Source organism: Lolium perenne, chromosome 4, assembly GCF_019359855.2.
Source record: "Lolium perenne isolate Kyuss_39 chromosome 4, Kyuss_2.0, whole genome shotgun sequence".
In the NCBI taxonomy this organism is placed as follows: domain Eukaryota; kingdom Viridiplantae; phylum Streptophyta; class Magnoliopsida; order Poales; family Poaceae; genus Lolium; species Lolium perenne.
In genome coordinates, this window is record NC_067247.2 from 205,302,353 (window position 1) to 205,374,441 (window position 72,089).

Genomic DNA, 72,089 nt, shown 5'->3' on the forward strand with positions numbered 1-72,089 from the left:
ACGGTACGAGAAACCTTCCAGAGCCGCCGCCATCGCGAAGCCAAGATCTGGGGGACAGGAGTCTCTGTTCCGGCACGCCGCCGGGACGGGGAAGTTCCCCCGGAAGGCTCCTCCATCGACACCACCGCCATCTTCATCACCGCTGCTGTCTCCCATGAGGAGGGAGTAGTTCTCCATCGAGGCTAAGGGCTGTACCGGTAGCTATGTGGTTAATCTCCCTCCTATGTACTTCAATACAATGATCTCATGAGCTGCCTTACATGATTGAGATTCATATGAGTTTTGTATCACAATTTATCTATGTGCTACTCTAGTGATGTTATTAAAGTAGTCTATTCCTCCTGCACGGTGTAAAGGTGACAGTGTGTGCATCGTGTAGTACCTGGTGTAGGTTATGATTGTAATCTCTTGTAGATTATGAAGTTAACTATTGCTATGATAGTATTGATGTGATCTATTCCTCCTTCATAGTGTGATGGTGACAGTGTGCATGCTATGTTAGTACTTGGTTTAGTTGTGTTCATCTATCGTGCACTCTAAGGTTATTTAAACATGAATATCGAATATTGTGGAGCTTGTTAACTCCGGCATTGAGGGTTCGTGTAATCCTACACAATTAGTGGTGTTCATCATCCAACAAGAGAGTGTAGAGTATAGCATTTATCTATTTATTCTGTTATGTGATCAATGTTGAGAGTGTCCACTAGTGAAAGTATGATCCCTAGGCCTTGTTCCCAAATACTGAAATCACTACTTGTTTACTGTTTTACTGCATCTCTACTGCCTGCATTATTACCACCATTGACTGCATGCCAGTTGTAGCAGCAAGCTATTTTCTGGTGCCGTTACTACTGCTCATATACATTCATACCACCTGTATTTCACTATCTCTTCGCCAAACTAGTGCACCTATTAGGTGTGTTGGGGACACAAGAGACTTCTTGCTTTGTGGTTGCAGGGTTGCATGAGAGGGATATCTTTGACCTCTTCCTCCCTGAGTTCGATAAACCTTGGGCGATCCACTTAAGGGAAACTTGCTGCTGTTCTACAAACCTCTGCTCTTGGAGGCCCGACACTGTCTACAAGAATAGAAGCACCCGTAGACATCAAGCACTTTTCTGGCGCCGTTGCCGGGGCGGAAAGGTAAAAGGTACTCACACTCCGGATCTCGGCTACTAAGCTATTTTCCGGTGCCGTTGTAAGTACTCGAAGCTATTTCCTTTAGATCCTGCAATTGCATCTTTTTGTTTCTTGTTTTACACTAGTTTGGCATAATGGAAAGCAACATGGAGCTTTTTATTCTTTTTCCTGAGTTAAGACATGGATGGTTTGATGCGGAAATTAAAAAACCCATGGAACATATTAGTATGAACACTTTGAACACCATTGTTGCTAATGATATGGAAAATTCTAAGCTTGGGGAAGCTGGTTTTGATGAGCATGATCTTTTTAGTCCCCCAAGCATTGAGGAGGAAATTTACTTTGATGATACTTTGCCTCCTATTTATGATGATTATAATGATAGTAGTCTTTTGGTGCCGCCTGTTATGGAGGATAAAATTGATTACGATTACAATATGCCTCCTATATTTGATGATGAGAATAATAATGATAGCTACTTTGTTGAATTTGCTCCCACTACAACTAATAAAATTGATTATGCTTATGTGGAGAGTAATAATTTTATGCATGAGACTCATGATAAGAATGCTTTATGTGATAGTTATATTGTTGAGTTTGCTCATGATGCTACTGAAAGTTATTATGAGAGAGGAAAATATGGTTGTAGAAATTTTCATGTTACTAAAACACCTCTCTATGTGCTGAAATTTCTGAAGCTACACTTGTTTTATCTTTCTATGCTTGTTGCATTATGCTTCTTGAATTTGTTTATTTACAAGATTCCTATGCATAGGAAGCATGTTAGGCTTAAATTTGTTTTGAATTTGCCTCTTGATGCTCTCTTTTGCTTCAAATACTATTTTTGCGAGTGCATCATTAAAACTGCTGAGCCCATCTTAATGGCTATAAAGAAAGAACTTCTTGGGAGATAACCCATGTGTTTATTTTACTACAGCAACTTTGTTTTATATTTGTGTCTTGGAAGTTGTTACTACTGTAGCAACCTCTCCTTATCTTTATTTTATAGCATTGTTGTGCCAAGTAAAGTCTTTGATAGAAAGGTTCATACTAGATTTGGATTACTGCGCAGAAACAGATTTCTGTCTGTCACGAATTTGGGCAGAATTCTCTGTAGGTAACTCAGAAAAATCTGCCAATTTTTGTGTGTGATCCTCAGATATGTACGCAACTTTCATTCAATTTGAGCATTTTCATTTGAGCAAGTCTGGTGCCTCTTAGAAATTCGTCTTTACGGACTGTTCTGTTTTGACAGATTCTGCCTTTTATTTCGCATTGCCTATTTTGCTATGTTGGATGGATTTCTTTGTTCCATTAACTTCCAGTAGCTTTGGGCAATGTCCAGAAGTGTTAAGAATGATTGTGTCACCTCTGAACATGTGAATTTTGATTATGCACTAACCCTCTAATGAGTTTGTTTCGAGTTTGGTGTGGATGAAGTTTTCAAGGGTCAAGAGAGGAGGATGATACAATGTGATCAAGGAGAGTGAAAGCTCTAAGCTTGGGGATGCCCCGGTGGTTCATCCCTGCATATTTCAAGAAGACTCAAGCATCTAAGCTTGGGGATGCCCAAGGCATCCCCTTCTTCATCGACAAAATTATCAGGTTCCTTCTCTTGAAACTATATTTTTATTCGGTCACATCTTATGTACTTTACTTGGAGCGTCTGTTTTTTTTTTGTTTTTGTTTTTGTTTGAATAAATGCTTGTGTGGGAGAGAGACACGCTCCGCTGGTTCATATGAACACATGTGTTCTTAGCTTTTAATTTTCATGGCGAAGGTTGAAACTGCTTCGTTAATTGTTGTATGGTTGGAAACGGGAAATGCTACATGTAGTAATTGGTATGATGTCTTGAATAACTTGATACTTGGCAATTGTTGTGCTCATGATTAAGCTCTTGCATCATATACTTTGCACCTATTAGTGAAGAAATACATAGAGCTTGCTAAAATTTGGTTTGCATGATTGGTCTCTCTAAGGTCTAGATATTTTCTGGTTAAGGTGTTTGAACAACAAGGAAGACAGTGTAGAGTCTTATAATGCTTGCAATATGTTTTTATGTGAGTTTTGTTGTACCGGTTCATACTTGTGTTTGCTTCAAACAACCTTGCTAGCCTAAGCCTTGTACTGAGAGGGAATGCTTCTCGTGCATCCAAATCCTTGAGCCAAACACTATGCCATTTGTGTCCACCATACCTACCTACTACATGGTATTTTCTGCCATTCCAAGTAAATACTTCATGTGCTACCTTTAAACCTTCAAAATGCTTCTCAATTTGTGTCAATGTTTTATAGCTCATGAGGAAGTATGTGGTGTTTATCTTTCAACCTTGTCATTTACTCTTGACATACTTTCATAATGGACTAGTGGCACATCCGCTTATCCAATAATTTTGCAAAAAGAGGTGGCAATGGGGTTCCCAGCCCCGATTAATCAAACTTCATTAATAATTCTCTTCACATGTTTTGCTCTGATTCATCAGTAAGCAACTTAATTTTGCAAATAGACACTCCTCCATGGTATGAGATTGATGGAAGGCACCCGAGGATTCGGTTAGCCATGGCTTGTGTAAGCAAAGGTTGGGGGGAGTGTCACCCATAATAAAACTAAAGTACATGTGTAAATAAAAGAGAAGAGGGATGATCTACCTTGCTGGTAGAAATAACGTCCTTCATGGGAGCCGCTCTTGAAAGTCTGGTTGGCGAGGTAGTTAGAGTGCCCACTACCATTCGTTGACAACAACAAACACCTCTCAAAATTTTACTTTTATGCTCTTTTTATGATTTCAAAACTTAAAAAGCTCTAGCACATGATTTAATCCCTGCTTCCCTCTGCGAAGGGCCATTCTTTTACTTTTATGTTGAGTCAGTTTACCTATTTCTCTCCATCTCAAGAAGCAAATACTTGTGTTAACTGTGCATTGATTCTTACATACTTGCTTATTGCACTTGTTATATTACTTTACATTGACAATATCCATGAGATATACATGTTACAAGTTGAAAGCAACCGCTGAAACTTATTCTTCCTTTGTGTTGCTTCAATGCATTTACTTTGAATTTATTGCTTTATGAGTTAACTCTTATGCAAGACTTATTGATGCTTGTCTTGAAAGTACTATTCATGAAAAGCCTTTGCTATATGATTCAACTGTTTACTCATTGCATTTATATTGTCTTGAATCACTTCATTCATCTCATATGCTTTACAATAGTATGATTAAGATCATGTTGGAAGCATGTCACTTCAGAAATTATCTTTGTTATCGTTTACCTACTCGGGGACGAGTAGGAACTAAGCTTGGGGATGCTGATACGTCTCCGACGTATCGATAATTTCTTATGTTCCATGCTTGTTTTATGATAATACCTACATGTTTTGTTCACACTTTATGTCATTATTATGCATTTTCTGGAACTAACCTATTGACGAGATGCCGAAGTGCCAGTTCCTGTTTTCTGCTGTTTTTGGTTTCAGAAATCCTAGTAAGGAAATATTCTCGGAATTGGACGAAATCAACACCCAGAGTCTTAAAACTCCACGAAGCTTCCAGAACACCCGAGAGCGGCCAGAGGGGGGCCACAGGCCCCAGACGCCAGGCTGGCGTGGCCAGGGGGTGGGCCGCGCCCCCCTATTGTGTCGTCGCCTCGTCAGCCCTCCGACTCCGCCTCTTCGCCTATATAAAGGTCCCTGACCTAAAACATCGATACGGAAAAGCCACGGTACGAGAAACCTTCCAGAGCCGCCGCCATCGCGAAGCCAAGATCTGGGGGACAAGAGTCTCTGTTCCGGCACGCCGCCGGGACGGGGAAGTGCCCCCGGAAGGCTCCTCCATCGACACCACCGCCATCTTCATCACCGCTGCTGTCTCCCATGAGGAGGGAGTAGTTCTCCATCGAGGCTAAGGGCTGTACCGGTAGCTATGTGGTTAATCTCCCTCCTATGTACTTCAGTACAATGATCTCATGAGCTGCCTTACATGACTGAGATTCATATGAGTTTTGTATCACAATTTATCTATATGCTACTCTAGTGATGTTCTTAAAGTAGTCTATTCCTCCTGCACGGTGTAAAGGTGACAGTGTGTGCATCGTGTAGTACTTGGCGTAGGTTATGATTGTAATCTCTTGTAGATTATGAAGTTAACTATTGCTATGATAGTATTGATGTGATCTATTCCTCCTTCATAGTGTGATGGTGACAGTATGCATGCTATGTTAGTACTTGGTTTAGTTGTGTTGATCTATCGTGCACTCTAAGGTTATTTAAACATGAATATCGAATATTGTGGAGCTTGTTAACTCCGGCATTGAGGGTTCGTGTAATCCTACACAATTAGTGGTGTTCATCATCCAACAAGAGAGTGTAGAGTATATCATTTATCTATTTATTCTGTTATGTGATCAATGTTGAGATTGTCCACTAGTGAAAGTATGATCCCTAGGCCTTGTTCCCAAATACTGAAATCACTGCTTGTTTACTGTTTTACTGCATCTCTACTGCCTGCATTATTACCACCATTGACTGCACGCCAGTTGTAGCAGCAAGCTATTTTCTGGTGCCGTTACTACTGCTCATATACATTCATACCACCTGTATTTCACTATCTCTTCGCCGAACTAGTGCACCTATTAGGTGTGTTGAGGACACAAGAGACTTCTTGCTTTGTGGTTGCAGGGTTGCATGAGAGGGATATCTTTGACCTCTTCCTCCCTGAGTTCGATAAACCTTGGGTGATACACTTAAGGGAAACTTGCTGTTGTTCTACAAACCTCTGCTCTTGGAGGCCCAACACTGTCTACAAGAATAGAAGCACCCGTAGACATCAAGCATCCCTCTCTCTCTTTTCCCCTAACCACTAGATGGATTTCTCTCCTCTTCTTTTTCCTCTCTTGCTAAGATTGGATCTTGATGTAGGTGCATGTTGAACCAAGCATTGAGAAGCTTTAGCCATCCTCATATCTGAAGTCTTTGACCAAATTTCGTCCAAAAACATTCAGTAATGTCTGCAATCTTGCTGTTTCAGATTCTGTACGAACTTGTAAAATCCACCAAAACTCGTATCTAATTCCGAATCGAGTGATTCAAAGTTCCACGGATAGCTAATGAAAATATATACAACTTCGCGTTGGTTTCATCCCCAAATTCGTTGTAGATTTTCCTGAGTAAATAAAGTCCTCAAAACATGCAGATTCACTGTTTGTTAGATTTAATTTGATTGACAAAACATTTTTGGACAAACTCAACTGTGGGTGAAAGCCCTCTGCCATATATTAATTTTTCCGTTGGTTTCACTTCAAATGCCCACATAAAATTAAAATGGTGCACAGATCAAGTTTTTGTCAGATATGACTTTGTCTGTTTACACTAGGAGCTTGCAAACTAATGTGCGAGTGAAACCAATTGCATTAGAACCATATTGTCAATACCTTTCATATGCTACTAACCTCATATTTTTAGGATGTTTCTAAGATTTTTGGCATACAGATCTTGTTTTCTGTACAGTCAGATTCAAGCAAATTCCTAAAATTGTAGTATTAACCTTTTTGAGTGATTCCAATTGGGTTAGTCTTGTATTAGTACTAACCATCTAGGAAAAATATTGTTAGTCTCTGTTCATGCATATTGGTTACTTTTAATAGTATGTGTGTGTCACATGGATTGTTGAGTCAAAACTTTTTGGTTTATTTAAAACCCTTGACCAACTCTTTTTATTAGAAATGGGCAACCTTTGTTTTATGCTTGAAAATCAAAATCTCTGCAACTTAACCTTATTTCTATTGTTTTGCTTAAGATTTTAAAAGGTGTGGTATCTTGCTTGCTTCCTATTTTTGTATAGTGTTGAGTGAGCAAATTAAGTTAGGAAAGCTGATTTCTACTTTTCCAAAAATGTTTAAAAATATAATGTGAATGTTTTTGATGCCAAACTAACACACTTGTCCTCTTTATGATGTTATCTATCATGGGATATTTGGTTTATACCATGGTGATAACCGAGAAAGGCAATTACTAAGTTGTGATGCACTCATACCTTTACTAGGTAAATAAATGGGGTTTTCTAAATTAAAACTCTTAAAGTTGTTTTGTGGTATCTATAAGTCCTTAGTATGTTGGTTGAGTAGTTAGTTTTTGATTGTTTAATGTTGTCTTGTTGGTGCAATGTAATTGATTGTGTTCCTTTCATATTTTCCGGCGATAGATGCGAACAACTCCGTAGAAGAAGAAGAAGTGGGATCAGACGAGGATTTTATTTTTATTGTTGGAATTCTTATTTGATGGAGTTGAAGAAGTCCATGGACAAACAAGCCAACCAAGGCAAGCCATCTATTGATCTCTGAATGTTTGTGTCACATATTGTTGAGACTTTTTGTTGTTCTTATTCCATGATCTATGGTGTGTTATTCTTCGTTTGTGTCATGCATGCTTAATCTTTAGCATGGTAATCTTCTTGGTCATGTCTTATGCGACTCTTAATGAGTGTTGTGTACTAGAAATAACCATAGTATGTCACCTCACTTGGTTGTCTTCACATGCTTCCTTTGAGCATGTTACCCTACTTGTCAATTCACTCACATACACCCTTCTAGTGAATTGATAAGTGTCTTCATGATCTTGGTGTACTCTCACCTTCGGAAGAGTATGCCTACCCACCTCGGGTATGTGGAGTGTGTTGATCCCCAACACCTCTGCTTATATTATTGGTTAATGACACAATTCTGAAAGTGTTACCCCTCTTATGTTGGCCACTTACATGCTTACCTTGAGCATGTTAATCATTAGTGACATCCCACCTACACCCCCTTAGTGTAGTCGTGGTTTTCCAACAAACATGTCGTACCTCTACAATGATGATGTCTCGGTACACTTCCCAAGAGTATGCCGACTCCTTTTTGACACCTCCACACGTCCACTAAGTGGTCTTGATGAATAGCTTCACGACCATGATGTGAATCTAGTTCCATCATGAAACTTTAGGTTGGGAACCCCTCAAGGTTTACCTTGTTGTAAAAGTTTTGAGAAAACCTTGGGTGAGTCGACCTTACCCGAGCGTATGGTTTATGAAAGGAAAGGATCTTGACAAAGATGGTTGGAAAGAGGAAAGTGTGTGTGACTTGGGTTTTTTGAGAAAAACAACACACGTTTCTTTGTATTCGCCTGGAACAACTAAACAGCGCAACCACATTACCCCAACATGGGCACGGGGCTTAGCCCTAGTTTGTTGAAGATGGCATGAGACACCTTCACAACTCTCTAGGAGGGTCACGATGACCTCTGACGCCGTGTTGCCTTCTGGAGTAGGCAATACACCGTAGTTGCCTATAGCCGGACGATTACTGAGGGTCTTCCGTCGTGGCGCCGGAGATACACTCAAAAAGGAGGTATGCTGCCAGGGTGCCGGGAAGGGTTAAGCCCGCAGGGAAGGACTCATGCCAGTGGAGATAAGCGAAAGGTTATGTTCGGGTATCTGTCGTGGCATATGTTGTTATGCGGGGATGATGCCCACACGACAGGTATCCAGATAGTTGTGGGGAAAGTGTGCAAACTCTGCAGAGTATCAATCTATTCGAATAGCCGCGTCCACGGTCATGGACGGTTGGGATGGCCGTTGCCGAGCTGTGTCGAGTTTTGTTTTATAAAGTGCTTTACAAAGAAAGAGAAGGTGTTGAATGTACCGGAAGGGTACGGGAAGGCTTCTGCCGACCATATGGAGATGGTCGAGGAAAAAGGAACAAAATTTGGGTGAACCCTTCCTAGTGCTTCATGTAGAGGAACTCTTCTTCAATAAAGATATAGAGATGTCATAGTTTATCTTTTGAAGTATCTTCTTCAATAAAGATATAGAGATGTCATAGTTTATCTTTTGAAGTATCTTCTTCAATAAAGATATATAGATATCATAGTTTATCTTTTGAAGTATCTTCTTCAATAAAGATATAGAGATGTCATAGGACCACCATATTGTCCCCATCAATTGAGATGCCGGGATGCTATATCCACAAGAGAAACTGATTCTCTTATGCATGCTATATCCACAAGAGAAACTACTCTTCCTCTCTTGTCTCTTTAGTTAGATCTTGTTAGTATCTTCGTGATGGTTTGCGAGTACAATTCCAAATGTACTCATGGCTTTGTCCCTGGATATTTACTTGGCCAGAATTGGAGGAATTCGACAACTGAAGAAGGATTGGACGACGCCTATGCGAGCTAGGAACATCTTCCCAGTCAGTTGCCTGTAGGGTTATGGCATATTACTTGAGTACTGCACTGCTGAAGTTATGTTGCTACTCTGATGTTTAGTTAGACCCTTCGAGGCTATTATGTAAGTATTGGTCATGTGACCTTATTGTAATTTTCTTATTCCGCCTTGTAGTGGATGGTGTAATTTTGATATCAGTTCGGTTATGTGTTCACAGTGCACTGATCATGGGATCGTGAACTGTATACATAACAGGGCATTTCGGACAGTTAGTCCGGGGTCCCCACAATACTCTTTCAACGCTTCCTCTTGCATGGACTTGATCACCATAAGGTTGGCCTTGCTTATCTTTAAAGAGGCAATTTCTTCCTCATGGTCACAACAAGTAACCTCTTCCTTGCTCAAGCGAATCCATTCCATCAAGGACTCATTTTGCATATCATTCACTTCCTTGAGCTTGGCCTTGTGTCTCTTCAGAGCGGCAATCTCTTCTTCATGATCACAACATGGCACCTTCTCCTTGCTCAACCGATAGTACTCATCCAAGGCTTCCTCTTGGAGAGAATTGACTTCCAAGAGTCTTGCATTATGTCTTCTCAAGGAGCAAACTTCATCAAGGAGCTTATCACAACATGAATTGGGGCCTTCATCTTCTTCCTTCTTGTGCTTCTTGAGTATGCCTCCTCATCTCGGTTAGAAGCACAGACTTACTTTCCAAGGATTTGAAGTTCTTGGTGAGGGTTGCAACTTCCTCAAGAAACCATTCATGTGGCTCTCCTCAAGATAGCGCTTCTTCATCTTGAGCTCATCCACCCAACCAAGATCATGGTCTCAGTCCTTGGTGAGTTGGGAGACGATAGAATTGTTGGAGTCTTCAAGGAGAATAGCACTAGCTTCAAGAGATATGTGCATGCTTAACTCTTCCTCATGAGCTTGGGTGAGAGAGATAATCTCTATTTCCGCCTCCTTCTCAAGCCTCTCCTTTTCCTCAATACGGTCTTGAGCCTCACCAAGTTGAGTCAAGAGTGCCTCAACATGAGTCTTGGTATCCCCTAGCATGTTAGTGGTCACTACAAGAAATATGCTGACTGGTGACCCACCCTATTGGTCGTAGAAAAGGTCTTAGTAGTCCTTTCATGACCTTTTCTTGACCAAAAACAGTAGATCACATACCGAGGGTCAGTAATTGCAAGTCACGACCTTTTTTTCTAATTGGTCATGGACTTCTACGACCAAAACAAAAGGTCATGGGCCTATGACCAATTATTTTGGTCAAAGTCTATCTGCCTTGTCCACGTCAGCCAATCCTACGTGGCAGCAGATTCAGCCCGGTCCAATTCAGCATTCTAAATGGGCCGAGCCCAATTACTCAGCCTAGTGAGATGTGTTTTCCAGGTCCATATGAGCTAGTTTTTTTCAATTTTTCCTGGGCCGCAGCCTTTTTCCCTTTGGGCCTTGGCCTTTTTACAGTCCAATTGTTTTTTCAGATCTTGGCCTTTTTTACAACCAGTTTTGTTTTTTAGATTTATATAAATTGTTTTTAAGAATTTATCCATTACAACTTTCACAGCCCATTTACTTGACCAGTATTTGGGCCGAGGCCTATTTAACCACTTCCAGCATTTGGACCATGGCCAAGATTCACATAAAGATTTGAACTCATAATTTAGAATTTTATCAAATACCACAATAAACTCAACAATAACATAAGACATACTTCAGCTTCTCACACATTCACGTTATCACTTCCATCTTACTTTCATATCACAGGTTCAAAATTCTCACAGGTTCACATTATCACTTTCATCTCACAGGTTCACATTATCACATTCATCTCACAGATTCAAAATTCTCACAGGTTCAGAAGTCTCCAGCCAAAAAAGAGAGCCAACACAGAAGTTGAACAAATAGTTCTGTGAACTAGTCCAACACATGGCAAACTTGTTCACAGAACTACTCATCACATATGGCAGCTCAAGCCTAGTTACCAATAGCCCTAGCTCCAAAAAGAGCTATGAAGTGATTAAATTTCTCTTCCTGCTCCTGTGTCTTCTTCAGCAGCAGCTCATACTGCGCGTCGCGGGCAGCTTGTGCGGCATCAAATTCTTCCGATTTCTTCTTCAAAGCAGCAACCTCTTCTCGCATAGCTTCACCTTGCATTTCAGACCTTGCCAACTTGTCCTTGAGGTCACGAACATGGGCAGACATGGCAGTAGACTTGGTGGCGGATGACCTTGACTCCAGCCCGACATTCACCAAGAATGTGCTTGCAGGGCATTTCTCCTTCAGCACTTGGCCAACAACTTGGACATCCGACATGGGATGTTGACCTTCAGGTACTGGCTGATTCATCCTCCTCTCCATCTCAGCCTTCATGAACAGATATTAGATGCAATAGTATGAATCAAACAAGCCACAATTACATGACCATCAGTAAATAAGAAAACCAAACCAAGCGCCCAAGTTAAACTAGAAAGGCACATGTTTCAATCAAGTGTTTACAAAAACAGTATATTCAAGAAGCTGACACAAACAGCAAGTATCCCTGAGCATTGCCAACAATCTTTACGGCAGAAGTACATGACCAGCATTTGAAATGACTTACAATAGCAATCTTGGCTGTTTCTGAAAACCCATTCTTTGTGCTGTTTTGTGTGGCCTTGAACAAGTCAAGCGCAGTCAGCTCCTCACCATTGCGCTCCTCCTTCTGAAATGTTATTGAACAAGAGTCAAACGGCAAGATTTCGAGAGAAAAGATACTTGGGCCTAATAAAGAGAAAATATGCATTGTCCTTACAGTGGCATAGATATGTGCTGCATAGGACCTAGAACCAGTTTTCTGCTGAAATTTCACCTTCAATCTATTCGCCTTGTTCGATTCACAGGTTTTCTACAAAAAGAAGACTGTTACCATGGGATAGCACTAAAAAACACATGCCACAGATATACATCAAGGAAGACTAGATGATCACTTAGATGTGAACAAAAGCTGAGAGCATGTACATGCAAACAGCATCAGATACATCAAGGACTGCATGCAATGAGACCAAGGGCAACATACCTTGTGTCGCTCTGTTGACCACAACTTCAGCAGCTCCTGCCATTGAGCATCCGGCAAGCCTTCCACGGGAGACTTGATGCTGAGCTCACCAGGTGCTGCGTTGTCGAAGAAGTCCTTTTTGATCTGGTGCCGCCTATTCTTTGATATTTTCTGCAGCTTCTCAGTGCACGCTTTTTTGATGGCCCGCGAGTTGGTGTCCATATCAAAATTTCCCTACAAAGAAAGAAAACAATGAACGGGCATGATTAGCAGTCATATGAAAGTTGTAACAGGAAGAAAGAAAAACAATTAAGAAAAGAAGAAATTAACTTACTGCAACTTTGCCAATGTAGTCCTTAATTAGGTTGGGTTACTTTTTGTAGTCCTTGAAGTGGGGAAGAACTGGTGTGTGGGTTCTTGCGTTGTATCCACACTCCGAAGCAAACATTGCCGCCTGCAAAGGCTTCTCAGGCCCGTTCATCCCTTCAGCAATTTCAATGGTCACCTTGTTACCCATTGACTTTGTCATCCTTTCCAGCCCTTTGCCTTTTCTTATACGCTTGACAGCCACAATCGCATCGTCTGAATAGGACACAAACTTTGATTAGTACCTAACATTTCACATTCTTTCTCAAACAGAATGAATACAAGCAACCAAAAATGGAAACATGTTGCTAACAGTAGCATTTAATCGAACAGAAGCAAATGCAAGTGTACAAGAAAACAATCGAAGATGAACTTACCTTCATCACTAGTAGCCTGCTCAGTTTCTTCGGGAAAGGTGTTCCTGTCCACGAAAGGTGCAACATGGCTTTGCTCCATTCCGACATGGCTGGGCTCCATGCGGACATGGCTGAGCTCCATTCCAACATGGCTGGGCTCCATGCGGACAGAGCTGAGCTCCATTCCGACATGGCTGGTCTCCATGCGGACAATGCTTCCTTCCTCCTCATCAATTTGCAGTGACCTTTCTTGGTTGTCATGAAGCTGGCTGTCTTCATGGATGGCTACAACAACCGCCTTGGCTTTCTGTCTAGTGACTCTAGCAGGAGCAGGTGTCTCCAGTTCTAGCAGTCTCTTTGACCCTCCTGGAGGTACCGCAAAGATCCTTCCTGGGCCCATTTGACTAGATGTATCTTCTGGACTCTTCTTACTCTTGTTCTTCTTCTTAACAGCTGACTTCTTTTTCCTCTTAGTAACCTTCAGGGCCTCGTACAAACAGCAGGGACAACAACATTAGATCACAAGTAATAAAATTTTGTAAGAACAGTATGAAGGGAAAAAAACATGGAAAAAGATAGCAAACAAGTGACCCTAGCCATCCAAACAAGATAAGAGTTTTGCACCTTAACAGTCTTGTCCACTATATTGTCATCGACTTCTTCGTCAATGACTTCCTCATCTCTAGGATCGTAGTCTGAGCTTTCAGCTTGTGTTATGGCAGATGCAGAGGAGGCAGCAGTAGTTGCACTACCTTCTTTACCACCAGCCTTCCTAAACATTGATACTAACGCAGGGATACCAAGGGATTGGAACATGCTGTTGTTCCTCATCATTGTCCTAGCCCTAGCCTTCTCGATTTCGGTTAGAGGTTCCTCTTTACATGAATAAAAAACAGATAACCATTAGATGAATGGTTGAAATGCATAGGGGGCAAGACAACACAATCAACCAAGGTATTTAAATCAGCTTTTAGTATCATTTAATTATAGTGGATTAATAGGCAGATTTCTATACTGAAAATAAAAACTTAGTGAACAAATTAAAAGCTAACAAGTATTCAGCATGTGTTGAGGCTATACAAAAGCAAGTAAGACAACTCCCAGGTAAGAAACATGGCAGATCAGCAAAACAAGCTATACTAAGCACATAGACAAAAAGATAACTTGCAGCAATGCACGAGGAACAATTTGCATACCTGCGGGCTGCTTCTTCCTCGTGTTCCTTGTCATTGCTGATCTCCAAGTGGTTGGACTGGCTCCTGCAATAAATATGTGGTCAGATAGCAGTAGCACAATGCACTGAAAGAGCACAACATGTGAACATATACACTTAATGGACTCAGCAAATACTGCATTACCACCTCTGACCATATACACATGTATTAGTGCCCACTTCACAGCTAAACAATATAAATGAAAAAAGAACAAGATCAATTTCTAGTTAGACACTTATACATGTACTTAAGCAAGATAATGCACTCTAAAAGTCTCAACTAATTGTAAGACACATAGGGCAACCAAATAGATGCTCAGTAGTTACTGGTTAGACAAGAGAAACATGCAGTAAGATTTAAGCAGCATATACCTCAGATGAACTAATTGGATTGGATGATTGTGCCCATACTTTTCAGTTCTATTATGCATCCTACGAGTACCAACATATAAATAACTATCCAAACAATTGATGGCCGGGATTGCAGTCACACACAGATCACAACAGCGAGGTTAAACCAAAAAAAATACAACTGGCATAAGTAAACGCAGAAATTGAAGTACTAGGAACAAAGAATAGTAGCACTAGGACCACAACATCCAATCCACCCTAATCCGAAGACCTCGCTTAACTACCAATCCGCTTGCTTTGGTTTCGGGATGGGGTGACGGATTGAGGGTGGGGTGGAAGGGCGAGTGGCGGAAGGGATAGACCTTTGGCGATCTGGGGCATCACAAAACCCTAACCATGGCAGCACAAAACCCTAACCCTAGCATGGAAGAAGAGGAGATGAGGTGATCTGGGGCAGCACAAAACCCTAAACCTAGCATGGAAGAAGAGGAGATGTGGATATCAACTCGCCTGTGCTCGTCGTCGGCGTCGAAGCTACCCGCCTCTGCCTGTGCTCATCGTTAGCGTCGCAGCTACCCGCCCGTCGTCGATCGCCTTCGCCGTCGTCCTCCCGTGGTCGTCTCCTCGTCTCCTCGTCGCTCGCCTTCGCCGTCGTCGCAGTGGAGTGGATGGGGAATTGGGGGATTGGGGGCGGAGTGGATGGGGAATTGGGGGCGGAGTGGATGGGGATGGCGCGGGGATCCAGGAGGAATGTCCAAAATGCCACGTCTTTTTCTCTTTTGGTGTGGCATTTTGGTCTTTTTTACGTTTTCTCTTTTTGTCTGAATTTTTTTGGGGAGGGAGGTGGGAGACGAAGGCGGGAGGGGAAGGCGGGAGATTTTTGGCTCAGAGAAATTTTAGTAGAGTGTTTGCAACTTTGGAAAATTTTAGAAGGATTCAAAATAATTTTGATATTTTTTGTTGCATGGTTTGTCGGATTGACCCCAAATTTTGCACACGTGTGCCCCTTGTCGTGGAGTACAAATGTCGTCTCACGAACTTTTCGACTTTACCATATTAAAAAGCCATTTACTATTTTCTAAGCATTAGAAAGGCGGTGGTTTATGAAGGAGCTACCCATAACATGTCGCGAAAATGGGCCAACACATTTTATTTAAATAATAGGACCTATTTTATGTACAACTAAGCAACTGTTGAGAACTCCAACCTTTTTAGCCACTCCCGGCAAAAAAGGCAAATCCCCGCCGATTCAGCAGGAAAACCGAGACAGTTGAACTGGAGGTGCTTCATTTGTTGCTCATTATTTTGGTAAAATTTATTTTTAGGTTCAAAACATGTGATTTCATCGGAGATACACTTTTAGTTTTGATAGGTTCCAACCCTAGCTAAGACGGCAGCGCCGACCGTTTTGACCACATTTTGAAAACGGCATAAGTAATTCAAAAAAAATCGAAAAATGGTAAAACATTCGTGTGGCATCATTGTATGTGACCTAGTTTCCATTAAAAATTATAAACCTGAAGAAATGCAAGTATTTGGAAAAGGTGTTCTCAAAATGAGCTATCGTCTATGAAGTTTCATGGCTTTCGAGGCAAATGACCAAGGTTACGGCCGCAATTGTTGGGTGGTTTGTCGGATTGACCCCAAATTTTGCACACGTGTGCCCCTTGTCGTGGAGTACAAATGTCGTCTCACGAACTTTTCAACTTTACCATATTAAAAAGCCATTTACTATTTTCTAAGCATCAGAAAGGCGGTGGTTTATGAAGGAGCTACCCATAACATGTCGCGGAAATGGGCCAACACATTTTATTTAAATAATAGGACCTATTTTATGTACAACTAAGCAACTGTTGAGAACTCCAACCTTTTTAGGCACTCCCGGCAAAAAAGGCAAATCCCCGCCGATTCAGCAGGAAAACCGAGACAGTTGAACTGGAGGTGCTTCATTTGTTGCTCATTATTTTTCGTAAAAAATATTTTTAGGTTCAAAACATGTGATTTCATCGGAGATACACTTTTAGTTTTGATAGGTTCCAACCCTAGCTAAGACGGCAGCGCCGGCCATTTTGACCACATTTTGAAAATGGCATAAGTAATTCAAAAAAAATCGAAAAATGGTAAAACCTTCGCGTGGCGTCATTGTATGTGACCTAGTTTCTATTAAAAATTATAAACCTGAAGAAATGCAAGTATTTGGAAAAGGTGTTCTCAAAATGAGCTATCGCCTATGAAGTTTCATGGCTTTCGAGGTAAATGACCAAGGTTACGGCCGCAATTGTTGGGTGGTTTGTCGGATTGACCCCAAATTTTGCACACGTGTTCCCCTTGTTGTGGAGTACAAATGTCGTCTCACGAACTTTTTGAATTTACCATATTAAAAAGCCATTTACTATTTTCTAAGCACTAGAAAGGCGGTGGTTTATGAAGGAGCTACCCATAACATGTCGCGGAAATGGGCCAACACATTTTATTTAAATAATAGGACCTATTTCATGTACAACTAAGCAACTGTTGAGAACTCCAACCTTTTTAGGCACTCCCGGCAAAAAAGAAAAATCCCCGCCGATTCAGTAGGAAAACCGAGACAGTTGAACTGGAGGTGCTTCATTTGTTGCTCATTATTTTTGGTAAAAATTATTTTTAGGTTCAAAACATGTGATTTCATCGGAGATACACTTTTAGTTTTGATAGGTTCCAACCCTAGCTAAGACGGCAGCGCCGGCCGTTTTGACCACATTTTGAAAACGACATAAGTAATTCAAAAAAAATCGAAAAATGGTAAAACCTTCGAGTGGCGTCATTGTATGTGACCTAGTTTCTATTAAAAATTATAAACCTGAAGAAATGCAAGTATTTGGAAAAGGTGTTCACAAAATGAGCTATCGTCTATGAAGTTTCATGGCTTTCGAGGCAAATGACCAAGGCTACGGCCGCAATTGTTGGGTGGTATGTCGGATTGACCCCAAATTTTGCACACGTGTGCCCCTTGTCGTGGAGTACAAATGTCGTCTCACGAACTTTTCGACTTTACCATATTAAAAAGCCATTTTCTATTTTCTAAGCATCAGAAAGGCGGCGGTTTATGAAGGAGCTACCCATAACATGTCGCGGAAATAGGCCAACACATTTTATTTAAATAATAGGACCTATTTTATGTACAACTAAGCAACTTTTGAGAACTCCAACCTTTTTAGGCACTCCCGGCAAAAAAGGAAAATCCCCGCCGATTCAGCAGGAAAACCGAGACAGTTGAACTGGAGGTGCTTCATTTGTTGCTCATTATTTTTCGTAAAAATTAATTTTAGGTTCAAAACATGTGATTTCATCGGAGATACACTTTTAGTTTTGATAGGTTCCAACCCTAGCTAAGACGGCATCGCCGACCGTTTTGACCACATTTTGAAAACGACATAAGTAATTCAAAAAAAATCGAAAAATGGTAAGACCTTCGCGTGGCGTCATTGTATGTGACCTAGTTTCTATTAAAAATTATAAACCTGAAGAAATGCAAGTATTTGGAAAAGGTGTTCTCAAAATGAGCTATCGTCTATGAAGTTTCATGGCTTTCGAGGCAAATGACCAAGGTTACGGCCGCAATTGTTGGGTGGTTTGTCGGATTGACCCCAAATTTTGCACACGTGTGCCCCTTGTCGTGGAGTACAAATGTCGTCTCACGAACTTTTCGACTTACCATATTAAAAAGCCATTTTCTATTTTCTAAGCATCAGAAAGGCGGCGGTTTATGAAGGAGCTACCCATAACATGTCGCGGAAATGGGCCAACACATTTTATTTAAATAATAGGACCTATTTTATGTACAACTAAGCAACTGTTGAGAACTCCAACCTTTTTAGGCACTCCCGGCAAAAAAGGCAAATCCCCGCCGATTCAGTAGGAAAACCGAGACAGTTGAACTGGAGGTGCTTCATTTGTTGCTCATTATTTTTCGTAAAAATTATTTTTAGGTTCAAAACATGTGATTTCATCGCAGATACACTTTTAGTTTTGATAGGTTCCAACCCTAGCTAAGACGGCAGCGCCGGCCGTTTTGACCACATTTTGAAAACGGCATAAGTAATTCAAAAAAAAAAAATCGAAAAATGGTAAAACCTTCGCGTGACGTCATTGTATGTGACCTAGTTTCTATTAAAAATTATAAAGCTGAAGAAATGCAAGTATTTTATGTGACCTTGTTCTCAAAATAAGTTTCAAATAGCAAACTTAAAAAATTAGGTCCACCGGACAGTCTCTTCGCCTCTCAGCAATAAAACGCCTCTTCGCCTCTCCACCACTCCGCCTCTCCACCACTCCACCCGCACACTCCGCCTCTTCGCCTCTCCACCACTCCACCGCTGGTCAGATCCACCCCCGCCGCTGCGTCGCCGCGTCGCCACGTCTCAGGTCAGCCCCCCCCCTCCTTCGTCTCCCCGCGCCGGATCCGTGAGGGCTGCAATGAATACATAGATAGCGGATCCGTGAGGGTGCGCTGTTCGCATGATTGGGGAATCCCGACTCCCAGTGATGGATTTTGGGTTATAGATGTCTATGATGGATTCTAGGTTATTTTTTCCTCTGGATGCTTAGATTGCATTTTTCTGTCTGGATGATCTTGTCTTGGATTGGTGTGATCGTCTTCAAATTGTCTACAAGTCGCTGTTCTAGATTGGGAATGGAACAAAGGCCGTGTGGATCTGAAATTTTATTGTTTACCCCTTCTGCCTTTTCCAATTGATAGTGAAATTTGAAAATCTGCACTGGCATAGTTGATAATTTGTTAAGTTAATTCAGCTGTTTCTTCCGATCTTCACAGCAAGTTGCGTAGTATTCAAATAGCTTCACATTATTGTTTACATAACCTTGTAAGGAATTAACACAACATTTCAAACTCAACTGAACATTGCCGTGTTCTATTCATGCAACAAATTTGTGAGTCTGCAGTCTTGAGCATCCAAGCCGTATACATTGTCAACAGATTGATTTACTAGTTGGTAGTTTAATAAACAAGATACGGCTTCATACCAGCATGCTAGACTGATTGTGACTTCTTCCCTCTTTTCTTGGTAGGTGACCATGGATAGGTACGAGCTGGTCGATATTAGCTCGGATGACGAAGAGGTTGTTGCTGCCCAGGCTGCTGCTAGGGAAGCAGCAGCTGCTGCTAAGGCTAGGCGGCGCGCCAAGAAAGAGGCTACTAAGGCTAGGGAAGCAGCAGCTGCTGCTGCCGCCGCCGCTGCCAACAAGATAGTTATGCGTCGAGGTAAAGGGCCTTTTCTGCTAAGACTATTATGCTGCCAATTTATCCATTGTTCATTTACTTATGCTATTTGCATTGCATGCAGGTCCCAAGATAACTGGCAATGCCTCTTTTGATAAGTGTTGTGTGTATGGCAACAAGGTTGCTTTGAAACGCAGCCATGTGCAATTCCTGCAGCTACTTGCAAGGATGAGACCCTCACTAAAAGTGTTTGTATGCACTATGACGGCAGCCCACACCGAGAAGCCAAAAGCTAAAATGGTAAACAAATTATCACCGATGAGTGTCTTTGATTGCTAAAGTAGGATGATGTTTTGCTTCTCGATCATGAACTAGACTTGACTATTCCTCTATTTTGCAGTATTTCCCAAGGAAGTTCAGCCTCTACATCAAGAAGTACTTGGACTTGCCTGCCAAGTTGGAGGTCTACTGCCAGGCCCCAAAACCCATTGTGGTCACAATGATTATGGGCAAAGGGAAGGGCGCCGGAGCTCAGATTACAAGCAAGTGGTCCAAGGTGGTGAAGGCGGCTGGGATGCAAAGCGATGATCACTATAGATCCACTACCTCCTTCCTTCTTTTCCTCATTCTTGTAGGGATTCGTTGCATAGAAAACAAAAAAATTCCTACCGCGAGAACGCAATCCAAGCCAAGATGCAATCTTGAAGACGGGAGCAACGAGGGGATGATCAAGACTAACCCTTGAAGATTTCCAAAGCCTATAAGAGTAGGCTCTTATTGCTGCGGTAGACGATCACTTGCCGCTTGCAAAAGCACGTAGAAGATCTTGATCACGGTGCCACAATCGGGCAGCACCTCCGTACTCGGTCACACGTTCGGTGTTGATGAAGACGACGTCCTTCTCCCCGTTCCAGCGGGCAGCGGAAGTAGTAGCTCCTCCTTGAATCCGGCAGCACAACGGCGTGGTGGCGGTGGTGATGGAGAACTCCGGCAGGGCTTCGCCTATGCGCTGCGGGAGTATTATGTGGAGGAGGAGAGGCTAGGGTTTGGGGAGAGGGGAGGCTAGGGCGCCGGCCAAGGGCAGCCCTAGGTGGTGCGGCCAAGAGTGGGCAGCCCCCTCCCTCTCCTCCTCATTATATAGGTGGAAATCCCCAAGTGTTGGTATCCAAGTCTTCGAATAAGACCCCAACAATGAAACCTCCCATAGGTGGGAAACCTACTCAAGGGGGGAAATCCCACTCAAGGTGGGACTCCCACCCCTTCCTTGGGGGGTTGGCCGGCCACCCTTTGGGGAGTCCACCTTGGACTCCTCCCCTTTAGGGTTGGCTGGTCATGCAAGGTGGAGTCCCTCCGGGACTCCACTTTCCATGGTGATTTCTTCCGGACTTTTCTAGAACCTTCTAGAACCTGCCATAAATGCACCGGATCATTTCCAAACTTGGAATATGACTTCCTATATATGAATCTTATTCTCCGGACCATTCCAGAACTCCTCGTGATGTCCGGGATCTCATCCGGGACTCCGAACAAATATTCGAACTCCATTCCATATTCAAGTTCTACCATTTCAACATCAAACCTTAAGTGTGTCACCCTACGGTTCGCGAACTATGCAGACATGGTTGAGTACTCACTCCGACCAATAACCAATAGCGGGATCTGGAGATACATAATGGCTCCCACATATTCAACGATGACTTCAGTGATCGAATGAACCATTCACATACGATACCAATTCCCTTTGTCACGCGATATTTTACTTGTCCGAGGTTTGATCATCGGTATCACTCTATACCTTGTTCAACCTCGTCTCCTGACAAGTACTCTTTACTCGTACCGTGGTATGTGGTCTCTTATGAACTTATTCATATGCTTGCAAGACATTAGACGACATTCCACCGAGAGGGCCCAGAGTATATCTATCCGTCATCGGGATGGACAAATCCCACTGTTGATCCATATGCCTCAACTCATACTTTCCGGATACTTAATCCCACCTTTATAACCACCCATTTACGCAGTGGCGTTTGGTGTAATCAAAGTACCTTTCCGGTATAAGTGATTTACATGATCTCATGGTCATAAGGACTAGGTAACTATGTATCGAAAGCTTATAGCAAATAACTCAATGACGTGATCTTATGCTATGCTTAATTGGGTGTGTCCATTACATCATTCATATAATGATATAACCTTGTTATTAATAACATCCAATGTTCATGATTATGAAACTAATCATCCATTAATCAACAAGCTAGTTAAGAGGCATACTAGGGACTCTTTGTTGTCTACATATCACACATGTACTAATGTTTCGGTTAATACAATTATAGCATGATATATAAACATTTATCATAAACATAAAGATATATAATAACCACTTTTATTATTGCCTCTTGGGCATATCTCCTTCAGTCTCCCACTTGCACTAGAGTCAATAATCTAGTTTACATTTGTAAAGATATAACACCTTGGCCTTCTGGTGTTTTATCATGTTTTGCTCACGGGAGAGGTTTTAGTCAACGGATCTGACATGCTCAGAAACGTATGTATTTTGTAATTCATTTGCGTCTCAACGCATCACTCATTTCCAAATGAGTCGGCATTAAATATGTTTGGTCTTCTGGTGGAACCTTAATTCCGCGGTCTGAAATATGTTACTAGTATTGTCACACACATTATAGCTTCAAAGTTCTGACTCTGTCGGAACTACACCAAGTTCTCAAAGAACCTCTTGACTTTAACATCCTTTGTCATTGTCAAAACAATGACATATTCTGCCTTCTTTTGTAGAATCCGTCATAATATTTAGAACTCTTCTAAATCTAGCATAGACAACTTCTAGCTCATCGTGCTACCTTTAAAACAACACTTAGTCTAATTTGAGATTGAAATTCTATTTTTATATGTGACAAAACAAATATCGGTGTAATCACCTTACAGCGATTTGTTTGTCATTTCTCCATACAAAACTATATATATATCCTTGGTTTCTTCTAAAGTACTCAAGGATACTCTTACTGTCGTCCAATGATCATCATATGAATCATTCTGGTATATGCTCATAACACTTTATAGCACATGACATCTGATTGTGTACATATTATTTGTGATCTATAATCACTCATGTGTTTTTACTCATTGAGTGTCAGATACACTCAAGTCTTGTTAAAACTTAACATGACAAGAATATTTTCTATATTGAACTATTTCAATATCTATTCTATGTACTTTGACTTTAAACATATTATGTGTTTTAATCTATCTTTATAGATCTTGACACAAAATTTGTTTCTGTCTATATCCTTTCATTGAAGTTAATTTCTCAATGAAACCTTTTAATCAAGTATATATTACATCATTTATAACCAACTATATGTCACCTACATAAGTATTATAAATATGTCTCAGCGCTCCCACTTAATTTCTTGCAAATGCAAGTCTCTTCATCGTCTCTGATGAAATCAAAAAACTCTTTGACTATTTCATCTGGTGAAGATTCCAACTCCGTGATACTCACTTCATCCAATTGAAGTTCGTATACCTATCTAGTATTCTACGGACTAGCAAATCAATTGGTTGTATCTTGTATACACCTTTAATACACACTTCTGTTAAGTAGTGTATTTTGCCATCCTACTAGCATATCTCATAAAAGAAATATGTAGTGATTACTAGAATAATCCATATAGACTATAAGCATTGCTACGGAAGATATAATCTTATCGTAGTCAACTCTTTGAACTTTGTTGTAAACAACTTTTCAACAAGTCGAGCTTCTTCAAGGATATTCCATCCAAGTCCATCAATTTTATAGATCCATTTACTTTCAAAAAGTATTCATCTATTTTGGATTTCATGGCGTATAGCCATTTTTAACGGAGTTAGGGCCCATCATAACTTCTTTGTTTGTAGTTGGTTTATCATTGTTTCAAAAACAATCCTTTGTCCACAAATCATTTATTTGATCACAAAGTAAACCATACCTACAAGGTTCAATATGTACTTCGATCTCCATGGCTAAAACACTTTGTAGTCATGGGAGCCATGATCGTCGTGGCCGCTTCCGAAACCAATTCCGATGCTGCGCTACTCTGATCATTATGCTCAGGTTCATAAACCTCATCTAATTATATTGTCCTCCCACTCTAATACTTTACTAGAAACAATTTTCTCGGAAATAAGAAACATTGACAAACATTTTTGTCTTTGTCTCGTGGGAAGAATTCCCAATTAAATCTCTGGGATAACCAACAAAGACATTCATCCGATTTTGGTTGTAAACTCTTAGACCAAAATTTAAAGAAAAGACTATTAGGGTTTATACCCATACCATAACTCGTATGGTGTCATTTCAACGGATCATGATGATGCTCTATTCAGTGTAAAAGCGGTAGTCACTAAAGCATAACCCACAAACTATAATGGCATAAATATTTTATCTCATCATTGATCCAACAAGGTTTGGATACATCTCTCGGATACTATATCATCATTATGATACTCCAAGAAATGTGAGTTGTAGAACAATTTCATGACTCTCTTAGATGTTCGCTAAAACTCGTAATTCAAATATTTCCACCATGATCCAATCATAGATATTTGACTTTTCTATTACGATGATTTCCACTTCATGCTGAAATTTATTTGAATCCATTCAAATGTTTCAAACTTCTTTCTTATTGAATATATCCACATATATGCTCAATTCATTGTTGAAAGTTTTCATGAAGTAGAAGAATCTCCCGCACACAACTATGCCCAGTGAACCACATACATCATCATGTATTTTTCCACTAAGTTTGTTGCCCGTTCAACTCTTGGCCTATGAACGGTATTTTAATTATTCTCTTTAGAAAAGATTTGCAAGCGCCAAATGATTCAAAAATCAAATGACTCCAAAAATCCATTTGCATGGAGTTCCTTCATGCGTTCCTTTCTAACATGACCTAAATGGCGGTTCCACAAATAAGTGGAATTCAAATCATTTGCCTTATGGCATTTTAGCGTCAGTGTTATGTATGTGTGTTTCACCATTAAGATTTATAATAACTTATCCATCGTACATGGAGTAATGTCATAATTTGAACAACTCATTGTTCTTATTTGACCAGAGCAAAATAACAATTATTAAGTTCTTTATTATAAATTCTAAGGGCTAGATAGAATGCTAACAACGAACATAATAACACTTTATTTTGTTCCAGACGTGCATTCTTATCATATTCCTTGTCAGTCACTTAGGCCATTGTATTCTTGTATTGCGTTGTTTTGTATGACACTTCATACCAACCAATATGGTACAAATACCCAAGAATTTCATTCTGTGACCTAACTAGGAATACAACCATAACATGTATATCATATATATACACCTGAGCTAGACTTTCTAGTCTTTTCTTTCTTTCTGCCAAAATATCTTTTGCAGTTTCTCTTTTAGCTTTCCTCATTATTCAGAAAAAACACTTCAACATAAATAACTTCTAGGTTTGTTGGTCTAATACCAATAACCTTGAGGTTCTTATTTTGAAGTTGATCATCATATGACAAGTGTTCTAGATTTCACTATTAGTAACTTTGTAATACGATGAACAATTTCACTCATAATTTTATCCATCAATTCATGACAACTTTCTGAGACCATGTCTGTACATGCTAGGCTCATAAAGTTTAACCTTAGTATTCGCATGTGCAAATCTGGCTTGCACCCGTTGTAAGCACACGTAGAATCTATAACACCCGATCATCACGTGATGCTTCGATACGACGAGTCTTAGCAACGGTGCATACTAAGGATGATAACTTCATGGATATGCGAATATCGTTAGTGCCCCAATAGTTGGAGGGTTGTGACGCCTGGCGTCTTCAACCTTCATACATTCCCATAAAACTTATGAGTTTATGTAGTCTCACCAAAATATATTCTATCATCTTGCAATAAGGTCTTAGATATCACATATATCTCATACCTTGATTATTTCTGAAAACTAAATTTTCAGCTCCTTACTTTTCAAACAGATTTGAACTTCAAGTTTCATGGAGACAAGATGACTTTAGGTACTAATTGAAACCATAGCTCATTGAATCAACAATATGAGGTTTACTAAAAGTTTGCAATAAGACTTAATCAATTCTTGATTCTTTAACAATACGGTACTAGTCCGTAAAGTTTCTTGTCAGATTTTAACAGTATTTCTATCTCAATAACAAGACTAGCGCAAGGTAGAAAAACGGATGCCAATACTACAAAATTAATTCAAAATACTACTCAGACTATGTTTATGATAATTAGTTCATGTTTTAATCTAATTACTAATGAACTCCCACTTAATACAACATCCCTCATAGTTGTTAAGTGGTACACGATCCAAATCCACTACACCAAAACCGATCATCACGTGAGATGATGTAGCTTCAATGGTGAACATCAACATGTTGATCATATCATCCATATGACTCATGTTCAACCTTTCGGTTTCCGTTGTCCCGAGGCCATGTCTGTACATGCTAGGCTCGTCAAGCAAACCCAAGTATTCCGCGTGTGCAACATGGCTTACACCCGTTGTATGTTGAGTTTATCACACCCGATCATCACGAGATGCTTCAAAACGTCAACAATGCAACGGTGCATACGAGGGGAGAACACTTTATTATCTTGATATTAATGTGAGGGATCATCTTATAATGCTACCGTGGCGTTCTAAGCAAAATAAGATGCATAAAGGATTAACATCACATGCAATTCATATGTGATATGATATGGCCCTTTAGTCTTTGCGCCTTCGATCTTCATCTCCAAAGCACGGACATGATCTCCATCATCAACGGGCATGATCTCCATCATCGTCGACGTAGCGTCAAGGTTCATGGCACCATCTTCATGGTTGTTCACCTCATGTAGCAACTATTACAACTACTTTGAAATACTACTCAACACGAAATTTAAAGACAACCATAAGGCTCCTGCTGGTTGCCACAGTACAATAATGATCATCTCATATATATTCATCATCACATTATGGCCATATCACATCACCAAACCCTGCAAAAACAAGCTAGACGTCTCTAATTTGGTTTGCATATTTTACGTGGTTTAGGGTTTTCGAGTAAGATCTAATCTACCTACGAACATGAACCACAACGGTGATACTAGTGTTGTCAATAGAAGAGTAAATTGAAGCTTCACTATAGTAGGAGAGACAGACACCCGCAAAGCCTCTTATGCAATACAAGTTGCATGTCGAACGAGGAACAAGTCTCATGAACGCGGTCATGTAAAGTTAGTCCGAGCCGCTTCATCCCACTATGCCACAAAGATGCAAAGTACTCAAACTAAAGATAACAAGAGCATCAACGCCCACAAAACCATTGTGTTCTACTCGTGCAACCATCTATGCATAGACACGGCTCTGATACCACTGTAGGGATTCGTTGCATAGAAAACAAAAAATTTCCTACCGCGAGAACGCAATCCAAGCCAAGATGCAATCTAGAAGACGGGAGCAATGAGGGGATGATCAATACTAACCCTTGAAGATTTCCAAAGCCTATAAGAGTAGGCTCTTATTGCTGCGGTAGATGATCACTTGCCGCTTGCAAAAGCGCGTAGAAGATCTTGATCACGGTGCCACAATCGGGCAGCACCTCCGTACTCGGTCACACGTTCGGTGTTGATGAAGACGACGTCCTTCTCCCCGTTCCAGCGGGCAGCGGAAGTAGTAGCTCCTCCTTGAATCCGGCAGCACGACGGCGTGGTGGCGGTGGTGATGGAGAACTCCGGCAGGGCTTCGCCTATGCGCTGCGGGAGTATTATGTGGAGGAGGAGAGGCTAGGGTTTGGGGAGAGGGGGAGGCTAGGGCGCCGGCCAAGGGCAGCCCTAGGTGGTGCGGCCAAGAGTGGGCAGCCCCCTCCCTCTCCTCCTCATTATATAGGTGGAAATCCCCAAGTGTTGGTATCCAAGTCTTCGAATAAGACCCCAACAATGAAACCTCCCATAGGTGGGAAACCTACTCAAGGGGGGAAATCCCACTCAAGGTGGGACTCCCACCCCTTCCTTGGGGGGTTGGCCGGCCACCCTTTGGGGAGTCCACCTTGGACTCCTCCCCTTTAGGGTTGGCTGGTCATGCAAGGTGGAGTCCCTCCGGGACTCCACTTTCCATGGTGATTTCTTCCGGACTTTTCTAGAACCTTCTAGAACCTGCCATAAATGCACCGGATCATTTCCAAACTTGGAATATGACTTCCTATATATGAATCTTATTCTCCGGACCATTCAGGAACTCCTCGTGATGTCCGGGATCTCATCCGGGACTCCGAACAAATATTCGAACTCCATTCCATATTCAAGTTCTATCATTTCAACATCAAACATTAAGTGTGTCACCCTACGGTTCGCGAACTATGCGGACATGGTTGAGTACTCACTCCGACCAATAACCAATAGCGGGATCTGGAGATACATAATGGCTCCCACATATTCAACGATGACTTCAGTGATCGAATGAACCATTCACATACGATACCAATTCCGTTTGTCACGCGATATTTTACTTGTCCGAGGTTTGATCATCGGTATCACTCTATACCTTGTTCAACCTCGTCTCCTGACAAGTACTCTTTACTCGTACCGTGGTATGTGGTCTCTTATGAACTTATTCATATGCTTGCAAGACATTAGACGACATTCCACCGAGAGGGCCCAGAGTATATCTATCCGTCATCGGGATGGACAAATCCCACTGTTGATCCATATGCCTCAACTCATACTTTCCGGATACTTAATCCCACCTTTATAACCACCCATTTACGCAGTGGCGTTTGGTGTAATCAAAGTACCTTTCCGGTATAAGTGATTTACATGATCTCATGGTCATAAGGACTAGGTAACTATGTATCGAAAGCTTATAGCAAATAACTCAATGACGTGATCTTATGCTATGCTTAATTGGGTGTGTCCATTACATCATTCATATAATGATATAACCTTGTTATTAATAACATCCAATGTTCATGATTATGAAACTAATCATCCATTAATCAACAAGCTAGTTAAGAGGCATACTAGGGACTCTTTGTTGTCTACATATCACACATGTACTAATGTTTCGGTTAATACAATTATAGCATGATATATAAACATTTATCATAAACATAAAGATATATAATAACCACTGTTATTATTGCCTCTTGGGCATATCTCCTTCAATTCTTTCCACAACCGCTGCATCAACTAACATTTGTTCACGGCGCCTTTGCGATCTGGTCTCCACAGTGGGTTCTCGGGTTAGCACTGGAACTTCCTGATGAGGATCTAAGATCCCGGGAGTGGCCCGATCTCGCGGTTTGACCCCGAAGTCCAAGGGAAGAGGTGGGAGAACGCGAGGAACACGAAGAACACGAAGAACGTCGAGACTCACGCACGCACACCAACCCGATACACCCGATGCTTACCTCCGTGGCTCGATGGACCACACCAATAGAATCTCCGAGGAAGAGGCACGCGGCAAAATTCCCGGAGAGAGATTGGGGTTGGAGAAGAAGAGCTTGATGAGGGAGAGAGAGTAACTTGTACTAGAATCTCACTCAACAAGATCCAATTCAACAACCAAGGTGCCTTGATTACAGAGGGATGATAACCCTAGGGAGACTAAGCTCAAAGGTAGGTTTGAGTTCAAAACAAGTCTGAGGGGTAAAAGGGGATGACCTAGGTGCTTATATAGAGGTACAAGGCAACTTGGGCCGAACAGGTACGCAAGTGGATAACTTAGGCAGCTTGGTGAGTCATTCCCGTCAAATCCGGTTTGGGGCCGGTCAGACCGGGCCGGTGCCGGGTGGTCCAGTCCTGGGTCCGATCGACCGGGCGCCAACCGGACGGTCCGGTTGTGGGGCCGGTCCAACCGGGTTCTGGGCCGGCCAGCCTTCTTCTCCTCTTTCCTTCTTCTTCTTCTTCTCTTCTCCTTCTCCCTTCCTTGCACCGTGGGAGTTCCTTCTCTCTTGGTCCTTGTCGATGTCGGCACCTATGGACACCATGATGATAGGCATGAGGTAGCATACCATTCGAGTTGGTGTTGAGGTCAACCATAGAGAGGAAAGAGTTCACCTTGACATATATGGCGGGGGTTTGTGTTGTTGTTCCACTTGGGGGACTCCTTGGCCATGGTGTAGCGTCGACGATAGGCGGGGCTGCACTTGACGGTCTTGAGGTGGAGGTGTCCGAAGGCCACCCCACATCATCTCCCCCCCCCCTTGGGGAAGAGTCGCCCTCGACTCTTGTTCCTCCTCAACGATGATGTAGGCCATGACGTTTCTCCCATGTAGTAATGGATGGACAAAGTCGTGGTCGAAGAAGAACTTGGGGAAAAACAACTTGCGAATGGAAAGCTTGTGGATGCCAATTTGGTGATCGGCGAACAAGAGGCTCTCAATCACATAGGAAGCATCATGTCGTTTCTCCAAGAGGCATTTGGCAAAAATGGGAACCAAAAGAGTGTCGATGTATTCAAAATTTGGTGGGGCAAAAGTTTGTGCATGTAAAAGATTGGTTTGTAAAGTGTCAAAAATGTGATGTGTAGCATTGTCCCACACAAATGGAACAATCAAAAGGCAAGTATTGGCGGCAAAATTTTGGGCAAAATTGTTATGTGCAATGGCAAAGAGATGGAAACTTCTAGCTTGGAAAAGTATGGTTGGCGTGAGCCAAGTATGGGTATCCTCAAGTGTCAAAGAATCCATTTCAATTGCCAAAGGTGAAATGAGAAATCCAAAGAAGAGCAACTGTATGAGTGACATGTGGCACAAGATGCATAAGGTGTCTCTCACATGTATGACATGGTCCTTGAGATTCTCGGAGTGTATGATGATAACGTCAAGACATACAACAACCATTGTGCCAACAAGATGTGTCAAGATATGTTGCATAAGAGGCAAAAGAGGTGACGAGGCATTGGTCCAAACCGGAAGCTCGACAAGACAAGCCGGAAACACATGAGGGCGAAGGCGTTTGGGAACATACCCTTTGGCGTGAATCCCATGGGTTGGATCATGTATCTCGTCCTTGTTGGGGTAGCTCTCAATTGCGGGTTTCGTGAGCTCATGCTCCGTAGCGGTGGAAGTTGTCATTCGGGTACCTATACACACAAGAGAGAAAACAAAAAGCGTGTGTGCATGGTAGAGGAACACATCATCCATCATGATGTTCCATGTCTTGTGCACATCACCATTAGTGTCAATCAAGATAGTATGAAATGCATGGCGATGGTGCATATGGCAAGAAGGTGCATTCATGGCATGTGGTACTTCATGATCATCAAAGATTGAGAAGGCTATGGGGGCCATCTCATGGACAACGAAATAAGCATTCTTGCATACCAAGCATAAGAAAGGGCAATTGTTCACAGTCTTGGATGCAAGGATCATGGAATGGTGTAAACATTTGGGCCAAAGCATGCGGAACATGTTATCATTGTTGTCGACAACCCTATGGAAATAGCTAGTGTGCATCAAGGGTGTCACAACACAAGCATTATCATAATCATTATCATGGCAAACAAGCGGGGAAAACGTGAAACTCTCGTAGCATGGCATGGTCATGGTATCACAAGCAAGCAATTTCACATGATCAACAATGTTATTAAGCAAAGCATCACATGGGAAAGTGAAAGTAGCATGTGACGTAGCAAATGTATCATCAAGATCATGCATGCACTCATAAGTCATCATGTCCACTAGTGGGATCATGGCATCATCAACACCTATGTTGTTACCTTTGTAGGCCGACTCATTTGAAGTAGGTGTTGTGGAAGTAGGGGGATCCATGTGTTCGACATGTCCGTCTTGAAACAAGCATGGTGAGATATCATCATCGTCATGCACCATGTACATCGTCTCCATGAGCGGGAACTCGTCCTCCGCGGAACCTAGTGCAACATAAGAAGACACAAACGAGGGAGAGGTTAATGTGTTAGCAAATGTGATGTCCTCCATGGACCTATCATCTACCTCTCTCAACTCACTTTGTGTATCACTCATGTCCTCCAAACGGAAGCACTCAAACTCACATATGGGGTGGGAGTCACTCAACTCACTATCACTCTCACTCAAGTGGGCTAAGTGGCTCTCATGCTCACATGGGATTGGTACCAACTCATCAATTAAGCATATAGGAGTAGGCTCGACTTTATCATCTCCATGCGCCTCCTTGGTTGAAGGGAAATTCCCATGCTCAACCATCTCAACTCCATCGCCTCCTAAGTCGTCCTCCATCGGTGGTGCCGTAGTGTTGTGGAGAGCTAGGCTCGGATCCACATCATCCTTGCGATGGCCTTGGCGGTCTTCATCTTGAAGTGTGGGCGCCGTAGGCTTCTTGGTGGCTTGGGCGTGTAGCTCGTCGAAGTAGAGCGTCTTGGCGCTTGGCTTTGTGCATTGCCATGCCACGTGACCCTTGGCCTTGCACACCTCACATAGGAGATTGGGACATTCCCGTGGAGGGTGGCCTTGTTGCTTGCACTTGTAGCATCGGAGTCCATAGGCACGTGACGAGGTAGAGGCCATTGTGGTGGTGGCACAAGAAGTGGAAGTCGCCTTATGAGGAAGGTATGCTCGATGTGCACTTGCCATCCTTGGAGTGGTAGGCACCCTATCATGGTGTTTGTCGCCTTCATGTCGAGGCTCTCGTCTTCGTGCATCTTCACCATGGCTTGAGTGGTGTCGTCGAAGACTCGTGGAAGATGTTGGTCGATGGCGATCATGAAGTGGCTTGTGGCGGCGAAGCTCATGTGGTGATGTATGTCGATGACGGTCCTTGCCATGCCTAGATGATGGCTCATGCGACTTGGCATGTTGCTTGCGGCGCCTTGTGGAGCTTGGAGAAGAGTGTCGATGACGCTCATGATGGGGACGCTCTTGATGCTCCATATGGTGTACTTGAAGTCGACGATCTTGTGCATAAGCACTCTCATGGTGGCTCCTTGTGGAGCTCGAAGAAGTGTGTCGATGCGCTCATGATGGGGACGCTCTTGATGATCCATATGATGGTGCCATCGTGGACGTCCTCTATCTTCATATGTAGCTCCATTGGCCAAGTAGGTGTACGTGGGAGCATCGTCTTTGCTCATCGTGGAGCGTAGGTGAGGCTCCGCCATGGTGTCGATGTCATACTCGTGGTGTTGCTCCACCATGTCGTCGATGTCGTACTCGTGGCGTTGCTCCACCATGTCGTCCATGAGTGGTGAGCCATTGTCGATGTAGAGCTCGTCGATGTCGTCCTCAAGGTGGTGCTCCACCATGTCATCCATGCTTGAGGAGCCATTGTCGATGTAGAGCTCCTTGATGTCGGTCATGTCGGTGATGCTCGTGGAGCCATAGTCGGTGTCGAGCTCCACATGTTCCTCCACATCCGCGGTGCTTGAGGAGGTATCCACCTCGAAGTGCTCCGTGTACTCCTCCGTATCTTCTTCGTCGCTATACATGTTAGCATGACAAGCTCTATATGGTGTATGTTAGTGGAAGAACACTACCTCGCACTCTTACCAAGGTAAGATAGTATTGAGGTAATCAACCAAGCCAAAAGCAAGATCAAGTGTATCGGGTACACACACAAAACCACACGCAGAAGCTAGCAAATATGGTGTTAGGTGAGTATGGTGGAAAGCCAAAAGACAAAATCCAAGATCGAGTATGTTGTTAAAAGTGGGTGAGGTCCAAAAATTCAAATGTCAAAGCGATGATCACTATAAACACGAAAAAGATGTGGAACGCACACACGAGATAAGCGGGGTTAGTGCGACCAAGGAATGAGCGGAAAAGTGTAAGAATCCCTTAAGCAAGGGTGCTCGGTGTCACACTAACACAAGAAGAGAGCATTACCCTAATAAAACAAATGCAACCAGAGAGCATTACCAACATCATAAATACCATATAACACTAAATACAACATTGTCACATCATACCTATGTGTGAAATTAAATGGTGCATATCATGCATGCATACATGTCTATGATTGTTCATGTGGAATGTTATGTTTATTTTGCTTTTGTTTGCTTGACTAGATTGTGAAGGAGATCAGGGTTACACTTACAATTGTTGCGAGTGTGTTGGTTGCTTTGATCAAGGCAAGTGACATTCAAATCCTATCTATTTTGTAATATGCATTTGCGATTTCAAATTAGTATGCATGGTAGGGTTTTGTTTTCGAAAGTAAAGTATTATGCTATGCTAGCAAACCTAGTAGTGTGTAGCTACTCCTGAACCCACTGCTAGAAATGCTTAGTTTGCTTAGCAATATCAAATGCCAATGTTGTTTCATTGTTTGGTTGTAAGTGTTTGAAAATTGAAAATTAACAACCTCAATGAAACACCTGGGTGGAATGGTTGTATGGTGGGCGGCTACTCAGGACCACGTGCCCTGGTGGATTTAGCCAGTGGACTTAAGTGGGGGTTATCACCTGAGAGTTCGCAGATGTAGAGTGGTTGCTCTGGACCGCACACCTGGTGGATTTAACCAGGTGATTGTGTGGGGGTTTATTACCTGTAATGGGTTTTAAGCTTGTGAGTTTCACTTGTGGTTGGCCACCCAGGAACAAAGAGATTACCAAGTCGTCCATGTTTAGATAGCTTCTAGTGCAGCCTTATGGTATTATGGGCTCTCCCAGGATTAATTAAGTTGTGAGGTTCAACTTGTTTGCTAGACATTCGGATGTGGCGACGGCCAATGGGAACGAGTCTAGCTGGTATGGTTGAATTCTCCTTCTGAAAGATCTTGTCTCATTCTTCTCTCTGGGTAGAATGGGTCGTAAGGTGAAAGTGCACAACCTCTCGAGAGTTAAACCTAAGATCTTAGCCGTGTCCCCGGTTATGGACAAATTGAGCTCCTGGACAGGGAATGTACGGAAGAATCTCATCACCTTTTCTGAATGTATTAAAATTGTGTAAACAACTCTATAAAACTCATGGTGGATGTAACCATGTGATTTCTTCTAAAACTCATGGTGGATGTAACCATGTGATTTCTTTCCCCCCAAAACTCATGGTGGATTTAACCATGAGGTTGTTTATAATATCAATCAAAGTTTTCAAAATGTTTTGTTTCAAATAAAATGTAGGATAAAATTGGCTTTATGCAAATTAGCCTAAGACTCCACTTGCCAGATATCATGTAGTTAGTCTTTCACAATCGCCACCAAATAAGTGTCATTTGCCAGTACATCATTGTACTGACCTCCATTCGTGGGGCTGCACATTCAAACGTGCAGGTTCATTTGAAGAAGATTACTAGGTTGGGTCTCGAGTATGTATTCCAACATTTCTGCCTGTGGCGCATGATGAAGATGGAGGCTCCATGCTATTTTATTTCCACTGTGTTAGATATTTGGACTTTATTTGAATGCTAGTCATTTGGACTATGCAAGTTGTATTTCCCTTATTTGTCGTACCGGATCATTACGTTGTAATGTTGATACTATTGCTATGAATGCTATATTTTGTAATGTGGTGCTATCAGTGATCCAGGGAGTAGCACTGAACACAGGTGTTCTACCTTTGTTAAAAGGTAGGACGTTACAAAATGCTATCAGAGCATAGTGTTGCCTGTAGGATCGAGACCCTAGGTTTGGATTAGAAATAGGAAGACCTTATGATGAAAATTTTGTCTAATCCTATTTCAATCAAAAAGATGTTTTCTTTGTTTACTTCTAGTACTCTTATCTATTCCATCTTCAAAAATGTTTTCCCTCTTGCCTTAGATGACCTACCCCAAGAAAACCATCAAGGAAGAAGAGGAAGACGAGAAAGTAGCCATATTCTTTAGGTTGATGTGGAACAGTCAAGAGACGCTAGATGACTGATACGTCTTCGACGTATCGATAATTTCTTATGTTCCATGCTTGTTTTATGACAATACCTACATGTTTTGTTCACACTTTTGATGTTTTTATGCGTTTTCCGGAACTAACCTATTGACGAGATGCCGAAGTGCCAGTTCCTGTTTTCTGCTGTTTTTGGTTTCAGAAATCCTAGTAAGGAAATATTCTCGGAATTGGACGAAATCAACGCCCAGCATCTTAGAATCCCACGAAGCTTCCAGAACACCCGAGAGCCACCAGAGGAGGGCCCTGTGGGCCCTAGATGATAGGCTGGTGCGGCCAGGGGGTGGGCCGTGCCCCCCTACTGTGTCGCCGCCTCGTCGACCTTCCGACTCCGCCTCTTCGCTTATTTAAAGGTCCCTGACCTAAATCTTCGATACGAAAAAGCCACGGTACGAGAAACCTTCCATAGCCGCCGCCATCGCGAAGCCAAGATCTGGGGGACATGAGTCTCTGTTCCGGCACGCCGCCGGGACAGGAAAGTGCCCCCGGAAGGCTCCTCCATCGACACCACCGCCATCATCATCAACGCTGCTGTCTCCCATGAGGAGGGAGTAGTTCTCCATCGAGGCTAAGGGCTGTACCGGTAGCTATGTGGTTAATCTCTCTCCTATGTACTTCAATATAATAATCTCATGAGCTGCCTTACATGATTGAGATTCATATGATGAGCTTGTAATCTAGATGTCGTTATGCTAGTCAAGTGAATTTTACTTATGTGATCTCTGGAGACTCCTTGTCCCACGTGTGTAAAGGTGACAGTGTGTGCACCGTGTGGGTCTCTTAGGCTATATTTCACAGAATACTTATTCACTGTTATGAATAGCATAGTGAAGTGCTTATTTATATCCCTTTATGATTGCAATGTGCTTTGTATCACTACTATTCTATGTGCTACTCTAGTGATGTTATTAAAGTAGTCTATTCCTCCTCCACGGTGTAATGGTGACAGTGTGTGCATCGTGTAGTACTTGGCGTAGGTTATGATTGTGATCTCTTGTAGATTATGAAGTTAACTATTGCTATGATAGTATTGATGTGATCTATTCCTCCTTTCGTAGTGTGAAGGTGACAGTGTGCATGCTATGTTAGTACTTGGTTTAGTTGTGTTGATCTATCGTGCACTCTAAGGTTATTTAAACATGAATATCGAATATTATGGAGCTTGTTAACTCCGGCATTGAGGGTTCGTGTAATCCTACGCAATTAGTGGTGTTCATCATCCAACAAGAGAGTGTAGAGTATAGCATTTATCTATTCATTTATGTGATCAATGTTGAGAGTGTCCACTAGTGAAAGTATGATCCCTAGGCCTTGTCCCCAAATACTGCAATCATCGCTTGTTTACTGTTTTACTGCATCTCTACTGCCTGCAATATTCCCACCATCAACCACACGCCAGTTGTAGCATCAAGTATTTTCTGGCGCCGTTACTACTGCTCATATTTATTCATACCACCTGTATTTCACTATCTCTTTCTTCGAACTAGTGCACCTATTAGGTGTGTTGGGGACACAAGAGACTTCTTGCTTTGTGGTTGCAGGGTTGCATGAGAGGGATATCTTTGACCTCTTCCTCCCTGAGTTCGATAAACCTTGGGTGATCCACTTAAGGGAAAACTTGCTGCTGTTCTACAAACCTCTGCTCTTGGAGGCCCAACACTGTCTACAGGAAAAGGAGTGTGCGTAGACATCAAGCTATTTTCTGGCGCCGTTGCCGAGGAGGAAAGGTAAAAGGTACTCACACTCCGGATCTCGGCTACTAAGCTATTTTCCGGCGCCGTTGTAAGTACTCGAAGCTATTTCCTTTAGATCCTGCAATTGCATCTTTTTGTTTCTTGTTTTACACTAGTTTGGCATAATGGAAAGCAACAGTGAGCTTTTAAAATTATTTCCTGAGTTAAGACATGGATGGTTTGATGCGAAAATTAAAAAACCCATGGAACATATTAGTATGAATACTTTGAACACCATTGTTGCTAATGATATGGAAAATTCTGCTTGGGGAAGCTGGTTTTGATGAGCATGATCTTTTTAGTCCCCCAAGCATTGAGGAGAAAATTTTCTTTGATGATACTTTGCCTCCTATTTATGATGATTATAATGATAGTGGTCTTTTGGTGCCGCCTGTTATGGAGGATAAATTTGATTATGATTAAAATATACCTCCTATATTTGATGATGAGAATAATAGTGATAGCTACTTTATTGAGTTTGCTCCCACTACAATTAATAAGAATGACTATGCTTATGTTGGGAGTAGTAATAATTTTATGCATGAGACTCATGATAAGAATGCTTTATGTGATAGTTTATTGTTGAGTTTGTTCATGATGCTACTGAAAATCTTTATGAGAGAGGAAAATATAGTTGTAGATGTTTTCATGTTACTAAAACACCTCTCTATATGCTGAAAATCTTGAAGCTGCACTTGTTTTATCTTCCTATGCTTGTCACTTTACTCTTCATGAACTTGTTTATTTACAAGATTCCTATGCATAGGAAGCATGTTAGGCTTAAATGTGTTTTGAATTTGCTTCTTGATGCTCTCTTTTGCTTCAAATACTATTTCTTGCGAGTGCATCATTAAAACTGCTGAGCCCATCTTAATGGCTATAAAGAAAGCACTTCTTGGGAGATAACCCATGTTTTTATTTTACTACAGTAATTTTGTTTTATATTTGTGTCTTGGAAGTTGTTACTACTGTAGCAACCTCTCCTTATCTTAATTTTATTGCATTGTTGTGCCAAGTAAAGTCTTTGATAGCAAGGTTGATACTAGATTTGGATTACTGCGCAGAAACAGATTTATTGCTGTCACGAATTTGGGCAGAATTATCTGTAGGTAACTCAGAAAGTTCTGAAAATTTACGTGAGTGATCCTCAGATATGTTCGCAACTTTCATTCAATTTGAGCATTTTCAGTTGAGCAAATCTGGTGCCTCTTAGAAATTCGTCTTTATGGACTGTTCTGTTTTGACAGATTCTGCCTTTTATTTTGCATTGCTTCTTTTGCTATGTTGGATGGATATCTTTGTTCCATTAACTTCTAGTAGTTGTGGGCAATGTCCAGAAGTGTTAAGAATGATTGTGTCACCTCTGAACATGTGAGTTTTTGATTATGCACTAACCCTCTAATGAGTTTGTTTCGAGTTTGGTGTGGAGGAAGTTTTCAAGGGTCAAGAGAGGAGGATGATACAATGTGATCAAGAAGAGTGAAATGTCTAAGCTTGGGGATGCCCCGGTGGTTCATCCCTGCATATTTCAAGAAGACTCAAGCATCTAAGCTTGGGGATGCCCAAGGCATCCCCTTCTTCATCGACAAATTATCAGGTTCCTTCTCTTGAAACTATATTTTTATTCGGTCACATCTTATGTACTTTACTTGGAGCGTCTGTATGTTTTTGTTTTTGTTTTTGTTTGAATAAATGCTTGTGTGGGAGAGAGACACGCTCCGCTGGTTCATAGGAACACATGTGTTCTTAGCTCTTAATGTTCATGGCGAAGGTTGAAACTGCTTCGTTAATTATTATATGTTTGGAAACGGGAAATGCTACATGTACTAATTGGTATGATGTCTTGAATAATGTGATACTTGGCAATTGTTGTGCTCATGTTTAAGCTCTTGCATCATATACTTTGCACCTATTAGTGAAGAAATACATAGAGCTTGCTAAAATTTGGTTTGCATGATTGGTCTCTCTAAGGTCTAGATATTTTCTAGTAAGGTTCGAACAACAAGGAAGACAGTGTAGAGTCTTATAATTCTTGCAATATGTTTTTATGTGAGTTTTGCTATACCAGTTCATACTTGTGTTTGTTTCAAATAACCTTGCTAGCCTAAGCCTTGTATTGAGAGGGAATACTTCTCATGCATCCAAATCCTTGAGCCAAACACTATGCCATTTGTGTCCACCATACCTACCTACTACATGGTATTTCTCCGCCATTCCAAGTAAATTGCTTCATGTGCTACCTTTAAACCTTCAAAATGCTTCTCAATTTGTGTCAATGTTTTATAGCTCATGAGGAAGTATGTGGTGTTTATCTTTCAACCTTGTAATTTACTCTTGACAGACTTTCATAATGGACTAGTGGCTCATCCGCTTATCCAATAATTTTGCAAAAAGAGCTGGCAATGGGGTTCCCAGCCCCGATTAATCAAACTTCATTAATAATTCTCTTCACATGTTTTGCTCTGATTCATCAGTAAGCAACTTAATTTTGCAAATAGACACTCCTCCATGGTATGAGATTGATGGTAGGCACCCGAGGATTCGGTTAGCCATGGCTTGTGTAAGCAAAGGTTGGGGGGAGTGTCACCCATAATAAAAACTAAAGTACATGTGTAAACAAAAGAGAAGAGGGATGATCTACCTTGCTGGTAGAGATAACGTCCTTCATGGGAGCCGCTCTTGAAAGTCTGGTTGGCGAGGTAGTTAGAGTGCCCACTACCATTCGTTGACAACAACAAACACCTCTCAAAATTTTACTTTTATGCTCTCTTTATGATTTCAAAACTTGAAAAGCTCTAGCACATGATTTAATCCGTGCTTCCCTCTGTGAATGGCCATTCTTTTACTTTTATGTTGAGTCAGTTTACCCATTTCCTTCTATCTTAGAAGCAAACACTTGTGTGAACTGTGCATTGATTCTTACATACTTGCTTATTGCACTTGTTATATTACTTTGCATTGACAACTATCCATGAGATATACATGTTACAAGTTGAAAGCAACCGCTGAAACTTAATCTTTCTTTGTGTTGCTCCAATGCTCTACTTTGAAAATACTGCTTTATGAGTTAACTCTTATGCAAGACTTATTGATGCTTGTCTTGAAAGTACTATTCATGAAAAGTCTTTGCTATATGATTCAGTTGTTTAATCATTGTCTTTATCATTGCTTTGAATCACTTCATTCATCTCATATGCTTTACAATAGTATGATTAAGATCATGTTGGTAGCATGTCACTTCAGAAATTATCTTTGTTATCGTTTACCTACTCGAGGACGAGTAGGAACTAAGCTTGGGGATGCTGATACGTCTTCGACGTATCGATAATTTCTTATGTTCCATGCTTGTTTTATGACAATACCTACATGTTTTGTTCACACTTTATGATGTTTTTATGCGTTTTCCGGAACTAACCTATTGACGAGATGCCGAAGTGCCAGTTCCTATTTTCTGCTGTTTTTGGTTTCAGAAATCCTAGTAAGGAAATATTCTCGGAATTGGACGAAATCAACGCCCAGCATCTTAGAATCCCACGAAGCTTCCAGAACACCCGAGAGCCACCAGAGGAGGGCCCTGTGGGCCCTAGATGATAGGCTGGTGCGGCCAGGGGGTGGGCCGCGCCCCCCTACTGTGTCGCCGCCTCGTCGACCTTCCGACTCCGCCTCTTCGCTTATTTAAAGGTCCCTGACCTAAATCTTCGATACGAAAAAGCCACGGTACGAGAAACCTTCCAGAGCCGCCGCCATCGCGAAGCCAAGATCTGGGGGACATGAGTCTCTGTTCCGGCACGCCGCCGGGACAGGGAAGTGCCTCCGGAAGGCTCCTCCATCGACACCACCGCCATCATCATCAACGCTGCTGTCTCCCATGAGGAGGGAGTAGTTCTCCATCGAGGCTAAGGGCTGTACCGGTAGCTATGTGGTTAATCTCTCTCCTATGTACTTCAATACAATAATCTCATGAGCTGCCTTACATGATTGAGATTCATATGATGAGCTTGTAATCTAGATGTCGTTATGCTAGTCAAGTGAATTTTACTTATGTGATCTCCGGAGACTCCTTGTCCCACGTGTGTAAAGGTGACAGTGTGTGCACCGTGTGGGTCTCTTAGGCTATATTTCACAGAATACTTATTCACTGTTATGAATAGCATAGTGAATTGCTTATTTATATCCCTTTATGATTGCAATGTGCTTTGTATCACTACTATTCTATGTGCTACTCTAGTGATGTTATTAAAGTAGTCTATTCCTCCTCCACGGTGTAATGGTGACAGTGTGTGCATCGTGTAGTACTTGGCGTAGGTTATGATTGTGATCTCTTGTAGATTATGAAGTTAACTATTGCTATGATAGTATTGATGTGATCTATTCCTCCTTTCGTAGTGTGAAGGTGACAGTGTGCATGCTATGTTAGTACTTGGTTTAGTTGTGTTGATCTATCGTGCACTCTAAGGTTATTTAAACATGAATATCGAATATTGTGGAGCTTGTTAACTCCGGCATTGAGGGTTCGTGTAATCCTACGCAATTAGTGGTGGTCATCATCCAACAAGAGAGTGTAGAGTATAGCATTTATCTATTCATTTATGTGATCAATGTTGAGAGTGTCCACTAGTGAAAGTATGATCCCTAGGCCTTGTTCCCAAATACTGCAATCATCGCTTGTTTACTGTTTTACTGCATTTCTACTGCCTGCAATATTCCCACCATCAACCACACGCCAGTTGTAGCATCAAGTATTTTCTGGCGCCGTTACTACTGCTCATATTTATTCATACCACCTGTATTTCACTATCTCTTTCTTCGAACTAGTGCACCTATTAGGTGTGTTGGGGACACAAGAGACTTCTTGCTTTGTGGTTGCAGGGTTGCATGAGAGGGATATATTTGACCTCTTCCTCCCTGAGTTCGATAAACCTTGGGTGATCCACTTGAGGGAAAACTTGCTGCTGTTCTACAAACCTCCGCTCTTGGAGGCCCAACACTGTCTACAGGAAAAGGAGTGTGCGTAGACATCAATGACCCCTTTTTAATCCTATGTATTCCGTTACGCTCTTGTATTGTCCTACATTTGATGTATGGCAGTACCCACGTTTTATCTTTCCCAAAAAAAAATATTTTGTTTTAAGTGAAAGTTTGTGTGTTGCTTTATGATTTTGTTTTTATGGATTGTTTGTTGTATGACTTGTTTGTGCATGGGTAGAAGTTTTTCTTCCTTAGGACCTATCCATCTTATTCTTATCTATGCTAAACCTCAGATGCCTCCTCGCCGAACCAACACCCGCAACAACAATAACGACAACAATAACAGTAACAACAACAATGATGCAGTGCAGCAGCTGATAGCAGCCCAGGCACAGATGATGCAGATGATGACTCAGTTCTTCCAGCATCAGAATAACAGCAACAACAACGGCCCACCACCTCCACCTCCACCTCCGCCACCACCCCAGGTTGACAGACTGACCAGATTCCTGAGGCTGAGACCTAACAAGTTTTCTACTACTACTGAGCCAATTGTGGCCGATGACTGGCTCCGCTCGGTTAACAAGGATTTGGTTACTTGTGAGTGTACTGAAGCGGAGAAGATCAGATTTACAGCTCACTTACTTGAAGGACCAGCTGCTATGTGGTGGGAAACTTACCAAGTCACTCATCCTGTGGAAACCCTGGACTGGGACACCTTCAGGGAAGGTTTTCGTAATGCCCATATCTCATCGGGCATTATGAACATGAAGAGGGACGAGTTCCGCACCTTGAAGCAGGGAGGTAGGACACTGAAAAAGTACATGGATGACTTCTGTGCTCTATCCAGATATGCTCCTGAGGATATAGACACGGATGCTAAGAGGAAGGATAAATTCCTCAATGGACTCAAGGGAGACCTGAAGATACCGTTATCTGTGGCGTATGCCCCCAACTATCAAACACTGCTTGATCAGGCCATCACCTTGGACAACAACATCAGGAAGGAAGAGAACCGCAAGAGGAAGCTTAACAGCAACAAGAACCACACTGAGTTCTCTCACAAGAAACACCACTCATCTGAAGGAAGTGGAAGTTATAGCTCACACAAGCATAACGGTCAGTTCAACAAAGGGAATGGCAACAACTACAATGGACATAAGCCCAATGGAGGATTCAAGGGAAACCATTCCAATGGTAATCACAATGGAAACAATGGTCGACACAATGGGAGTAATGGGCACCACAATGGAAACAACGGCCAACACCGTCACCACTCAGGGAACAATAGGGACATGTCCAACATCACATGCTTCAAGTGTAAGAAGACAGGACACTATGCTGATAAGTGCCCAGAGAAAAGTTCTGATGAAGTTGCCAAAACCAACTCATTCCAGAAGGGACAGGCAAACCACCTCAATGTGGAGGAAGTGATGAATGAACCTGATGCTGTGATGGGCATGTTTCCACTCAACTCGTTTACAGCATTAGTTTTATTTGATACTGGTGCATCACATTCATTCATATCAAGAGCTTTTGTGAATAAAAATGGAATACCCACTGAAACTATGGGAAGGGTAATTAAAGTGAGTTCTCCGGGTGGAGAAATGACAGTCAATTCGGGATGCCATCAATTGATTTTAGAAATTGGTCCATATAAGTTTCCAACCCAATTAGTAATCTTGGAATCCCAAGGATTGGACGTTATCCTGGGAATGGACTGGATGACTACCTATAGAGGAGTCATAGATTGTGTAAGTAGATCAATCACAGTCACTACCCCTGAAGGAAAAAAGATTCGATTCAAATCCCAGTTGAATGTTGGAGATTTTAGGCTAAACAATCTTAAGGGGGTTAGCCTAGATCAAGTGGCCATAGTAAGAGAATTCCTAGATGTATTTCCTGAGGAATTACCAGGAATGCCTCCAGACAGAGAAGTGGAGTTTCTTATCGACTTGCTTCCGGGCACTGGCCCTATAGCAAAGAGACCTTATCCCATGTCCACTGAAGAGTTGAAAGAACTCAAGAAACAATTGAAGGAGCAACTAGGAAAAGGATTTATCCGAGAAAGTTCATCCCCGTGGGGAGCATCGGTTCTGTTTGTTGAGAAAAAGGACAGGAGCCAACGGTTGGTTATGGATTACCGCTCACTGAATGAAGTAACCATCAAGAACAAGTACCCATTACCTAGAATCAATGATCTGTTTGATCAGTTAGAAGGAGCTAGTGTATTTTCCAAGATCGATCTTCGGTCTTGATACTTTCAACTCAAGATTAGGGAGCAAGATATTCCCAAGACAGCCTTCGTCACTAGATATGGCTCATACGAGTACACGGTGATGCCTTTTGGCTTAACCAATGCTCCATCATACTTCATGAATATGATGAACAAAGTGTTCATGGAATTCCTTGACAAGTTTGTCATAGTCTTCATTGATGACATACTTATCTATCCCAAGAACAACGAAGAACATGAGAAACACCTACGCCTGATATTGGAGAAACTTCGAGAACACAAGTTATATGCCAAGTTTAGCAAATGTGAGTTCTGGCTCAGTGAAGTAGGATTTCTTGGACACGTCATATCCAAGGAAGGAATTGCGGTTGATCCATCCAAGGTAGCTGCAGTGACAGACTGGTAACCTCCGAAGAATGTTGGAGAAATTCGTAGTTTCTTAGGTTTGGCTGGTTACTATAGAAGTTTCATTGAGAATTTCTCCAAGATTGCAAAACCAATGACAAAATTACTGAAGAAAGAGAAGAAGTTTGCTTGGACTGAAGCTTGTGAGGCAAGTTTTCAGGAGTTGAAGAAGAGATTAGTGTCTGCACCAATTCTGTGCTTACCTGATCTGGAGAAAGAATTTCAGGTCTACTGTGACGCTTCTCGTCAAGGACTAGGAAGTGTGTTGATGCAGGAAGGCAAGGTAGCAGCCTATGCTTCCAGGCAACTCAAGAAACATGAAGTAAATTACCCCACGCATGATATTGAGTTGGCTTCAGTAGTTCATGCACTGAAAACTTGGAGACACTATTTGATGGGGAAACAATGTGAAATATTCACCGATCACAAGAGTTTGAAGTACATCTTCACCCAGAAGGATTTGAACATGAGACAAAGGAGATGGTTGGAACTCATCAAGGATTACGATCTGAGTTTGCAATACCACCCTGGTAAAGCAAATGTAGTGGCTGATGCTTTAAGCCGTAAGGTTTATGTGAATTGCCTATCGACAGAAGAATTACATGAAGATCTATGCAGAGGATTGAAGGACCTCAGTTTGGAAGTAGTACCAGAAGGATTTGTAGCGTCGTTGATAGTACAACCTACACTGATGGATAGAATAAAAGGAACCCAGAAGGGAGACGAAGATATAGAGAAGATAAAGGAAAACCTGAAGGAAGATAAGGCCAAAGGTTTTAGTGAAGATGAGCAAGGAACCGTTTGGTTCGGGCAACGGATATGCGTAGCAAATGACCCCGAACTTAGGAAGCTGATATTCCAGGAAGCTCATGAGACACCCTATTCCATTCACCCCGGTAATACCAAGATGTACATGGATTTGAAGGAGAGATTCTGGTGGAACAACATGAAGCGAGACATCGCAGAATATATAGCCAAGTGTGATGTGTGTAGCAGAGTAAAGGCTGAGCACCAGAAACCAGCAGGTTTATTGCAACCGTTGAAGGTTCCAGACTGGAAATGGGATCAGATTGGTATGGACTTTATTACTGGATTACCCCGCACAAAATCAGGGTATGATTCGATTTGGGTTATAGTGGATTGTCTCACAAAGGTAGCTCACTGTGTGCCAGTAAAGACCACTTATACCAGTGCTAAGCTAGCAGATATCTACATGAAGAGAATTGTGTGCCTCCATGGTGTACCCAAGAGTATTGTGTCTGATAGAGGTACCCAATTTACCCCACAATTTTGGAAACAACTACATGAGTCCTTAGGAACCAGATTGGAGTTCAGTACAGCTTTTCACCCTCAAACAGATGGTCAGACTGAGAGAGTGAATCAAATCTTAGAGGACATGTTGAGAGCCTGTGTTATAGACTATGGATCCAGTTGGGATGATAGTTTACCCTATGCAGAATTTTCTTACAACAACAGTTATCAAGCTAGCATTGAGATGTCGCCATTTGAAGTTCTGTATGGGAGAAAGTGTACCACACCACTGTTGTGGAGTGGAGTAGGAGAAAGAAGCTTCTTTGGACCTGATATTATCCAAGAAGCAGAAGCAAAGGTTAGACTAATCAAGGATAGATTGAAGATAGCACAGTCTAGACAGAAGAGCTATGCTGATAATAAGCGAAGGGATGTTTCATATGAAATTGGAGATAGGGTTTATCTCAGAGTGTCACCCCTTCGAGGTGTCAAGAGATTTGGAATCAAGGGAAAGTTAGCCCCTAGATTTATTGGACCTTTCAAAGTCTTATCCCATAAAGGAGAATTGGCTTATGAGATTGAACTGCCAGAGATTCTTTCAGCAGTGCATAATGTGTTCCATGTTAGCCAACTGAAGAAATGTCACCCGGAGATGTCAGAAACCCCGTTGAAGGATACAGTACCCCTCGAGGAAGTTCATTTGGAAAGTGACTTGACTTATGAGGAGAAACCAATCAAGATCTTGGAAAGAGCTGAAAGAAATACTCGTACCAAGACTATCAAGTTCTGCAAGGTTCAGTGGAGTCACCATACCGAGGAAGAATCTACTTGGGAGCGCGAAGACAATCTTCGAGAAGATCACTCTCACCTATTTGCTAGCCTTCCCGAAGCCCGAGGACGTGCTTCATCTTAAGGGGGTTAGTCTGTAACATCCCAAGTTTTGAAAATTTAAAAAACATCATGCATTCATATCATCATGCATTTGAAAGTCGAATAAAAACAAACACACACTAATAGGACCCTAAAAACCCTATTTGCAAAATGTTTGCCTATTAGCCTATGAGCTGAATATTATTTTATTTATTTTGCAAATGAGCCTTTTCTTGTCTATTTTAGTCCTAAAACAATCCACTGAATTTTACAAAAGTTTAGAAACAGATTTGAGGTCATTCGGAGTTGTGAGTCAAAAGTTATGAAATAAAATAGAAAAAGAAAAAAAAAGAGAAAAGAAAAGGAACAAAAAAAAAGAAAACGGACCGCAACGGCCGAAACTGGGCCAGCCCAAGCCAACCCAGATCGGCCGAAACGGCCCAAACCCCACACCCGCGCCTCCTTCTCTCTCTCTCTCCCCTCACACGCCGACATGCGGGCCCCACGCGGGGTTGTCTTCAACCTCCGGCCGCCTCGCCCCCCTCCCCCACGTCGCCCCACTCGCCCCGGTCCCCAACCTCGCCCCCGAGAGCCCCATTTAAATCCCCCGGCCCCTCTCTCGTTTCCCCCTTTCCCCCTCACAAATTCCGCCGCCAGGCCGTCCCTATTGCTCGCCGGAGCAAGTCCGGCCGTCGCCGCCTTCGGCCGCCCGTCCCGGCCACCCAAGACCGCCAAACGCTGCGCCGCCGCCACCACTTGCCTCGCCGCAGCCCGCCGCACACAGTCCGCCCATCCGCCTCCGCCGCAGTCCGCCTAAGCGCCGGCGACCACCCCGACCCGAGTCCCGCGCCGCCGCCCAGCCATCACCGGCCGGCAGGTGAGCCCCTTCTCCCTTTTGTTTTCTTTCTTTTTCCTTTTCCCTTTGCACCGTTAGATCTAGATCCAACGAATCAAGATATACCACTTAACCGAAGGGGTACCGCCCAATAAAAACGCGCCACGTGGCCTGCACGGTCAGCGCGCCCAGTCAGCGTCTGTCAAACCCTGTTCAAATTCAAATTTAAATTCCAGAATTGTGGTCCAACTTGTAAAATCAATATAAAATCAACCGTAAGCCCAAATTTTACAAATGTTATACCGTTGGAAAGCTTGAAACCTGTAGGCCACAACCATGCTATATTACTATATAGATTCTGTGATAAAGTTTGCATCATAATTCAAAACAGAGAATTAACCCTTTGACACTATAAATTTTGTGTAAATTAATTCAGTGGGCCAAAATTTACAAATTTGTAGTCTCTGGAATCCTTAGGACATGTAGATCAACATGGAACCAGAGTTGACAAAAGTTGATACGTGCACAAACTTGCTTTTGTAAATCTATTCAAATCAGTATTCTGACAATAATTCAAATTCTACAAACTATTTTTGAATGAATACAATTGCATTAGTCTCGTATTACTGTACCCTATCCAGAAATGTCAAGTTTAGATTTTTACAAAACATAAAACCTCGCATTAGCTATTTTAATTGGTGTCTATGCAATGTTTGAGTTATTAATAACGCTATAATTGAAACCCTAATAAAACAAATGCAACCAGAGAGCATTACCAACATCATAAATACCATATAACACTAAATACAACATTGTCACATCATACCTATGTGTGAAATTAAATGGTGCATATCATGCATGCATACATGTCTATGATTGTTCATGTGGAATGTTATGTTTATTTTGCTTTTGTTTGCTTGACTAGATTGTGAAGGAGATCAGGGTTACACTTACAATTGTTGCGAGTGTGTTGGTTGCTTTGATCAAGGCAAGTGACATTCAAATCCTATCTATTTTGTAATATGCATTAGTGATTTCAAATTAGTATGCATGGTAGGGTTTTGTTTTCGAAAGTAAAGTATTATGCTATGATAGCAAACCTAGTAGTGTGTAGCTACTCCTGAACCCACTGCTAGAAATGCTTAGTTTGCTTAGCAATATCAAATGCCAATGTTGTTTCATTGTTTGGTTGTAAGTGTTTGAAAATTGAAAATTAACAACCTCAATGAAACACCTGGGTGGAATGGTTGTATGGTGGGCGGCTACTCAGGACCACGTGCCCTGGTGGATTTAGCCAGTGGACTTAAGTGGGGGTTATCACCTGAGAGTTCGCAGATGTAGAGTGGTTGCTCTGGACCGCACACCTGGTGGATTTAACCAGGGGATCGTGTGGGGGTTTATTACCTGTAATGGGTTTTAAGCTTGTGAGTTTCACTTGTGGTTGGCCACCCAGGAACAAAGAGATTACCAAGTCGTCCATGTTTAGATAGCTTCTAGTGCAGCCTTATGGTATTATGGGCTCTGCCAGGATTAATTAAGTTGTGAGGTTCAACTTCTTTGCTAGACATTCGGATGTGGCGATGGCCAATGGGAACGGGTCTAGCTGGTATGGTTGAATTCTCATTCTGAAAGATCTTGTCTCATTCTTCTCTCTGGGTAGAATGGGTCGTAAGGTGAAAGTGCACAACCTCTCGAGAGTTAAACCTAAGATCTTAGCCGTGTCCCCGGTTATGGACAAATTGAGCTCCTGGACAGGGAATGTACGGAAGAATCTCATCACCTTTTCTGAATGTATTAAGATTGTGTAAACAACTCTATAAAACTCATGGTGGATGTAACCATGTGATTTCTTCTAAAACTCATGGTGGATGTAACCATGTGATTTCTTTTCCCCCAAAACTCATGGTGGATTTAACCATGAGGTAGTTTATAATATCAATCAAAGTTTTCAAAATGTTTTGTTTCAAATAAAATGTAGGATAAAATTGGCTTTATGCAAATTAGCCTAAGACTCCACTTGCCAGATATCATGTAGTTAGTATTTCACAATCGCCACCAAATAAGTGTCATTTGCCAGTACATCGTTGTACTGACCTCCATTCGTGGGGCTGCACTTTCAAACATGCAGGTTCATTTGAAGAAGATTACTAGGTTGGGTCTCGAGTCTACATTCCAACATGTCTGCCTGTGGCACATGATGAAGATGGAGGCTCCATGCTATTTTATTTCCGCTGTGTTAGATATTTGGACTTTATTTGAATGCTAGTCATTTGGACTATGCAAGTTGTATTTCCCTTATTTGTCGTACCGGATCATTACGTTGTAATGTTGATACTATTGCTATGAATGCTATATTTTGTAATGTGGTGCTATCAGTGATCCAGGGAGTAGCACTGAACACAGGTGTTCTACCTTTGTTAAAAGGTAGGACGTTACAACCGGGACCCTTGTCCACTTCACTTTCCTTCACAGTCCACAAATGTCTATGCTGGAATTTTTGCACAACTCGCCAATGGCCACCCAAATCAGTGTCAGGAAGATAGAAGACCTTTGTTGCTTGTGTTGTTAGGATAAAAGCATCATTCTTGTACCAGAACCTTCCGGTGTTTATACTTTTGAAGTGTCGATCCTCCCAGACTCGGCTATTCTTCTTCCCGCCAAGATCAAACCAATCACAGCGGAACAAGACGACCGAACGATGGACGCCTCCGCTGGAGTTATATTGGAGCCTGATGATGCTTCTCAGCTGACCGTAGAAGTCAATTAAGGTATTTTCGTGTTCTCCCTCGGTGACAATTCCACTATTCTGTGTGTTTCTATTTTTCTCACGGTCAAGGGTGTGGTAGCGGACACCATCAACAACACATGCAGTATATACCCTCACTCTCTTATCCGGCGCGCATGCCAGAGCAAAGAGATCATCACTCACCTTATCTTCCTCGTGCAATTTTCCAATCTGCACAAACAAACCAGGGTGCATATCCAGTAGCATGTCAAGTGCAAGAAATAAAGGGTGCATGTCCAGTAGCATGTCCAGTAGCTAAAAATAGGAGTACTAGGAGGAATGGACTAACAATTAAGGTGCATGTCCAGTAGCAAATACTCACATGTTTCTTAAACCATCCAGCAAATCCCTTCGCAAGCCACTTGTGAACATTGATGCGGCTATCTTGCTCCTCCAGTTCCTTCTTGCACAACCTGCAATGCCAACAAATATGTATATTGTTAATTAAAATATTGGTTTCTTCCAGCCCAAGAAAAAAATACGAGTGCACAAGATAGATAACATACTCGATATACGGTAGGACCTCTTGGCAACTTCTCAGCACATACCAATGCATCTTCTCGTAGTCATCCCCTGCCTCCAAGTATTGTGACCCTCCAAGAAATTTGACACCATGGCTGAAAACCGATACATCACCACTATGTGAATCATCCCGCTCTATATTTCTGCCTGGCCGATTAAATCTAGTTTCCAGATCATCGAAGTACCGAGAGCAAAAAGTCAGACACTCTTCAACAATATATGCCTCAGCAATTGACCCCTCGGGTCTGGCCGTGTTTCGCACATAGCGCTTAAATGTAAGCATCCTTATTTCCACGGGATACATCCAGCCGTACTGTACGGGGCCTCTAAGAATTGCCTCTTTGGGTAAATGAACCGCCAAATGAACCATCACGGTGAAGAAGGCTGGTGGAAAGATCTTTTCAAGTTTGCAGAGGATAATTGGGATTTCTTTTTCGAGTCTTTCAAGAACAGACAGCTTCAGTGTTTTGGAGCACAACTCTTTAAAGAAATTTCCCAACTCAGCGACCGCTTCATATATTTCTTTATCCATTATTCCACGGAGTCCAGCCGGTAAGATCCTTTGGAGGAGGATATGGCAATCATGGGTTTTCAGCCCCTGGAGCTTGCATCCATCGGGAGACACGCACTTTGCGAGGTTAGCGGCATACCCATCTGGAAACCTCACCGCTCTTATAAACTCACAAAATGCAATCTTTTCTTCTTTAGTCATTGTATACCATGCTTCCGGAATCTCAAACGACTTTCCCCCATCAACAGGCCGTAGGTGCAAAGCTTCCCTTATGCCCATATCTTCCAAATCAAGCCTCGAGTTAAGTGTGTCCTTTGACTTCCCATCGATGTTCATAAATGTCCCAAGCAGATTGTCACATATGTTTTTCTCAATGTGCATTACATCCAGATTGTGCCTCAACTTCAGATCTGCCCAGTATGGGAGGTCCCACAAAATAGACCTCCGGTCCCAACATTGACCTTCCTCCCGCTTCCTTTTCTTTTGATTCTTTCCCGGTCTGACATCTTTCACCTTGTCAAGTTACTGCTTGAGCTCCTCTTTAGTAAACTCTGCCGGAGGGTCACGTGGTTCAGTATTGCCATTGAACCCTTTGCTTTTTCGCCAACGATGGTCCAAAGGAAGAAAATGGCGGCTCCCTATCCAGCATAACTTGTTTCTTATTCTCTCGGAGCACGGGTCCTTGTCACAACGCACACATGCTTGATAACCAGCCGTGAGCCTACCCGACAAAGTGTGCAGCGCCGGGAAATCATGGATGCACCATATAACCGCAGCACGCAGATTGAACTTATCGGGACTCAGGGCATCATAGGTCTGCACACCATTCCATAGCTTGAACAAATCTTCAACGAGGGGCTCCATAAAGATATCAAAATCCTTTCCTGGAGAATCTGGACCCGGGATCAGCAAAGCCATCATGAAGTTGGACTAATCCATACATGCCCATGGTGGCAGGTTGTACGACACGATGAATACTGGCCACATGCTGTACTTCCTGCTCATGCCAAAGGGGTTAAAGCCATATGTGGCAAGGCCGAGTCTTATGTTTCTCGCATCGGCGGCAAAGTCTTTATGTTGACTGTCAAAGTCTTTCCATGCCTTTCCGTCCACTGGATGGCTAAGCTCATTAGTCACAGGTTTCTGCTTCAGCTTGTGCCATTGCACTTCTTCAGATTGTTTCTTTGAAATAAACATCCTTTGCAGCCTTGGAATAATTGGAAAGTACCTCAATACCTTCTCCGGTATCTGCTTCCTGCCATCCCCATCTTTCCACCTAGAGGCATCATATTTAGGGCACTTGTCAAGCTTGGCGTACGTCTTCCGAAACAAGACACAGTTGCTTGGGCTGACATGGATTGATTCATAACCAAGCCCCAATCTGCCGATGATACTCAATGCTTCATCGTAATTTTTGGGAATTGAGCTTTTGGGGTATTGGATGGCCAAGAGATGGAGTATTCCGTTCAAGGCGGCGTTGCTCATCTGGTAGAAGGACTTGACATGGAGTAACTTCACGGTGAAAGCAAATCTGGACATTGTCCCACCATCACTAGCTGACCGCTTCGCTTCCTCTATTAGCTCGGCATAGATTGTATTCTGTCCATCACCTTGTGGTTCAGACTTGTAGAGATCCTTAAACAGGTCAGGGATCCTGTCATCCTCATCCCCATCCTCCTCCACCAAATTAAAAGAATTCTCTAGCACAACATGATCATCTTCTAGATGCTCGCCGCCTTCATCAGCATGGTGTGCATCAGGTTGATGTCCAGGTTCAGCTCTAGGTTCAGCATGTAAAGGCTCCCCATGATGGATCCACCTATCGTAGGTGGCTGCCATCCCACGCAACAGCAGATGAGACTGTACATCTTGTAGAGTTTGTCGAGTACGGTTATTACAGCTGGGGCAAGGGCAAAGAATTTCAGCAGCCCCCGCAGCATTTCTGCGAGCAAACACTATGAACTCATCCACTCCCCTCATGTGTTCATAGGAAAGCCTTCTAACTCCTTTTGTAATCCAGCTTCTGTCCATCTGCATGCAAAGGACCAGAAAATTGTTAGGATTCAATCGAAGATACTAAGAATCAAACCAAACCAAAAACTTCAGTAGCTAAGCTTGCACTGACATGGTAGTATAATTTTTCTCACAGACTGGCACCACAACCAGCAAACATGAGTATGATTCATCTATGCAACTTCCTAAAATAACCTGCAGCTCCTACCAAACAAGCTAGCTAGGCCACTAAACTAAAGAACATGGGCTGAAATCTAAAACAACGGGACAGTGAAGAAACCTGACAATTAAATCTACATAAATCTTATAGTACCTAAAATATTCTTGTAACAACTAAATCATAACATATCCATGCAGTTCCATCGTTCCTGATCCAAAAATGCACATTTTTTCATGTCCATGAGAGGGGAGATAGGAGAGAGGAGATGACAGGAGAAGGGTGCAGACCTCGAGGGGTAGCCGAGGCGAATGACGAAGAGGAGTCCTTGCCGTGGCCGAGGCGAACGACGACGAGGAGTCCTTCCCGTGGCTGTGACCGCCGCTGGCTCCTGCTGTGGCCGAGGCGTACGACGACGCGCACCTTGCTCGACCGCTGCGCCGGAAGTACCACCGGCGTCCCCTCCGCCGGCCGACGCCACGCCCACCGCCGCCGCCCGATGCCACGCCCACCACCGCCGCCGCCGCCGGTCGTGGGTCGTGGGTCTGAGATGGGGATTCGAATTACATGTCGCGGTCTGAGATGGGGATTCGAACCCTACATATTAGAAGGCAGAAAGAACCTATATTATCCCTACCTTACGCTGAAACAACAAACACACCGTCCTATCGCAGTGGTAGGACTACACAGCATCACGCGCCAGGTCGTGGGTTCGAGTCCCCGCTCCGCGCACATATTTTTGCAAAATAAAATCCACCCTCTCTGTGCTGTCAGGTCGTGGGCTGGCCCATTCCACCCTCCCTATGCTGTCATGTATGGGCTGGCCCATTCGGTTGAGGATAATGTCAGCCCAGAAAATAATCAGTGGGAAAAAACATTGGCCCAATAAGTAGATATAGCCTGTCAATAGGGTCCCACATGTTAGTGGGTTCAAAGCAAGTCTATATGGTGACACGTAAGCAAAAAAAGACACATAGGCAGTGACACATAGGCGAGATTGCTGAGGTGTCTGCTTAGTCATGGCAACACATTACAATTTAAGACATTATTATTGGATCATGCGATCATGACCAATTAAATTGGTTGCAATAGTCTGGAATTAAGGTCGTGGATTACTTCTGTATATGTTATGACCAACTGGTCTAGGAAAATTATGTCCTTCCTGATAGAGAAGGTCATAATGCTATGGGGATTGTACTCTCCCATATGGCTTCTGACCAACTGGCTGGAGATGGTCGTAGATATATGACCAACACTATCATGGTCCTTAAGATAAAGGTCATTAGTTAGCATATTTCTTGTAGTGGGTAGAAGCATCCAAAACCACAATAGATATAGCATTAGAGGAAGATGTAGGTTCAGAAAGGGATACAACCTCCAACGATACCTTTGCCACAAGGCAATGGGAGTTGTTGACGACGAGGTTCTCATTTGGAGAGTCGAAGAGGGAGACGGATGTCGGGGGGAAGACCCCGGGTAGGGCAAAAGACTGAGAATAGCTGGCTCAAGGCCGGCTGGCCCGTGGCAAAGGTCGGCTGAGGAGCAGCCGGCTGGAGCCGTGGCCGGCTGCCTTGGGAGCCGGCTGGTTCAAAGTCTACGTTGGTCTGGCCATGGCCGTCTGCGCTATGGCTGGGCCGGCTTCCATTTTGCCATATCCGACTTGGGTTGTCTCTCCCCTGACCGGCTCGAAGCTGGTGAGCCTTGCAGGAGAAGGAACTGGAAAGGTGATTCGACTGCTAAAGTCCACGATTATCTCATCCGTCGTAAAGTAAGGGGCACTGTAGAGCGACAGTGCTTCCGCCGGACATGCCATGATGGCTCACGCCGTGCCGTACGGCTACAGGCCATCGATGGTGATAGGGATGCTTCCTCTCCATACCGCTGACTTCGACAGGAGACAAGACAAGGCCTCAACGCCTCAACGGCTCCTGACATCAGCGCCTCGGGAAGGAGCGGGAAGCCGGAGCCGGCCAGCCGGCCACTAGGTCATAGGGACTTCTTTGTATATTGCCAGCGTCTATAAAAGCTGCGCTACCCCTCTCGTGCAGGGGGACGATCGATCCTTTCATTCATTCTAGTCTTAGCGCTACTCTGGGAGTGAGATCTTCGTCTACCTTACCCTCCCCGAGCAGCCGGATACAGCTCAAGGAGCACCATTGTACTGTGATACTACTTATACACTCATAGCAGGAGTAGAGGTGTTACCTCCACAGGAGGGCCTCGAACCTGGGTACGTCGCCGTGTCGCTCGTGCCCATACCCGCATCCGGATACCGCCGTGGAACTTACTAGGAACCACTTTCATTAGCCACCCTATGGCATATGCCGTGACGATACCACGACATTTGGCGCCCACCATGGGGCCTTCAGCGTCCGCGGCCGGTGTCTTCATCCAGATGGGCCTCACCATCACCACCGGCGAGCGAGTCGCTTCATGCTTGATTTGGAGATTCGGCTCCCTCGACTGCATTAGCGACAACGCTGGTTGCTTCGCCGAAAGGCCCTTCCCTGCCGGCGGCAGCATCATCGCCTTCGGTGGCTGATACGTCCAAAACGTATCTACTTTCCCGAACACTTTTGCTATTGTTTTGCCTCTAATTTGTGTGTTTTGGATACAACTAACATGGACTAATGCTGTTTTCAGCAGAATTGCTCTAGTGTCTTGTTTTTGTGCAGAAATTCAACTTTCAGGAAAATCCCCGGAATTTATGTCGAAGGGCTTATTTTTCCAGAAGTTCACGGAGCCAGAAGGGCAGGCCTGGGGGAGGCCCAGGGCCCCCACACACTAGGCCGGCGCGGCCTAGGAGGGGGGCGCGCCGCCCTAGTGTGAGGCCGCCTCGGCCAGCCTCTGATGCCCCCCTCTGGACTATTTAAGGGTTTCGATCTAAAAATGCGAGATGGGAAGTCGAAGTCGCCAGAAACCATCCAGAACGCCGCCACCATCGCGAAACTCCGTCTCGGGACCAGAAACTCCGTTCTGGCACTCCGCCGGGACGGGGAATTGGAGGAGATCATCGCCATCATCACCACCGACGCTTCTCCATCGACCAGCAATGTTTCCCCCATCCATGTGTGAGTAATTCCCCCGCTGTAGGCTGAAGGAGATGGTAGGGATTGGATGAGATTGGTCATGTAATAGCATAAGATTGTTAGGGCATAGTGCCTAGTGTCCGTAATTGGTACTTTGATGATATTGTTGCAACTTGTTATGCTTAATGCTTGTCACTAGGGCCCGAGTGCCATGATGTCAGATCTGAACATGTTATTGTTTCATGATGATATGCATTGTTTTATGATCTTACCTGCAAGTTGTATACACATGTCGCTGTCCGGAACCCGAGGCCCCAAAGTGACAGAAATTGGGACAACCGGAGGGGAAGGCAGTGATGTGAGGATCACATGTGTTCACGGAGTGTTAATGCTTTGCTCCGGTGCTCTATTAAAAGGAGTACCTTAATTTCCAGTAGATTCCCTAGAGGCCCGGCTGCCACCGGCTGGTAGGACAAAAGATGTTGTGCAAGTTTCTCATTGCGAGCACGTACGACTATATACGGAACACATGCCTATGGATTGTTTAGTACTTGGATACCGTTTTATTACTATCTGCAAATGCCCTACTTTGATTGTTACATGAGTTTCTCTCATCCATGCAACGCCCGTTCATCCATCCCTGTGCCTACAGTATTTTAATCCTGTTGTTTACTATAATCACCACTGCTGTCTTTGTTACACTGATGCTATTATTTCACTACTGCTACTTCTATAAAACTGTTACTACTGATAAACTCTTGCGAGCAAGTCTGTTTCCAGGTGCAGCTGAATTGACAACTCCGCTGTTAAGGCTTTCAAGTATTCTTTGTCTCCACTTGTGTCGAATCAATAAATTGGGTTTTACTTCCCGTGAAGACTGTTGCGATCCCCTATACTTGTGGGTCATCATGACTATTTTCTGGCGCCGTTGCCGGGGAGCATAGCTTTATTTGGAAGTTCACTTGGATTGCTATTGTTCGCTGCCAACTCTCCATCATGGGTAAATCTCGCGATCCTAAAGTCGCCATATTACCATCCACTACAAGAAAAGGTACAACTCTGAGTACCTCTGCTGCTCTTGATTCACCATCTGTGATAAGTCAACTTGTTTCACCACCACAAGCTGCACTTGCTGGTACTTCTGCTGAATCTGAAAACTCTTATAAGTTTGATGATGCTTCTGCTGTTCTTGATGATAGTGGTTCATTGGGATCTTTTCTAGATGCTACAATTGCTAGGTCTAGACAAATTGAAAATACTGAAACTCCTAATGAAAATGTTGCTACACCTGTTAATTCACCTGAGTCTGTTGAATACTCTAGTGATGATCCTGATGAGGATTATGTGGAACTTGATGATGATTTTATTGATAAATGCAATGCTACTACTGATGCAAGAAAAATTAAAAACTTCCTTGCGCAACATACTGTTAGATATAAGCTGTCTCCTGATCCTAAATTTGCCACATCTCCTATAAGCATTAAGGATAAGGATTATGATTTTTCTCTTGATTTATCTCATATAGCTATTGTTGAGAAAACACCCTTTTGTGGTACTGAAAAACAAAGTGCCGTAGAACACATGAATGAACTTTCTACTTTGAGTAGCTTGTTTTCTGATGATGTCAAGATGCGTACTTATTTTGTTGCTAAAATTTTTCCTTTCTCATTAAAGGATGATGCTAAAACTTGGTATAATAGTTTGCCTCATGGTTCTATTGATAGTCCAAGTGGTTTGCTTGATGTTTTCTTTCGGAAATACTTTCCTGCTAGTGCTCAACATATTGCTTTGCAGAAAAATTATAGCTTTGACCAGGAAGATGGAGAGAAATTGCCTGAAGCTTGGGCAAGATTTTGTTCTCTTATCAGAGCTCGACCTGGACATGATCTGGAAAAACATGATTTACTTGATATATTTTATAGTGGACTAACTATTGAGTCTAGAGCATATTTGGATAGTTGTGCTGGTTGTGTTTTCAGGAAAAGAACTCCGGATGAAGCTGAAGAATTATTGGCTAAAATAGGCCGGAATCATAATGATTGGACTAAACCTGAACCAGCCCCGACGCCAATATTAAAGAAGAGGGGTTTGATTAAATTAAATGATGAAGATATGAGGGAAGACAAGAAATCTCTTAAGGAGAAGGGTATTAAATCTGAAGATGTGAAGAACTTACCTCCCATAGAAGATTTATGCAAGATAATTCCCCCTTCATCCATGATTGAGGTAAATTCTCTTCAACGCTTTACTAGAGAAGATATTCCGTATTCGAAACCTCCTGCTCAATGCTTAGATGAGTTTGATGATTATATTGTTAAGCAAGAAAATTTTAATATGAGAGTAGAGAATCATTTAATGGAAAATTCTCAACCTATTAGTAATTTGCATGATATTGTGGAGAGAACCTCCAATGATGTTAAGATGCTTTTTAAACATTTTCATATGATTCAAACTCAAATTGATCAACTCACTAAAGTGCAAAATGACTTGTTAAAAATAGTTCTAAAGAAAAACATGCTTATGAAGTAACAACTAGAGGCGGTGATTCCACTCAGGATCCTCTATATCCCAAGGGGCATCCCAAAAGAGTTGAACAAGATTCTCAACGAATTGAACCTAGTGCTCCTTCTAAGAAAAAGAAGAAGAAACATAAAAATGTTGTAGAATCCTCTAAGCCTGTTAATGATCCTAATAGTATTTCTATTTCTGGTGCTGAAACTGAAAGTGGTAATGAACATGATAAGGATAATGACAAGAATGATGCTTCTGATAAAGAAGAGGTTGAAGATGAACCTGAAAAGCATCCCAAAAATAAAAAGTATACTAAAGAAGATTTTATTGCTAAGAAACATGGTAATGAAAGAGAACCGTGGGTTCAAAAGCAAGTGCCTTTTCCTGCTAAGAAACTAAAATCAAAGGAAGAAGAACACTATAATAAATTTTGTGATTGGATGAAACCTTTATTCCTGCAAATCCCTTTGACTGATGCTATTAAATTGCCTCCTTATTCAAAGTATATGAAAGATATTGTCTCTAACAAAAGGAAAATTCCTAATGAGGAGATTTCCACTATGCTTGCTAATTACTCTTTCAATGGAAAAGTTCCAAAGAAGTTGGGTGACCCAGGTATACCGACTATTCCTTGTTCTATCAAGAATAATTATGTTAGAACTGCTCTATGTGATTTGGGAGCAGGTGTTAGTGTTATGCCTTTTTCTCTTTACAAGAGACTTTATTTAGATAAGTTGATACCGACTGATATATCTTTGCAAATGGCTGATAAATCTACTGCTATTCCTGTTGGTATATGTGAGGATGTTCCTGTTCAAGTTACTAATAACTGCTTGATATTAACTGATTTTGTTGTGTTGGAAATGCCTGAAGATGATAATATGTCTATTATTCTTGGGAGACCTTTTCTTAACACCGCAGGGGCTGTTATTGATTGCAATAAAGGAAAAGTTACTTTCAATGTTGATGACAAGGAGCATACCGTTTATTTCCCCAAGAGGATTGATAAAGTATGTGGAGTTAACACAATTTCTAATGTTAGAACTATCAAAGTGGGAGCTATTGATTGTCCTATATATGAGCCTAAGGAAGGATATCAAAATATTATTATTGGATCCATATCAATACAATTCAAGGTAACATGATTGATTTGAGGTTTATTTCTTCTTATGCTATGTAAAATTTATTTGGTGGCAAGACTTGATCAACCTTGTTAACAAATTCATTTTATATGCATAGAGGAACTAAACAACATCTCTTTCTTCCTCCACTTGTTCTACTTTTTTTTTGAGAGACCCTCCACTTGTTCTACTTGCTATAGCATTTTTGTTTTGCAAAGTTCTTTAGTTGTATAGAGATTTCAAGATCTTTTTCGGCCCAGTAATAATAAATTTAATACCCAGAAATGTGCATTTTTCAAAGTTTTCAAAAATTCACAAAAATTATACCGTTGGTCTTATTTTTCGAAGAGGCACCTGGGAACACCTGGGGATGACCAGTGGGGCACCCCAGGGTGGCACCCCACCAGCCAGCGCGGCCAGCAAGGGGGGCGCGCCACCCTGTTGTGTGGGCCCCTCCTTGCCCCACTACTTCATCTCTTTCTCCCATCTCATTCTCTCTCCCGAAAAAACTCGCATCAGCTTTCTCTCACTCGCGTTTCTGCTCAAGAGCTCAAGATTTCTCGATCTCTTTGCTCAGCCCAGATTTCTGTCTGAAATTTGGCACATTTGCTCTCCGGTATGTGACTCCTCCGATTATCCAAGTAGAATTTTGTTTGGTTGAGTATATCTTGAATATTTTGCTGCTGTAGGTAACATGTTTAGTGAGCTTGCATGTTTGTTCTAAGTTGTAAAAACTAGTTTTGATGCATGTTTAGTACTCTAGCAAGTTCCTATGGTAGTTTCCCTCAATTATATGTCACCAAATCAAATTTTATAATGTTTGTTGAAAAATTTCAGAAAATGGAGTGGAATAGTCATCAACTAAACCAACAAGAATTGGAGGTGCAACAAGTTATGAGAGTTCACCGCGAAGAGGGAGTATACCCTTCTTACTACCCGTGCATTGATTTTATGAGAAGCGCGGGAATCTTGCAAGATGTTCAAAATCTGATTTCCAATGCAGGGTTGGGAAGTTTTGCTGTTGGTGAACCATACCAATATGCAAAACTGACCATGTCTGTAGTGCAGGATTTTGAATTCAATTGGTCCCAAACTAACCCCATGGTTCGATACAAAATTTATAATAAAACTGTCAACTTGCCATTCGATGATTTTTGTGCAGCAATTAGAGTGCCACAATGGGGATCATGCGAGAAGATAAGGGGACTACCGCAGGAGCTCTTGAGTCCCTACAAGATGATTTGTCAAGGAAGAAGCTTCTCAGAGGATAGTGGTAAAATCAGTAGTATTCAACTCCCAGCTATTCGCTACTTTGCTTATTTCATCACCAAGTGCGTTTTTGCTAGAAAGAATGCAAGTAAGTTATCTATCCAGGATTTGGCTTTCCTAGCTGCTGCATTACAAGGTGATATGACTTACAATTTGGGTGCTTTGATAGCCTATAGACTTGCTACTAACCGTGAGAAGGGAGGAATTTGTGGAGGTCTCATCGCCTCTCGTTTATTAGCTATGCATGGTGTAGAACCTCACCATCTTGATATTCAGCTTTCCATAGAGAAACTTGATATAGTCTCCATGATTAAACATGAATTTGTTTCTGATTTGTCTAATTTGAGTAACCTGTCTTACAAGATAACATTTTACAAGAAAACTTGGAGAACAACTAAGAAAACTGAAAGACTAGTAGGATTGCCTGCACCTGTTCTGTTTAACCTTGATTCCAGGAAGGATTGGTCAGTCACGGAAGGTGAACTGAATGCATACATAGAGGGAGATGGCCATCATGCAAGAGACGGCACGGGGGAGGCGGAGGAACACCTCGACTCGTCATCCGATGCAGCAAGTTCTTCGCATCAACATTTGGGGCATGAGGAGCCTTCACCCTTTTCTTCTGCACTGGGACCTTATTATGACTACGCCATGTATGATCCACCGGCGTGGAACCCTGACCCTCGCTGGGGTTGATCTCCACTTAGGCCAAAAGCCTAAGCTTGGGGGGAGGTATACCGGCATCACTCATTCTTTGCATATTATAGTTTCTGGATACTTGTACATATTTGTTTAGCTTCTTAAAGTGGTTTTCTAATAAGAGGGAGATGATATTTGGGGAAGTGCTGCCTGAAAACAGATTCTGGACTAATACCAAAAAAATTCTCAAGAACAGCCAGAACATTTTTTTGCGAAGACAATTTTTGTGCATTTTCCCCAGGTTGTTATCTAACTTTCATTAGTTTAACACTTTTCGATCTGAGCAGCGGAAGAATTTCTTAAAAATCGATTACTGTACTACTGTCAAGTTTGACGAATTCCTGCTGCTTTGTGTTTATGTGACTCTTCTAGTTTCCATTTTCTTGTTTTCGCCTTGTTTCTTTCCTAAAACACAAAAAGACCAAAAATATTTCTGTTGTTTCTCTTCACCATTTGCTTATTTTGGTTTCTTGTTTTTATTTTGCTTTATTTGCTATCGTTGGTTTGCTATAAGAAAATCCAAAAAGATTTTGCTTTTTTTGCTTGTTTCCTTTTGTTCTTGTTTCCAATTCGAAAACACCAAAAATATTTGTTGTTCTTCTTTGGTTTTGTAAAGTTCATTATGGAGTTCAATGGTATTCGGTGGCTGGAGCGTGGTTTTCATTCCATATTATTCAAGCTACACAAGTGAAAGGCAATAATGACGATCTACGACAATTCGACTATGGTGAGAGGCTGGTATGAACTCTATTTGTTTTCATTTTTGTACATATACTCATCCATGTGAGCATGCTTAGTTGGTTCATGTGAGGTATATGTCATTTAAGAAAGTCTAGTAGTTCATGATCTCTCATGTTTAGCTCCAGTTTATTAATATGAGTAGCATGTCATAGATATTTGCTTGCATTGTTTTATTCATAAATAGGTATGACATTGTGGTATCCTCCTCTAAATAATTCATTCGAATCGACTTGGCACATGCTCACGCATGCATATGACTGAACAAAAGTCAATTAAGCCTCGATGATTTACTTTGCCTCAGAGTTCTTGTATCACTTTTATGCCTCCGTTAATTTATTTTGCCGCAAGCATGATTATGACGGTTACTGCTCTCTTGATTGTCGCTCCCCAGTCTATTGCTAGCCTTCACTTGTACTGAGCGGGAACGCTGCTCGTGCTTCCAAACCCCTGAAAACCAAGTTATTCCAAAGTGTCCACCATAAATACCTATGCATGGCATTTCAAACCATTCCAAGTAAATTCTCATGCGCTACCTTTAAACCTTCAAAATGCTTCTCAATTTGTGTCAATGTTTTATAGCTCATGAGGAAGTATGTGGTGTTTATCTTTCAACCTTGTCATTTACGTTTGACAGACTTTCATAATAAGAGCTGGCAACGGGGTTTCTAGCCCCAATTAATCAAACTTAATTCTCCTCACATGTTTTGCCCTGATTCATCAGTAAGCAACTTAATTTTGCAAATAGACACTCCTCCATGGTATGAGATTGGTGGAAGGCACCCGAGGATTCGGTTAGCCATGGCTTGTGTAAGCAAAGGTTGGGGGGAGTGTCACCCATAATAAAACTAAAGTACATGTGTAAACAAAAGAGAAGAGGGATGATTTACCTTGCTAGTAGAAATAACGTCCTTCATGGGCGCCGCTCTTGGAAGTCTAGTTGACGAGGTAGTTTGAGTACCCATTACCATTCGTTGACAACAACAAACACCTCTCAAAATAATTTTACTCCTGTTTAAAAATGAAAAGCTCTAGCGCATGTTAATCCCTGCTTCCCTCTGCGAAGGCTCAATCTTTTACTTTTATGTTGAGTCACCATCCTTTCTTTGAGCACTTTCTTGAGAGCACAACTGTCATTCTTAGTATAATATGCTTGTCCCAAAATGTGATTAATTGTGGTATAACTTTGATGCTTTTATCTTTGACAATCTCTACTTCTAGTCTTTCCATGAACTTCAGAGGTGCCCGAGCATTTATGTTTTGCTGTACAAATACGGGCAAGCGAGATACCACTTTATTATATCCTTTTATGAACATTGCAATCCTGCTGATAGACATGATTCATGATGCTTATTATTAATGTGTTGGTACCTTTTCCATGATTGACATAGCTATTAGATGATTTTATTTGCATGTATCTTATTATGAATTTCCTAAGTACTTGTCCATATCATGAGAATATTTACATCATATGAACAAATGTGTTCGTGAAAGTTCTTTTATCGCACTCAGTTGTTAACTGAATTGCTTGAGGACAAGCAATAAGCTAAGCTTGGGGGGAGTTGATACGTCCAAAACGTATCTACTTTCCCGAACACTTTTGCTATTGTTTTGCCTCTAATTTGTGTATTTTGGATACAACTAACATGGACTAACGCTGTTTTCAGCAGAATTGCTCTGGTGTCTTGTTTTTGTGCAGAAATTCAACTTTCAAGAAAATCCCCGGAATTTATGTCGAAGGGCTTATTTTTCCAGAAGATTCACGGAGCCAGAAGGGCAGGCCTGGGGGAGGCCCAGGGCCCCCACACACTAGGCTGGCGCGGCCTAGGAGGGGGGCGCGCCGCCCTAGTGTGAGGCCGCCTCGGCCAGCCTCTGACGCCCCCCTCTGGACTATTTAAGGGTTTCGATCTAAAACGCAAGACGAGAAGTCGAAGTCGCCAGAAACCATCCAGAACGCCGCCACCATCGCGAAACTCCGTCTCGGGACCAGAAAGTCCGTTCTGGCACTCCGCCGGGATGGGGAATTGGAGGAGATCATCGCCATCATCACCACCGATGCCTCTCCATCGACCAGCAATGTTTCCCCCATCCATGTGTGAGTAATTCCCCCGCTGTAGGCTGAAGGGGATGGTAGGGATTGGATGAGATTGGTCATGTAATAGCATAAGATTGTTAGGGCATAGTGCCTAGTGTCCGTAATTGGTACTTTGATGATATTGTTGGAACTTGTTATACTTAATGCTTGTCACTAGGGCCCGAGTGCCATGATCTCAGATCTGAACATGTTATTGTTTCATGATGATATGCATTGTTTTATGATCTTACCTGCAAGTTGCATACACATGTCGCTGTCCGGAACCGGAGGACCCAAAGTGACAGAAATTGGGACAACCGGAGGGGAAGGCAGTGATGTGAGGATCACATGTGTTCACGGGGTGTTAATGCTTTGCTCCAGTGCTCTATTAAATGGAGTACCTTAATTTCTAGTAGATTCCCTAGAGGCCCGGCTGCCACCGGCTGGTAGGACAAAAGATGTTGTGCAAGTTTCTCATTGCGAGCACGTACGACTATATACGGAACACATGCCTATGGATTGTTTAGTACTTGGATACCGTTTTATTACTATCTGCAAATGCCCTACTTTGATTGTTACATGAGTTTCTCTCATCCATGCAACGCCCGTTCATCCATCCCTGTGCCTACAGTATTTTAATCCTGTTGTTTACTATAATCACCACTGCTGTCTTTGTTACACTCTTGCTGTTATTTCACTACTGCTACTTCTATAAAACTGTTACTACTGATAAAATCTTGCGAGCAAGTCTGTTTCCAGGTGCAGCTGAATTGACAACTCCGCTGTTAAGGCTTTCAAGTATTCTTTGTCTCCCCTTGTGTCGAATCAATAAATTGGGTTTTACTTCCCGCGAAGACTGTTGCGATCCCCTATACTTGTGGGTCATCAGCGGCCACGACGTCTACGTCGCCACCGTCGCACCGCCGCGCTACCCGCAGCAGGTGCTACGCTGCGCAAGCCCTCCTCCTGGAGCCGGTGCCAGCGGCAACTTCACCAACCTCTGCGCCGTGCAGGAGGTCATGACCACTGCGGAGGAGGACGTGGACAAAACCACGCGAACCCGCGGCCCCGCCCTGGAGCGCACAGGCGCAGCCGGCGCATCTGGCTCGGGCCCAAAGCAGCCCCAGCCACCATCCCGGCTGGACGAAGTCCGGACAAAGTTGAGCTCCCCGCTCATAGCAGGCGCCGACCCCACCACCATCGAGGCGGATCTGGAGGCGCACCGCCAGCACCTCCTCAGGCAGGCTGAAGAGCTGGCCACTGCCAAGTGCCAGCTGGAAATCACCCGGCGCGAGTACGACCACGCCCACGGCTTCACGCCAGGCGGCAACAACCCAAGCCGAGCCGGCCAGATTCGCCGAAGGGGAGGCGGCCTAGCCGCAAAAATCGACCGCGATGGCGCGGAAGCACCGGCTCCGTCCTCGGAGCTGCCCTGCTACAACACCCCCGACAAGAACATGCGCGCTGCCGAAGCCGCCGCAGAAGAGTTGAGCCGCCTCGAAGGCGAAGAGCTACGCCGCCAGATGAGGCGGGTGGCGGAGCTATGCCACGCCGCCGCCGAGAAGGCGAAGAACCCCAGGTACACCAACGCTCCCAGAGCTTCTCACGCTCATGGTGCCGCAGGCAACGATAGGAACGGCCCCAGGGACACGGCCGAGTCCTCCTCACCAGCACCAAGCCGGCGCCGGGACTCCCGCGCCACCCACACAAGTTCTAGCCGGACAAGCCGGCTGGGAAGCGGCAACAGCGGCCGCAGCCGGCCTCCACCAAGCCGGAACCAGAAGCAAGACTCCGAGCAGCCGGCGCCAAGACGCCAGTACCGGCCGGCTCCAGAGGCAAGCGGCGCTCGCCAGCCGGCACGCTCCCGGCTGGGCCCGCGCGTCGAGCCGGTTGACGCCCGAGACCGCCTCGACCGGCTCGTGGAATCCCGCATCGCGGAAGAAGAGGGGCCAGCCGACCCAAAGTGCTTCGGGCCCCAGATCGCCAACGAGCCCATGATCGACGGCTTCGTGCTCCCACGCGACACCCCCAAGTACGATGGCACTGCCAAGCCGGAATACTGGCTGCTGGATTACTCCACCGTAGTCGGCATCGCCAGGGGCAACAAGCGTTGGGCGGCACACTACTCCCCCTGATGCTGGTCGGCTCCGCCCGCACCTAGCTCAATAACCTGCCAGCCGGCAGCATAAACGGCTGGCTGGACTTCGAGGAGCCCTTCGTCAGCAACTTCACCGCCACCTACCGCCAGCCGGGTCGCCCCCAGCAGCTGAAAATGTGCAAGCAGGGCCCGGGCGAGACGGATCGCGCGTACCTGACGCGCTGGTGCGAGATGCAACTCTTGCAAGGGTGTGCACGAGATCCGAGCCATCAATTTCTTCATAGGCCGGCCAACACCATGCTGTGGCACAAGCTACGCCGCAGCGAGCCCAAGACCATGGCCTCACTCATGGCCATCGCAGACAAGTACGCGCTGGCTGAGGAAGCTGTCAAGGCTCCGGCTGAAGCTTCGCTGGCTCCGTCCAGGCGGGACAACCACAGACCAGCCGAGAACAAGCCAGCCGAGGGCACCTCTCATGGTAGTCGGCGGGACAACTATCGCGGCAAGCGGCACAGCGACCAGCCGGACCGCCGGTAGGGTTCCGCCCATGTGGCAGCCGTGTCGGACCATGCAGCGCCACCGGCGCCAGAAGCAGGACCGGCCCTAGAAGCTGAAGTTCACCTTTGAGCAAATGCTTGACGTGTCGTGCACGTACCACAGTGGCAAGAACCCCTCCAACCACACCACCCGCGAGTGCCACTTCATGAAGCGGCTGACAAGCGGCGAACCGCTACCCCCTCCACCCCCGCCTCCACCAGCTGGCGGGCCGGGTGGCCAAGCCGGCGCAGAGAACGCCAACCTCGAGCACCATGAGGCTAACCAAGTGCAGCATGGCCGATACCTGGCCGAGGATGCCACCTACATCATCTTCACCTCCGAGCCTGAGGACAAAACGAGCCAGCAGAGCCGTTCCCTCGAGGTCAACGCGGTCATACCGCCGTCCCCCAGTACCTAAACTGGTCAGAGCAGGCCATCACTTTTGATCGCCGCGACACACCGGCTGTCCTGCCGAAGCCAGGCAGCTACGCCATGGTCCTCGACCCCACCATCGGCACGAACCGGCGCAGCGTGTGCTTTTCGCGCGTCCTCATCGATGGGGGCAGCAGCATCAACATTCTCTACCGTGACACCGCCCGCAATCTGGGCATTCAGGAGGCCGAGTCGCGCCCTACCCCTACCGTCTTCCATGGCATCATGCCAGGCCACTGCTGCTAGCCGATCGGCCGGATCACGCTGGAGGTAATGTTCGGGAAGCCGGACCACTTACGCACCGAGAAGATCGAGTTCGAGGTGTTGGACCTTGTCAGCCCCTACCACACGCTCCTGGGCCGGCCAGCCCTGACAAAGTTCATGGTGGTGCCCCACTACGGGTACCTGAAGATGAAGCTGTCGGGCCCAAAAGGGGTCATCACCGTAGCCGGTGACTATCGCCGCTTCATGGAGTGCGCCATGCAGATCTCCAAGATGGCCCAGACGCTGGTCATCGCCACTGAGAAGCAGCTCATCCACGACTCCGTCGCCTTGGCCAGAGCCGCGCAAACGGACATGCCGGTTGTAGGCAACCCGGCTGGGACGACTCACTTCCAGCCAGCCAACAACACCAAGAAGATCATGCTGGACCCGGCACAGCCGGACAAGTACGTAACCATCGGTGCCGGCTTGAACAACAAATAGGAAAGCGAGCTCACCAGCTTCCTCCGTGAGAATCGGGACATCTTTGCATGGTCTCCAAGGGACATGCTGGGTGTGCCGAGGGAGTTGGCTGAGCACCACCTCCACGTCAGGCCTGAGGCCAAGCCGGTGAAGCAACCCCTTCATCGCTTCGCCGAAGAAAGAAGGAAGGTCATCGGTGAATAAATCGCCCGGCTACTTGCAGCTGGCTTCATCATGGAAGTACTGCACCCGGACTGGTTGGCGAACCCGGTCCTGGTCCTGAAGAAGAACGGCTCCTAACGCATGTGTATCGACTACACCAGCCTGAAAAAGGCGTGCCCGAAGGACCCCTTCCCCCTGCCGCGCATAGATCAAGTCATAGATTCGACTGCCGGCTGTGAACTGTTGTCTTTTTTAGACGCCTATTCAGGCTACCACCAGATCCCTTTGAATCCGGATGATCAAATAAAGACTTCGTTCATTACCCCGTACGGGGCTTATTGCTACACGACTATGCCATTCGGCTAGAAAAATGCAGGCGCCATCTACCAAAGGTGCATGCAGAAATGCTTACAAGAGCAAATCGGCAGAAATGTTCACGCATATGTGGACGATGTCGTTGTGAAAACCAAGGAGACACATACCCTCCTTGACGATCTGAGAGAGACCTTCACCAATCTGCGGAGATTCCGGATGAAGCTCAACCCGGCCAAGTGCACTTTCGGCGTGCCAGCCGGCCAACTCCTCGGCTACCTCGTCTCTCAGCGAAGAATCAAAGCCAACCCAGATACCAGCAAAGCCTCCGACGCTATCACAGCCGGAAGGTCCAGCCCTTAGCATTTCGAGAAGGAGACCTAGTGCTCCGACTGATCCAACGGACAGCCAGACAGCATAAACTGTCATCCCCATGGGAGGGTCCCTTCATCGTGAGCAAGGCGGTAGGCAACGATTCCTACTATCTCATAGATGCCCAAGAGGTTAAGAAAAACAAGTCGAACAAGACTGACGCGGAGACTAAATGTCCCTGGAATGTCAACTTGCTTCGCCCATTTTATACTTGAGAGAAGGAATGTATGTATCCCTTGTACTCCTTTTTAATGAAAAAGCAAGCGCCAAGGGCGTCGATTTCAACAAGTTTTTCGCGTACTCTATTGCTTTTGTCGATTGGCTTGCACCCTCTCACGCGGTCGGCTTAGTACCGTGATCCGGTTTCCCGACATCCGGCTCCCGATCCAGCTACAGACCACAACCCGAGTCCTTCCAGTCAAGGAAGCGATCGGGCGCGGTCTCGAGCCACTTGATAAGCTTGGACAGTTCGCCGGACAGCGTCTCCGTCGCCCAAAGTAGTCGGAACAACTACTCCGCCGCCTTCATGAGCTCATAGCCCAGCATGGTTATCGGTGCAACGCGGGCGGCCATGGATACAGGTAGTCATCAATGGAGAAGTGCTCAGAACTCTTCTCGTCTGTGGCTTGCCGGCGGGCCTCCCGCACCTTGCCGGCTGCTTCTAGCGCCGCCGCCTGCGCCTCGGGGAAAGCCGCTGCAAAGGTAAAGCATGTCAAAAAACCTGAAGATCCGGCTTACCACAGCCGACAGATCCTCGCCGACTGCAATCAGCCGCAAGCCGGGGAAAGGACAGAAAAATACAAAATTTTGAAGTTTAAAAAGTAGACTGGCGGCAGCCGGCGAGAAACGCCGCCTGCCCCCAGCCTGAAGATGGAGATATCGATCGCTAAAGTGGTTTCATCTACCGGCTGCCAACCTAAGCCGACAGCTGACAGCCGAAAGCCGGCAAATGGGAATGAAGAGAAATGCAAGGACTCACCCGCCAAGCCGCAGTCGAGCACGCTAATCTCCGATACCCACCGCTTGGCGGTCGCCGACAGCTCGTTGGACTTGGAGGTCACTGATCCGTCTCCGACGTATCGATAATTTCTTATGTTCCATGCCACATTATTGATGATATCTACATGTTTTATGCATACTTTATGTCATATTTATGCATTTTCTGGCACTAACCTATTAACGAGATGCCGAAGAGCCAGTTGCTGTTTTCTGCTGTTTTTGGTTTCAGAAATCCTAGTAAGGAAATATTCTCGGAATTGGACGAAATCAATGCCCAGGGGCCTATTTTCACACGAAGCTTCCAGAAGACCGGAGAGTCAACGAAGTGGGGCCACGAGGCGGCCAGACGATAAGGCGGCGCGACCCAAGTCTTGGCCGCGCCGACCTGTCATCTGGGCCCCTCGTGTGGCCTCCTGACCTGCCCTTCCGCCTACAAATAGCCTTCGTCGCGAAACCCCCAGTACCGAGAGCCACGATACGGAAAACCTTCCAGAGACGCCGCCGCCGCCAATCCCATCTCGGGGGATTCAGGAGATCGCCTCCGGCACCCTGCCGGAGAGGGGATTCATCTCCCGGAGGACTCTACACCGCCATGGTCGCCTCCGGAGTGATGAGTGAGTAGTTCACCCCTGGACAATGGGTCCATAGCAGTAGCTAGATGGTTGTCTTCTCCTCATTATGCTTCATTGTCGGATCTTGTGAGCTGCCGAACATGATCAAGATCATCTATCTGTAATGCTATATGTTGTGTTTGTTGTTATCCGATGAATAGAGAAAACTATGTTATGTTGATTATCAATTTATACCTATGTGTTGTTTATGATCTTGCATGCTCTCCGTTATTAGTACAGGCTCTGGCCAAGTTGATGCTAGTAACTCCAAGAGGGAGTATTTATGCTCGATAGTGGGTTCATGTCTCCGTGAATCTGGGGGAGTGAGAGAAACCTCTAAGATTATGGATGTGCTGTTGCCACTAGGGATAAAACATTGATGCTATGTCCGAGGATGTAGTTATTGATTACA

General features: G+C 43.6%; 1 protein-coding gene across 1 annotated transcript; it reads left to right on the forward strand.

The window, feature by feature from the left end:
* The first annotated feature begins 19,738 nt into the window (after positions 1-19,738).
* LOC127347546 (uncharacterized) lies at positions 19,739-47,249 on the forward strand. The gene is made up of 8 exons (XM_051373721.2): positions 19,739-19,925; positions 20,008-20,183; positions 20,284-20,439; positions 42,738-44,672; positions 44,718-45,082; positions 45,146-45,368; positions 46,239-46,353; positions 46,444-47,249. Exons 1-8 carry the CDS (start codon positions 19,739-19,741, stop codon positions 47,247-47,249), a joined length of 3,963 nt encoding a protein of 1,320 aa, XP_051229681.2.
* The last annotated feature ends 24,840 nt before the right edge of the window (positions 47,250-72,089 follow it).

Coding starts and splice junctions, on each gene's coding strand:
- LOC127347546 (XM_051373721.2), top strand. CDS start 19,739: ATGGATAGGTACGAGCTGGTCGATATTAGCTCGGATGACGAAGAGGTT. Junction 45,083..45,145: donor GTAGCTGCAGTGACAGACTG/GTAACCTCCGAA, acceptor TTACTATAGAAG/TTTCATTGAGAATTTCTCCA. Junction 46,354..46,443: donor GAGTATTGTGTCTGATAGAG/GTACCCAATTTA, acceptor ACCCTCAAACAG/ATGGTCAGACTGAGAGAGTG.